The following is a 71,217-nucleotide window of genomic DNA, read 5'->3' on the forward strand; positions in this document are numbered from 1 at the left end:
TTTCCCAACCCGGGGTTGGCAACCCCTACCCATCTCGTTGTTTGCATTCAGACTCTTCTCTGGCCTACCTTGACCTTTGGCCAGACTGTAGTCAAATAATCACGCCACCCAAAAGTTATTTTCTTCTCTTGTGTAGTCGGAGGACGTATTGTATACCTATCGGCTTAAGCTGGGAAGGGGGTAGTAGTATTGTCTGTTGGAGGAACAATAAACGGGGAGATCTTGCGGGGTCTGAAAAGGCCGACATTCGATCCCAGGACTGGAGACGGCTGCTTCAGAGGCGGTGTGGGGGGCTTCTCACTTGGCAGACTTTTTATAAAGGAGTCCTGGAGAACTCCAAAGCGCTCACGCTGTTTTGTGTCGTTCCCGATGAAAGGTATTATCTGTAGATTGCGCTTTGCTTTTGGATTTGGGGCCGATTTGAGCAACTTTTGTCCATTATAAAAAAAAAAAATCCAGAATCAAGATTCGAGTTCAGCAGCACCTTAAAGACCAATAAGATTTCGAGGGTATAAGCTTTGGAGAGTCAAAGATCCCTTCTCTGGATACGATGAAGGGGACCTGAAATGCAGGAAGAAGTAGGTGAATTATGTAAATTATGTAAAATTCCAATCTCATAGAGCAGTGGTTCCCAAACGTTTTGAGTCCTGGAGCACTTTTCAGGAGAGAAATTCGTCGCGGAGCACTAATTTTCACCTAGCACCTATATTGTAAACCGAGTGACAGTAGTATTTTTCTTTCCAGTCTCTTCCTGGAGCACTAGGAGATGTTTCGTGGATCACCAAGTGCTCTTTGGAGCACAGTTTGGGAACCGCTGTCATAAAGAATATTACAGCTAGTGAACATCTTCAGTGGGTAGGGATTCCCAGCTTAGCAAAGTAGTGTAGAGAAAAAATATAGTTTGGGAAATTAGCTTAGCAGAACTAGTCAATTGTCTCTATTTTTCTCGATTAGTTTGCAGTTTCCATAATTACATCCCACCCTGTCCTTTCCGAATTTCCTGCCACCTGGTCGTTTAATTATTTTCGTTCCTCTGATGTAAAAAGCTGGCCTAGTGAGGAATCTCTCCTTGCATCTGAAGAAGAGGGAGACAAAGGCTATAATAGTCCACACAAGTTTATGCTGAAATACAATGGGATTCGTCTTTAAGGTGCTTTGAGGTTTCTGTTTATTGTTACCCACGTAGTTGGTTTCCTCTTCTAGCATCGGACCGCTGGATGACTAACCAAGGCCAGAAGAAAGATCTGCTCTCAAGGGTTTCTGCCCCTTTCCTTTCTCTTTTGGCTGCAAGATGGCGAACCTAACCTTCTGCCACTGTGATGCATTCAAAGCCCCGTGGTTCGGGTTGCCAGGTGCCCCATCTGGTAAGGGCGGAACTTGGTTTCAAAAGCTGTGTTAACAGGGACGGTGATGAAGGGGTGTGTGTGTTGTTTACAGGAGGGGACTTCCTGGGCTAGTCTGAGCCAGCGAAAGCGACTCCCGAGTTTTGCGGCACCTGAAAGACAAACGGATTTACTGTGGAGGGCCAGATTTGGCAGGCAATTTTTGTGCAGGGATCTAACTTATGCTTCATAGGGAAATCATGTTTTTATCTCGCCCTTCCTCCATGAAACTCGGGGCTGAATAAAGTTCCAGAGGGTAGCTGTGTTGGTCTGTTGTAGAACGGCTAGATTTGAATCTAGTAGCACCTTAAGAGACCAACATTTCCAGGCTCTGAAAGACGAACGGATTTACTGTGGTGGGCCAGATTCGGCAGGCAAATTTTTTGTAGGATCCAATTTATACTTCATAGGGAAATCATGTTTTTAATCTCACCCTTCCTCCATGAAACTCAGGGCAGAATATAGTTCCAGACTGTAGCTGTGTTGGTCTGTTGTAGAACGGCTAGATTTGAATCCAGTAGCACCTTAAGAGACCAACATTTCCGGGCTCTGAAAGACGAACGGATTTACGGTGGAGGGCCAGATTTGGCAGGCAAATTTTGTGTAGATTCCAACTTATATTTCATAGGGAAATCATGTTTTTAATCTCACCCTTCCTCCATGAAACTCAGGGCAGAATATAGTTCCAGATGGTAGCTGTGTTGGTCTGCTGTAGAACGGCTAGATTCGAATCCTGTAGCACCTTAAGAGACCAACATTTCCAGGCTATGAGCTTTTGAGAATCAACGCTCCCTTTGATCTGACAAAGGGAACGTTGACTTTCAAAAGCTCATACACCGAAAATCTTATGTGGTTTCTAAGATACTACTGGACTTGAATCCAAAGTTGTATAGTTAATTTACTGAAAATATTTACATCTCCCAGCAAAGGTATTTCTTCCCCAGTTTTATACTCGCAACAGCCCTGTGAGGAAGGTCATAGTGACTGGCTAAGGATTTTGGACTTGAGTGTCCTACAACCCTGCTGTAACCACTATACAAGACTGGCTCTCTATTCTAGCAGCTGTATTTCTCGCCTTACGTGTTTCTGATGGCTTTATATACCTGCCCAAGCATCGGATGACATCGTCCATGGGAGCTGATGCCAAACGAAATTTGTGACTCTAGAAAGCACTGCAGAACTTCTTGCAGTGTTTTATTAAGATATTTATACCCCACTTTTCCCGTGGGGCTCAAGGCAGTTTGTACTTCCAAAAATGGGGGAACCCCCCCAATAAAGTAAAATTCCAATAAACATCCCTCTTTGCCAAGAAAAAGCCGGCAGCTTGTGTGTGTAAAGTGCCGTCAAGTCATAGCCTACTTATGGCGACCCCTTATCTGGTTTTCAAGAGACTAACAGAGGTGGTTTGCCATTGCCTTCCTCTGCATAATGGCCCTGGTATTCCTTGGTGGTCTGGAGGCTAGCCTGCATCTTGATCCCCTTTAAAAGTCCCCATAAATCAAACGGCCTCTCAGCATCTCCTCCCTGTGACCTCATGGCATAGTAGGAGGTGGCACAGAGCTGGAAGGGCTCAGCGGGACACCATAAATGGGGGGAGCAATTCAGAGGTGTTTGGTATTTGCGTTTGGGGGCTGTTAAAGAGGATGCACCTTCTGCATTGCTCATCAAAGGGACTCAGCCCAAATTGGGGCGGATTTGGTTGCCACCAAGTTCTGGCAATAGGCTGGTGGCTGGCCAGATAAAAAGAAACAACCCCCCCCCCCCCAACTTGGACTGTGGCTCAGTGAGGAAGACCCTGGTTGCTTTTTATGCTCAGACTCAGTCCCCGGTGTGTATAAAGTACTGAAGTCGCAGCTGATTTATGGCAACTCCAGAAAGGGGCTTTCATAGAATAGAATCAGTTGGAAGGGTCCATAGAGGCCATCTAGTCCAACCTCGTTTAATGCTGGATCAGCCTAGAGCAGCGGTTCCCAAACTTTTTGAGTCGTGGAGCACTTTTCAGGAGAGAAATTATTCACTGAGCACTAATTTTCACCTAACGCTTATATACTAAACCGAACGGCAGGAGTGTTTTTCTTTACAATCTCTTCACGGAGCACTAGGAGATGTTTTGCGGAGCACCAAGTGCTCCGTGGAGCACAGTGTGGGAACCGCTGGCCTAGAACATCCCTGACAAGTGTTCTTCAAGCCTCTGCTTAAAGACTGCCAGTGAGGGGGGAGCTCACTACCTCCCATGGCAGGCGATTCCACTGTCGAACAACCCTTACTGTATAAACAAATTTCCCCTAATATCCAGGCAGTACCTTTTTGCCTCCAATTTAAACCCATTATTGCGAGTCCTATCCTCTGCGGCCAACAGGAACAGCTCCCTGCCCTCCTCTAAGTGACAGCCCTTCAAATACTTAAAGAGAGCAAGTGAGAAGCAGAGGCGGTTTGCTGTTGTCTTCCTCCGCAGAGTCTTGCTTGGTGGTCTCCCTTCCAAGTACCGACCCTGCTTAGTTTCTGAGATGCTGACGAGATCGGGCTATACCACGCTGCCTTTCCGTCCCCAGTCCCTGGTACTTTTATTTAAAGCCATCAAGGCTGACGGACTCTTTGCCTCAGGCCTGGTAACCATATTTGTTTATTCCTTTTACTTCATTGATACTTCACCTTTCTCCCCAAAGCGGTGTACATATCTGGCTTATCTTCCCAACGGCCCTGTGAGGGAGGTTAGGCTGAGACCCTGTGATTGGCCCGGGGTCACCCAGCAAGCTTCCATGGCTGAGAGTGGGGATTCGAACCTGCATTTCCCAGATCCTACTGTAACCAGTATACAACATTGCCTCCACAAGGCTTGTTGGAGGAGATGGTAGGAGCGTGCGTAACAGAACTCCTGAGCTCAAAATATACATGGAAATGGCTGTTTGGGGTCGGTAATTTGGGTTGCCGGAACAGTATTAGGAATCTGGGATTCTTACAGAAACAAAACTGCCCTGCCTAAAAGTCTTTGTTTTGAGTGCGGTCACTTCCTAGATGGTGCTCGGCTACGTGTGATCTGACTCACGCTGTGTTCAGCCTGGAAACCACAGACTCGCAAGCTGTGAGCCGGTTCTGAAAAGTGTTTGAGTCGACTGAAGCGCGATCGCTCATTCTGCTGTGTTGGTAAATCACTGTTATCAACCGGAGGGAAATGTTTGTGGGCGAACAGGCCTTCCTTTCAGCTCCAGAAATAAGAACCAGTTGTGGTTGCTGGATTAGGAGGGGGTGCACCCTGGGTTCAAATCCCTGCAGTCTTGACGCACGCTGGGTGATCTTGGGCCAGCCCTTAACTGTCATAGAATAGAAGCATAGAGTTGGAGGGGGTCCACAGAGGCCATCTAGTCCCACCCCCTGCTCAATGCAGGACCAGCCTAGAGCAATCTTGACAAGTATTTGTCCAGTCTGTGCTTAAAGACTGTCAGTGAGGGGGAGCTCACCACCTCCCTAGGTAGCCGATTCCACTGTCGAACAACTCTTACTGCAAATGTTTCCCCCATACACACACACAATGTCCAGCTTTCCGCCCTCAGTTTCACACACAAAAAAATCACAAAATCACACAAGGTTGGAAGAGACCACAAGGGCCATCCAGTCCATCCCCCTGCCATGCAGGATCCCACAATCAAAGCTCTCCCAACAGATGGCCATCTAGCCTCTGCTTAAAGACCTCCAAAGACGGGGACTCCACCACCCTCCGAGGCAGCACATTCCACCGTCGAACAGCCCTCACCGTCAGGAAGTTCTTCCTAATGTTTAGGTGGAATCGCTTTTCTCTTAGTTTAAATCCATTACTCCGTGTCCTAGTCTCTGAAACAACAGAGAACAAGCTAGTTCCCTCATTAACATGGCATCCCTTCAAATATTTAAATATGGCTATCATGTCACCCCTTAACCTTCTCTTCTCCAGACTTAACAAACCCAACTCCTTAAGTCTTTCCTCATAGGGCATAGATTCTAGACCAGTGGTTCCCAACTTTTTTTTGACCAGGGACCACTAGGACTTTTTTGTTCGGTGCAGGGACCCCAAGGTTCAAAAGAAAAATTCAGAGAATTAGAAAATAAACTTTAATCCTAACGGTTAGTTAAACATTAAACTTAGAATAATATTTGAATATATTTTTATAATAGAGAACTTTTAATTGAAAATATTAATTTATTATGGGTTTATAACTGTTTCGCAGACCTTAATTTCGTTCTCGCGGACCCCCGGTTTGGAACCAGTGTTCTAGACCTTTGACCATTCTGTTCACTCTCCTCTGGACACGCTCCAACTTGTCCACATCCTTTCCTGAATTTAAACCCATTCGTGCCAGTCCTGTCCTCTGCTACCAACAGGTACAGCTCCCTGCCCTCCTCTAAGCGGCAGCTTTTCAAATATTTACAGAGAGCAATCATCTCCCCCCTCAACCACTGCCAGCCTGGAGTAGACAGTACTGACCTTGATGGATGGACGGTCTGATTCAGTATAAGGCAGCTTGATTTTAAACGTGGAGGGGCTGTGGCTCAGTGGTACAGCGTCTGTTTGGCATGCAGAAGGTCCCAGATTCAATCTAAGGATCCGATGGTAGGTGATATGAATGACCTCTCAAGACCCTGGAGAGCCACTGCCAGTCCAAGTAGACGATACCGATCTCGATGGACCAATGGTCTGATTCAGTATAAGGCAGCTTAATGGTGTTCATGTGATCACACAGCTTTGTGTGTTCGTGGTGTGATGCCTAGAAGATAATATGTTTTTTTTGGGGAGGGGTCCGGATAGATGGCAAGTCACAGCAATGCCTCAGAGGGACAATACCTCTACCGGCTACATTTTTGGCCCCAGTGTCTGCTGTCCAAGTAGAGTTGCCAACTTTTAAGAACTATAGATGATAGCAGAGGATTATGTTTCACTCCATGCCCTGAAAAGATTCATGTGTTGAATTTCTGCAGATCGAGTTGTTATAGATGCAGGAGTCCCCCCCCCCCCCGTCTTTTGACAATCCATTGGTAAAGGCACAGGAGCACTGCCGGCAGAAAAGTTGGCAACTCAAGGCTACAAGAGAGGAAGAAGTATCAATGAAAGCAGCTTAGGAAAATTTGAAGGCATTTGGGGAGAGGAAGACCCAACAGGAGATGGAGTAACTGAATCAATGAAGACTCCATTTAAAAGATCTGAGCAAGGCTGTTAACGATAGGATGTTTTGGAGATCATTCATTCAATGGGTCCCCATAAGTCAGAAGAGACTTGGTGGCACATAACATGCACATACAACGCATTTTCATTCCATCCTTCCCCCACGGTGCTCAGGGCAGCCATGGCCCACACCGTCTGCCCCTCCTTCATTTTACCTTCACAGCAGCCCTGTGAGGTAGCCTTGGCTGTGGTGGGGGGAGACAGAGAGATTGGCCTGAGCTTTATGGCCGAGTAGGGATTTGAACCCAGGTCTTCCCAGCCCATGGCCAACACACGAACCGCTACAAAACACTACTTGTAGTAGCCAAGGGTCTTCTGGTCAACATGGTTTCCTATCCATCCCTACACTGGGTCAGTCAACAGAGAAGTTATTCTTTAGCTCTTGAAGGTCCAGATGTGTCCCTGGACTGCCCAGGTCACCTTACCTGTGCACAAAGCAAATTCCATCACAAACAGAGACTATGAGGCTTTGCAAACAAATGTTTTGTGGTCTTGCCCCACCCCATCGCTGAGTCGAGCAGTCGGTGACTCGGATCCCGGCCTTTGGGTGACTCAGGGATCCAGGCCCTTGGGCTGGGGTGTATTTTTCTTTCGGTTTAGGAGTCTGAAGTAATGTCGAGTGAGGCAGCCGCACAGTTTGTCTTCCTCCTAGAGCTGCCAACTGCGTGTTGGGAAATTCCTGGAGATTTTTTTTTTTTTGTGGGGGATGAAGCCTGGGGTGTGTGGGGTTTGGGGAGGGGAGGAACCTCAGTGGCGTGTAATGCCATACTTACCCTCCAAAGCAGCCAGTTTCTCCAGGGGAATTAGTATGAGAGGAGCAGGCACATGGGCAGGATGGTGCTGCTGCAGTCGTCTTGCTTGTGGGCTTCCTAGAGGCCCCTGGTTGGCCACTGTGTGAACAGACTGCTGGACTTGATGGTCCTTGGTCTGATGCAGCAAGGCCTTTCTTACGTTCTTATATGGTAATGGCTGCCAACTTGAAAGGCTTTAAGAGGGGAGTGGACATGTTCATGGAGGATAAGGCTATCCATGGCCACTAGTAAAAATGAATACTAGTCATGATGCGTACCTGTTCTCTCCAGGATCAGAGGAGCAGGCCTATTATATGAGATTCTTTGGAACAAAGGCAGGACAATGCTGCTGCGGTCGTCCTGCTTGTGGGCTTCCTAGAGGCACCTGGTTGGCCACTGTGTGTTCAGACTGCTGGACTTGATAGGCCTTGGTCTGATTCAGCAGGGCCTTTCTTATGTTCTCATTTAGTTTCAGAGTGCTTAGTTAAGGGATTTTCCCCCTCTGCAGAGGCCATCTGCTGTGTTTCTTCACAAGATCTGAGAAAAATTTTCCCCCCTGACACTCGTCAGTTTATCTTGACACAAGATCATGACACCCTTCAGTCAAGATAGAGGATGACAGAGTATAGGAAGTGATGCAGAATTTCAGGTCAGTCAATTGTAGCCAGAAGGGAAAGGGCAGTGGCTCAGTGGTAGAGCATTTGTGTGGCATGCAGAAGGTACCAGGTTCAATCCCTGGTGTCTCCAGTTGAAACAGGACCAGGCAGTAGGCAATGTGAAAGATCTTTCTCTTTCTGAGACTACGGAGAGCTGCTGCCAGTCTGAGTAAACAATACTTACCTTGATGGACTAAGGGTCTGCTTTGGTTTAAGGCAGTTTTTGTGTGTGTGTGTTCAATCTGAGATACCATTATCAGACCAGAATTTCCTAGTGCAAGAAGGGGAGGGGCTACGGCTCAGTGGTAGAGCATTGGTTTTGCATGCAGAAGGTCCCAGGTTCAATCCCTGGCATCTCCAGTTAAAACACAACCAGGCAATAGGTGGTGGGACAGACCTCTGCCTGAGACCCTGGAGAGCTGCTGCCAGGCTGAGCAGACAACACTGACCTTGACAGAGCAATAGCCTGATTCGGTAGAACACATGAAGCTGCCTTATACTGTATCAGACCCTTGGTCCATCAAAGTCAATATTGTCTACTCAGACCGGCAGTGGCTCTTCAGGGTCTCAGGTAGAGGTCTTTCACATCACCTACTTGCCTAGTCCCTTTAACTGGAGATGCCAGGGATTGAATCTGGGCCCTTCTGCATGTCGAGCAGATGCTCTACCAATGAGCCACAACAGCTTAATGGTATTCATTTGTGTTCAGAACTGCCTATCACAGAGTTAGCAACTCAGAACCGTGGATCTTCTGGCTGCAGAGAGCAGTTCCCTGGAGAAAATGGCTGCTTTGGAGGGTGGACTCTATGGCACTGTGCCCCGCTGAGGGCCCACCCTTCTCCAAACCCTGTTTCCCCCAGGCTTCACCTCCCAAAGCTCCAGGAATTTCCCAATGCAGAATTGGCAACCCCACCCCAATCCTCATAACTAGAGATCCACATCCCATAAATAATTAGGGAATGCAAACGTTTGCTAACATTTTTGGGACAATTTGGCTGTTCTTATGAACAAGCATAGCACTTTTTGTTATGGGGAAATTGTGACTGTGTAGCCTTTATTTAAAAACAAAACCCTGGTAACTGTTTTGGTTGGTGCAGGCAAAATCCAAACATAAAACCCATGTAATACCTTTAGCTAAGCTTTAAGTTTTTTTTTTCCTGTTTAAAGTTCTTTTCGGAGCGTTCGCTCAAAGGTTTTTCAGACCAGGAAGTTTTGAAACGTTTGCAGCATAGGAATCAGCCAAGCGATAAGGTGGGACAGAGTTAAGTAGCCCTTCCGCCTGGGCTAATCCGTCCAAAGCTGCTTTGCATTTTGAAAAAAATTAACCTTGGAAGGAGGGGGCTACTCAACCGAGCGTCACGTGGAGTCTGAGACGGAGCTGCCCAGCAAGGAGCTGAAACCAAAAAGCAGCGGTTCTGATCAAGATCAGGCTGCTGTTCTGGGTCAAAAGAAAATAAAAAGGCTTGTATGGTTAAGAGGTGGATCTCTTTGGGGCTGTAGGAACTCTGGGCGGGGCAAGCCGATGTTTGATTAGGGTGCTTCAAAGGTTAGCTTTGTTTGGTAGCTGGCAGGCAGGATGGATCTTTGCCTGTCCCTTTTGTAAATCTCTGAAGGGATACTCTCAACATTAGTAGTTCGCCTTTTCAGCTTGATGTGTGTAGTTTTTTGGGGGTTTAGCCAACCTATGATGTGATGTCCAGCTTTGAAGTCCTGGGCTTTCCTCCCCTTCAGTGCTACTACTCTCTTCTGGGACGGTGCTGGAAAGTGCCGTCAAGCCGCGGCCGACTTAGGGTGACCTTGGAGGGTTTTCAAGGCGAGAGACAAACAGAGGTGGTTGGCCATTGCCTGCCTCTGCGTAGTGACCCCGGACTTCCTTGGTGGCCTCCCATCCAAGTATTACCCAGGAAGGTCCCTGCTTAGCTTCCCAGATCTGATGAGATTAGGCTAGCCTGGGCCAGCCAGGTCAGGTCAGAGGTGGAATGCCATCGCCTGCCTCTGTGTAGCAACCGTGGACTTCCTTGGTGGTCTCCCATCCAAGTCTTAATGAGGGCCTACCCTGCTTAGCTTCCAAGATCTGGTGATGGTGATTGCCTGCCTCTGCGTAGCAACTATGGACTTCCGTAATGGTCTCCCATCCAAGTACGAGGTCTGACCGTGTTTAGCTTCCGATATCTGATGAGATCAGGCTAGCCTAGGCCATCTGGAACACACCTTTTCTTTAGCTACTGAGTAACCTTAACCTCTGGTCATGAAGTTTCCAGGTGAACACAGAGCTTTGAAGGATTGTTAACGAACAGGCAAATGCTGTAATTCCCCAGCAGGCTGGATGGTTGGGTAGATTTTGGGATTTTTTTTCCTGCCTTGGCAGGACAACTGGGATTCTACAAAGCTGGTGGCATTAAGAGCAGTTGGATTTTTTTTGTTTTTGAACCCTTGCCTTTCATGTAGAACATCCCAGGTTTGTTACCCAGCATCTCAAGCTGGAAGAATCTCACATGCACACACAGAACAGCCTTGCACCAAATTGGACCATTGGTCCATCAAGGTCAGTGTTGTCTACTCAGACTGGCAGCAGCTCTTGAGGATCACAAGGTAAGGTCCTTCACGTCACCTGCAACTTGACCCTAGTAGCTGGAGATGCTGGGGACTGAAACTGGGACCTCCTGCGTGCCAAGTAGAGACCCTTCCACAGAGCTGCCGCCCCGATAGAGTTAGAAAAGATATGTGCCAGTGATGCTGGAGAGCTGTTACTAGATGGAATAGACTAGGGTTCCCAACTTTGTTGAGCCTGTGGGCACCTTTGAAATTCTGACAGTGTGGTGGGGGCAGCCACAAAATGGCTTCTGCAGAAGGGGCTTTGGCTCAGTGGTAGAGCATCTGCTTAGCATACAGAAGGTCCCAGGTTCAATCCCCGGCATCTCCATTTGAAAGATCAGGTAGCAGCTGCTGTGAAAGACCTATACCTAACACGCTGGAGACCATTCACAGTGGGTAGGCGTGTTAGTCTGTCTGCAGTAGTACCTTAGGTGCTACTGGACTCTTGCTCTTTTCTACTACGCTGGAGACCAGCTGCCAGTCTGAGTAGACGATACTGACTTTGATGGACCGATGGTCTGATTCAATATAAAGCAGCTTCATGTGCTTGTGTGTGAGGATGAGCTGGCCACAAAATGGCTGCCACAGTATACCTTCAGTCACAACGTTATTTGAAAATCTCACAGCCCATCACATCTCTAGAGGCCAATCAGAAGCCTTGCTGAGCCCCTGCCCACTTTCTGCAAACACTGGGCAAGTCCCAGGAAAGGTGTTGGTGGACACCACGATGCCCATGGGCACTGTGTTGGGGACTCCTGGAAAACATACTGCAGTTGACAGATCAAGGATCTGACTCAGTGTAGGGCACTTCCAATGTGCATTTGAGAAGGAGAGTTACAGGCTTCTTCTTTCAACTTTGTTCTTTTTTAAAAAACATTTTAGGATTTTGTGACTAAGAATTGAACTGGGAACCCTCATGCCAATCATCCACAGTGGTCTCAAGCGCTGAATCAAAGACCTTTATTGACTGGGTTTATTAGGACTTTCTAGAAGATGCCCCGGAAGAACGGGGTGGTCCCGTCTCCACTGGATGGTCTCCTGGAACAGCTGGAGCTACGTCTGGTTTGCTCAAAATGCAGCCTGCAGGAGAACGAGAGCACCTATCGGCTGAAGGAGGTGGAACACAAATGCATGATGGAAATCCTCCTTGCCAGGCGGAAGGGCTCCAGTGGGAAATCCTGGCGGAAGGTTGGCAGGAGACCTGGCTTCCCTCAGCCAGCCAGGTACGCAGTGTGCCGGTATTACGTGGCAGGCTCCGGCTGCCCCAGGCACCGGAACTACTGCACCTTTGCTTGGTGCCACGAAGAGGTGGTGGTGTGGACGTTTGAGAAGCAGACGGGCATTGAAAGGCATCTTCTGAAAACACTTGTGCGGCAGGCTCAAACCGCCGGTCTTGCGAACGGTCTTTCCGTGCCGGCGCGAGAAAGCATCTCGGAGGAAATCCGGAGCGAGTTTGGAGGTGCTTTCCAGGAGATTTGCATGTCGTGCTTTAATCAGAGTCCCCCTAAGATCTCCCCCAAGGACTCGAATCGGACCTGTGCCAGTCACTGGGTAGCCCTTCTGGTCCACGTGGTCACGAACGGCAAGATGAAGGAGCAGTACACGGAAATCCGCCCCCGCCCCCCAAACGTAGAGAAACCGAGTTACTGCATATACATCTCTGCCAGGAAACCATGCAAGCATGGGGCATATCGGTGCACCTATGCTCATAGCGATGTGGAAATGGCTGTGTGGGAGGCAGAGCAGACCCATGGTTTGCTGCGCTCAGATCTTCTGTCCCCTTTGGTGGACGGCAAGCCGGAAGGGCCACCTGAGCAGCCCAAAGTCCAGTTCTACTGCAGAGTATGCCTGGTCACCTTCGGCTCCCAGGAGAGCTTTGAGAACCACTGCTCCTCAGTGGAGCATGCACAGATGATTGCCATGGATACTGTGGTCCAGTGGAACCACCGGGCCCCTCCCTACGGCCTGAAGACCTTTGCTCTGTGTAGACGGTAAGCCCGACTGTTTCTGCAATTCTTTCTTATGCTGCCATCTGCATCTTTTAACTGTAACCCACCTGGAGCAGGGATCTGAAGCGGTGGTGTGGAGATAGCCAGCGAGGTGTAGTGGTTAACAGCGGTGGCTTGGAGCAGTGGACTCTAATCTGGAGAACCGGGTTTGATTCCCCACTCCACATTCCTCGGGAGGTGGTAAGTGCTCCTTCCCTGGAGGTTTTTAAGCAGAGACGAGATGGCCATCTGTCAGCAGTGATGATTCTATGAGGGAGTTCATGGGAGGGAGGGCATCTTGGCCATCTTCTGGGCATGGAGTAGGGGTCACTGTGTTTGTGTGTAGGGAGGTAGTTGTGAAATTCCCACATTGTGCAGGGGGTTGGACTAGATGACCCTGGTGGTCCCTTCCATCTCTATCATTCTATGATTCTAAGACCAGCTGGGTGACTTTGGGCTAGTCACAGCTCTCTTAGAGCTCTCTTAGCCCTACTAACCTCACAGAGTGTCTGTTGTGGGGAAGGGAAGGCGATTGTAAGCTGGCTTGATTCTTCCTTAAGTGGTAGAGAAAATCGGCATATAAAAACCAACTGTTCTTCTAAATAACAGGAGGGGTCCAATTAAGCAGAGAAAAGAGGAAGCCCATAGGGTTCCCATTTTGTCAGCTGATTGGTGGGTGGAAACTGGGGCCAAGGGGGCGGGCATGATCATCCTGAAGAGAAGACTTAAAAAGAAAAATAAGGCCTCAGCTACTTAGCGGAAGTTCTGGCTATAGAGTTTCCAACAATTCTTAGAGCTACCTGGAAACGATAAGGGTAGCTCTAACATTTGCCAGAAATATTGTCGAAGGCTTTCACTGTCAGAGTTCATTGGGTCTCGTAGGTTATCCGGGCTGTGTGACCGTGGTCTTGGTATTTTCTTTCCTGACGTTTCGCCAGCAGCTGTGGCAGGCATCTTCAGAGGAGTCACACTGAAGGACAGTGTCTCTTCAGTGTCAAGTGTGTAGGAAGAGTAATATATAGTCAGAAGGGGGTTGGGTTCTGACTATATATTACTCTTCCTACACACTTGACACTGAGAGACATGGTCCTTCAGGGTTACTCCTCTGAAGATGCCTGCCACAGCTGCGGGCGAAACGTCAGGAAAGAAAATACCAAGACCACGGTCACACAGCCCGGATAACCTACAAGAACCAATTTGCCCGAAACTCCATGGTAATCTTATTGTAGAGTCTGGCGATTGCTAGAGCTACCCTGCATTAAAAATCTTACCGCATAAAAACAGCCATTGAAGGAGATATGGGCCAGAAAAGAAGGGACAGCCAACCCAAAGGACAGAATAAAACTTCTCTTAGTAGCTTGGGTAAAGGGAAATCTTCTCGCCTGGCCTTCCAACGCTGGGCAAAGTGGAAGGAAGGTGAATGTTTATCCTTTTGTGTAATTTTTCTTTGGGCTGGTTTCTCCCCACAGAGCTGAAATCTGCGAATATGGGCAAGACTGCACAAAGGCCCACTCCCCGGAGGAGCTCGAAGAGTGGATCCAGAGGGCTAAAGTGGCAGAGGAAAATAAGAAGTCCGCCAAGGAGGGGGGCCTCCTGTCTTACCAGGATCGACTTCTTGCGGAATACCAACAAAGCCACAACGAGGTCTTAATTGTAAGTGCTTGGCTGGGAACGGAAATTTGAGTGTCTCCTCCCTAGTAGAAGGTTTGCATTTTGGGAAAATAGCAAGAAAAGCCACTGCGGGATCAGACTCAAGAGTTGCCTAGTGCAGCATCCTCTTTTCAGCCAGATGATTCTTGAAAACCGTCACGCAGGGCTTGCAGGCAATAGTTCTGCCTTGGTGTTTTTCCTCTACAAGTGGCACTCATAGATTCACTGCCACAGTTCATGGAGGTTCCATTTCACCATGCTGGGAAGCAGCTGACAGGCAAACCACCCATCCTTGAAGTTGTCTTACTTTAAAAAGCCATGTAAACCAGCATCCTGTGGCAGTGGCTCTCCAAGGTCGCAGGCAGAGGTCTTTCACATCACCTACTCGCTTAGCCCCTTTAACTGGAGATGCCGGGGATTGAACCTGTGACCTTTTGCATGCCTAGCAGATGCTCTGACACTGAGCCACAGCCCCTTGAGGTCTGTGCATCCTTTGCGGTTTACATTTCCTTTCTAAAGAAGAACACATGAAGCTGCCTTATACTGAATCAGACCCTTGGTCCATCAAAGTCAGTATTGTCTACTCAGACCGGCAGCGACTCTCCAGGGTCTCAGGCAGAGGTCTTTCCCATCACCTACTTGCCTGGTTCCTTTAACTGGAGATGCCGGGGATTGAACCTGGGACCTTCTGCATGCCAAGCAGATGCTCTATAAACTGAGCTACAGCCTCTTCCCTGAGCTGAGGAGGGGAAGGGAAGGTGATTGTAAGCTGGTTTGATTCTTCCTTAAGTGGGAGAGAAAGTCGGCATATAAAAACCAACTCTTCTTCTTCTTCCGTCTTGATCAGTGCCTGGATAGGAGACCTAAGCTACAATTTTATGGGGGCTTTCCTGAGAATGTCCCATGAAATAACTTACTTTTGAGTAAATCTTCTTCAGATTGCTCCTCTAGAGACAGACGGGGCCTTATAGTGCATTTCCCTGTGCAATACTCAAAATCCAAAGCTAGGGTATTCCTAACAAACAGCTGTCACCTCTTCCATCAGATATCGGAACAGGTTGACGGTGTGTCCGTTACCTGTCAGCAGCCGCTGCAAATGCAGTCAGAGGAGAAGAAGATGCAATACCAGTGGGTTTTCCTGGTTCATTCCCAGGTAAGTGTGAAACACAGGCTAGAGGCTGTTTAGTAATTTCTTAGGACCTCACTTTGAGCCCTGCTACAGTTGGATGGCATCTCTGTCTGGTTTTTTTTTGCACATATACAGTAGTTGCACAGCATCCAGGTGTGCAAATTTGTGTTACGTGGTATGTTCCTGCTCTGTGCTTGTGAACTCTGGATGGCTAGGCCATAGCCGGGAGTAGTTACCACAAGAACAAAAGACAAGCTTTGCTGGATCTGGCCAAAGGCCTGTTCTTGCTCCCAAATGCCTCTGGGAAATCCACAAGCAGAATAACTTTACCCCCACTTCTTCTTCCAGGAACTAATATTCAGAAGTACACTACTTTTGAACATGGAGGTTCTGCTTAGCCCTCATAGCTGATGGCCCAATCCTTCATGAATCTGTCTGTCAGAAGCCACAGGCCTCAGGATTATGAACTAAACATGCTCTCACTGCACCCCTCTGTCTGCCTAGTATATTTTTATCCTGCGTAGTGGTTAAGAGTGGTGGTTTGGCGCGGTGGACTCTGATCTGGGGAACCAGGTTTGATTCCCCACTCCTCCACATGAGTGGCGGAGGCTAATCTGGTGAACTGGATTTGTTTCCCCACTCCTCCACATGAAGCCAGCTGGGTGACCTTGGGCTAGTCACAGCTCTCTTAGAGCTCTCAGCCCCACCTACCTCACAGGTTGTCTTTTGTGGGGAGGGGAAGGTGATTGTAAGCCGGTTTAAGTCTTCCTTAAGTGGTAGAGAAAGTTGGCATAGAAAAACCAACTCTTATTCTTTCCCTCCCCATTTTATCTTCACAACAACACTGCAAAGGAGGCTAGGCTGAGAGGTAGTGTCTCAAGATCTCCTGGTGAGTTTCATGACAGCCGGGATTGGAACCCAGGGCCTCTTGCGACTAACCATTACACCACAAGACCACACTGTCTCCTTGCTGGTGTGTTTATGTGTGTGTGGGGTTGTGTTTCTCTTTAGTGCTGATGATGCTGTTTCCTCCCAATTTCAGAAGCCCCTCAAGCATGTGGCTCTGTTGAAGAGAACCCCTGGTGCCAATTTCTTCCTAGCAGGGGACGGGCTCTCCCGAGGTCTCACTTATGCCTCGGGAGAAAGATTCAAGCTTCTGCCCACGTCTCCGCCAGTTTCTGAGATACGGGTATCTGTTGAATGCTGCACTTTCGGCGTCTACGAGCAATGGCTAGTGTTCGACTTTGGCAGCCGTCCAGTGTTGGTGCAGAAGCTCCAGGCTAAGATTGGCAAGAAAGAAGCTTACTGGCGCGTGGATCCGGCGGGAGAGCAAGATAGCCAGTTTGTCGACTTCGAACGGTGGCACAGCGGCAACCGAGTGGTTGTGCCCAGCGTGCCGCGCACCAGTAAGGAGCTGGAACTGCTGGCCAAGTACAAGATCCGGTCGCTCTCCCTGGATTTCCAGCATGGTGCTGAGAGACAGCCAATCACCCTCTTCAACTACCGTGAGCAAATGCACAACTTTCTGTTCAGGGAGGAAGAGGCGGAGCGAGCTCTGATCGCAAAGTGAGTAGTAGCTGTAGCAAGATCACACTCGCAGGTGTCTTCTGTGGGCATCCCTTAAGCAGCTAGATCAGTAGTTCCCAAAGTGGGCAGTACCACCCCCTGGGGGGCGGTGGGATTACCTAGGGGGACACTAAGAGGCAAGGGGGCAGCAGGGGGGCGCTAGAGGTGGTCCCCTTCAACTGTGTTGTTCACTAATTAACAGTAGATCAAGCTATGGCACCATGCTGGCAAACTTGGAGGAAACGATCAGAATTTTTTTCCAGACTTTGAAGAGCTGGTACCGCTGGATGTCAAGTTAATCGGTTTTGCTGAATAAGTTTCAACTAAAAAGTTTTAATTTGTTTTTTAATAGATGTGCAATTAATTGTTAGTGTGTTGAAATTTTAACGTTATTATCTTCAGTGCGTCATGCAAACCCCTATTTTGAATAATGCTTTTTATAGGATGGGGTAGGGGGCGCTGGGGTTGAGTTTGTGAAACCAAGGGGGGGGGGTGGCCCAAAACGTTTGGGAACCACTGAGCTAGATCAATAAGAATTGGTGTGAGAAGGGGGCTCTATTGGTTTTTACTACGTAGTATTGATTTTTATGGACCTGTTGCTGATTTTTAGTGTGTTGTAGCTGCCTTGGGGACTTTTTAATTAAAAAGTGGTCCAAAACCCAACTAAACTAAAGATCACGGGTCTCCAACATTCTGGGATTTTTTCAGCATCCCAGCCTTATATCTCAAACTTGCATTTATCGGACTAGGGTTGTCAAGTCTTGGCCTGACATTTCAGGGTTTTTAACTTCTATCTCAGAATCTGCAGTGGGATGGGTTTAAAGTTTAGCGTGAGCATCGGAAGCATGGAGATCAGCTCTTATCTACATGGCCTTCTGGCTCACCAGTCTTAACAGGCATTATGTGTGTAAAATAGTTATACCTGGCCAGTTTTTAGCATATGCCCAGGGTTGCCAACCTCCAGGTGAGGCCTGGAGATCTCCTAGCGTTACAACTGATCTTCAGGCAACAGGGATCTGTTCCCTTGGAGAAAATGGCTGCTTTGGAGAAGGGTGTACCCTATGGCACTAGACCCCACTGAGGTCCCTCCCCATCCCAACTCCCCCTCCCCAGGCTCCATCCCCAAATCTCCAGGAATTTATCAACTCGGAGCTGGCAACCATATGCTCAAGGTGGTTTGCAAAAATATTTTTAAACACCATAGCTATATAAAATAAACCTTAAATACTAAAGGTGTCTGGGAAGGTACAAATAAAGCAACATTAGAATAATTGAACCATAGAGTTGGAAGGGACCACCAGGATCATCTAGTCCAACCCCCTGCACAATGCAGGAATTTCACAACTTCCTCCCCCCCACCACACCCCCAGTGACCCCTACTCCATGCCCAGATATTCAACATTCCCATATGAAATCTTTGTTTCCCTCCATTCAGACTCTGCCCCAAACTTATTGAAAACAGGTTTCTTTTCAAAACATAGAGTTGGAAGGGACTTCCAGGGTCATCTAGTGTGACCCCCTGCTCCATGTGCAGAAGATGGCAACAAAACTTTCCAGGATCCCTGGCCAATCTGGCCTGGAGGAAAATTGCTTCTTGACCCCAAAGTAGTGATCGGCATTACCCTGGTCATGTAAGAAAGGGCCATGAGAGCCGAGCACTGACACAACCCTTCCTGCCCTCCCTCTCATGATCTGCCTAAGTTCACAAAATCAGCATATAAATAAATAAACTAAAGCCACAAGAGGATTCCCTCCCATGTCATAATTCAGTCTTTGTAGGGCTGCTAAAAGCTAGCTACAGGCCAGAAGAGTTGGTTTTTACACCCCACTTTTTCTCTACAAAAAGAAGTATCAAAGTGGCTCACAATTGCCTCTTCTTATGAACTCCACGATAGCTTCAGCTACAATTAGCACATTGGTGTTTAAGGAAGATTGTTTGAGATACTCAATCTCTGAAGGCTAAAGCTAACACATGTCCCCTTTCTCTGCCTCGCTTTCTCACTCTTTCCCCCGTTCCTGTCTCTGCTGCTTCTTCCCCCTCTCTGACTCAGGTTTAGCTTGCAAGTTGTTGTCTCCCTTCAGCAGATGTTAGAAACCCCTTTCGTGGGGATGAAGTTTGCCCCTCCAGGTGAGCTGTACGCTCACATCCCCACCCCTTGCTCAGTGACCTGCGACTCCAAGGAGGGATACCTGCTTCACCGCTGCGTCCATACAGCCTTCTTAGCGTTGGACCCCCCCACCAACAACCGCGTCTACGAGGTTGGTGTAGAGACCAAAGAAATCACCGAGAGGAGCATTTCGCTCCTGCTCCCCAAGCGTTGCTGCTCTGACCTGGGCCTCAAAAGCGGGACGACCGTCAAGGTCGAAGTTCAGTTCCAAATTGACCAGCTCCAGTTTCGGCAGTGGCATAATGCTGCCGATCAGCTCTTGGATGTGCGGCTGGTCCTTCCTGATGTAGCTGCTTGCTCTGTCCCACGACCTCTTGAGCAGGTGAGTAACAGATTTATTTATTCCTATCTAATTAGGAGGATTGTCCTGATGGGGATGGGCCAGGCTAGCCCAATCTTATCAGACCGCAGAAGCTAAGCAGGGTTAGTTAGTATTTGCATGGGAATCCAGGGTTGTTATACAGAAGCAGGCAATTACACCTCTGTTTGTCTTGTGCCTTAAAAATTGTGACTTGATGGCACTTAAGGCTAGCCCAATCTTGTCAGATCTTGGAAGCTAGGCAGGGTCAGCCCTGGTTATTACAGGTTGAGTATCCTTTATGCGGGCTGCTTGGGACCAGAAGTCGTCTGTGTTTTGGATCTTTCCATATATTGGAATATTTTGGAATTTTTGCATATATGTAATGAGCCCTGTGGCGCAGAGTGGTAGGCTGCAGTACTGCAGTCCAAGCTCTGCTCACGACCTGAGTTTGATCCCAACGGATGTCAGTTTCAGGTAGCCAGCTCAAGGTCGACTCAGCCTTCCATCCTTCTGAGGTCAGTCAAATGAGTACCCAGCTCACTGGGGGTAAAGGGAAGATGACTGGGGAAGGCACTGGCAAACCACCCCATAAACAAAGTCTGCCTAGTAAATGTCGGGATGTAACATCACCCCATGGGTCAGGAATGACCCGGTGCTTGCACAGGGTACCTTTACCTTAATGAGATATCTTGGGGATGGGACCCAAACTCATTTATGTTTTATATACATTTTATACACATAGCCTGAATGGAGTTTTAAACAATATTTTTAATAATTTTGTGTACATTGAACCATCAGAAAGCAAAGGTGTAACTATCTCACCAGAATACCTGTATCAGCTGTTAAACAAGAGCAACCACAAACATACTAACAATGGCATGCTTTCAGTCTCCACCTACGATGCAGTCTACACTGTATTTAATTTTTTTTAGGTGAGAGGAAACACTGAAAGCAGGCGGCATGGATCTGCCTGCATGTTGGCTCGAAGGGTCTGGTTTTCAGATCCGTCCAGATATGGGATGTCTAGATAAGGGATACTCTAGCTGTAATTGGATGGGAGACCAACAAGGAAGTTCAGGGTTGCTATGCAGGGGCAGGTAATGGCAAACCACCTGTGTTGGTCTCTTACCTTGAAAACCCTATGGGGTCACCATAAATGGGCTGTGACTTAATTCCACCACCAATTTGGGGAATTACTCTGTACATAGTTGCATGGTATTATAACAGTGTATCTTTAACTGAAGCACAGGACAATAGATCTCTTTACTAACTAACAGGTCTGCTTTAAGACAGACTCCCTTTGAGAGGAATCCGTTCTGAACATCACGGTATATTTTCTTTTCTGGGCTTCAGATTCTTAAGCTCTAAGCAAAAATCCACGCATAAGGGTTAATTAGCTTTATTGAAAGTGTTTAACTCTTTTTATTAAGGCAGAAATGTCTTAATAATGAATGTGAGGATTACACAGACATATCCAGAAAACAAAATGATATAAGGCATAAATCAACTAACATCTTATAAGCTATTCACCTCCATACTTGTAAAGATATTCACTAAATAAAATGAAGGAAAATTCTGAGTTGAAATAAATGAGACTCAATATATAAATCAAGCCAATGTATAAAAGAGACCTCGCCTAGCTAGATTCCAGTATCCTTCTCTGAACTGCGTTCCACAGACGTCTAATTAATTTCCATCAGTAAACATTACAGGAGTTTGTAGCAAAGGATGAAGTCATTATTGAAGCTTACAGGTTTTATCTCATCACTTTCCTGCTGCTATATTCTTTCTATCTCCAAAGCAAAACTAATTGCAACTCGAGCAAATTAGCCAGGACATATAACAGATGAAGGATGTCGAAAGTCTCTAGCAATTACGCTGACTCCCACTATACTCTGACCGAGTTGTTGAGGGCCACTGAAATTTTTAGATAAGCAGTCCCTAGCTCCTGGAGAGGTCATAAAAACTGTTTACCATATCTTATTTTAACAAGGAACTAGGGATGAAATTTATTCAGGGAAGCATGTGGACCCTGATCTGGAGAACGGGGTTTGATTCCCCACTCCTCCACATGAGCAGCGGAGGCTAATCTGGTGAACCGGGTTGGTTTCCCCACTCCTATGCATGAAGCCAGCTGGGTGACCTTGGGCTAGTCACAGCTCTATTAAGAGCTCTCTCAGCCCCACCTACCTCACAGGGTTTCTGTTGTGGGAGGGGAAGGGAAGGTGATTGTAAGCTGGTTTGATTCTCCCTTAAGTGGTAGAAAAAGTCAGCATGTAAAAACCAACTCTTTTTCTTCTTCTTTCAAGCTTGCATGTATGCCACTAAAACAACATTAGAAATATGTGGATTAATATGCATAATATTGTCTGTGTGTCAAAATACCACGACAGGTGCAGCTGCAGAGGGGCAATTGGAAGCAGAAACAGGCCCTCTCCTTCATCACTGGGGAGGCATCTGGGGCCCGGCAGGTGCCCCCACTCCTGATTTATGGGCCTTTTGGGACTGGGAAGACCTTTACCTTGGCCATGGCCACCCTGGAGATCATCAAGCAGCCCCAGGCGCGTGTCTTGATCTGCACCCACACCAACAGGTAATTTGGATCGAAGGATTGTGGGTCTGCTTTCAATGCAGATTTGGGGTGTGTGTGTTATAGAATCATAGAGTTGGAAGGGACTTCCGGGGTCATCTAGTCCAACCCCCTGCACAATGCAGGAAATTCACAACTACCTTCCCCCCACACCCCCAGTGACCACTACTCCATGCCCAGCAGATGGGTTCCTACAGGGAATATGTTCTTACATATCATTCCAGCACCAACTTAAGATCTTTATTGTTAAGTTTCACCTGATGTTTTTCACCCGATTAAATGCCTTTTGCTGTTGGAATAGCTTTGGCCTGGTTTCATCTAGGGTTCTCAACCTCCAGGCAGGGTCTGTAGATCTGGAATTACACTGGACTTCCAGATGACAGAGATCAGTTCCCCTGGGGGAAATGGCTGCTTTGTAGGGTGGACTCTGTGGCATCCTCTCCTGCTGGAGTCCCTCCCCAAACCCAGTCCACTTTAGGCTCCACCCGTGCCCTGTGGCCTTTTCCCCTGGGCCCTAAACTCTAAACTTCTTAAAGAAAAATAAAATAACACATTAAAGTTGAAAATGATATGGGTTGCACATAGAGTTGTCGCCGATCAGCTGCCCATCAGGAAGACGTATCAAGAGGGGGAGGTGTAGGCCAGTACTGCAGTGACATCACCAGTGATGCAGAAATGTCACTTCCAGTGCACATATAAGTGACTTTGTTGCGTTGCTGGCAATGCTCTGGTATTTGGGCAAAAACTCTATGGTAAAAATGGCTTCTACTGTAGAGTTTGGCCCGAATTCCAGAGCACCCCACATCTCCCTCTCTCATAATACTAGAACACAGGGTCATTTGCTGAAGCTGGAGGGCGAGAGGTTCAAAACTGATAAAAGGGAGTATTTCTTCATACAACACATAAACTGTGGAACTCCCTGCCCCAGGATAAGGTGACGGCTGCCAACCTGGAAGGCTTTTAAGAGGGAAGTGGACATGTTCATGGAGGAGAGGGGTATTCATGGCTACTAGTCAAAATGGCTACCAGTCATGAGGCATACCTATTCTCTCCAGGATCAGAGGAGCAGGCCTATTCTATTAGGTGCTTTGGAGCACAGGCTGCCTCAGTTGTCTTGTTTGGGGGCTTCCTCGAGGCACCTGGTTGGCCACTGTGTGGACAGATTGCTGGACTTGATGGGCCTTGGTCTGATCCAGCATGGTTTTTCTTATGTTCTTATGATGACATCACTTCTGGTGCATGCTGGAAGTGGTGTCACTGGATTGCAGGTGACATCGTTGTGACGCTGGCCTAGGCCTCACCCCATTGCTGATAGTCCCTCCACCTGCTGGTTGCAGGAGTGACCTGGCAACCCTAGTTAACACCTATACATCTTTAAAACATTGGTATAGCATTTTCAGAAAGTACATCTTCTTTTCCAGTGCAGCGGATATCTATATTAATGAATACCTCCATGACTACATTGCATCCGGGCACCCTGAGGCTATCCCACTCAGGATAAAGTATGTTTCCCATAAGGTCAATACAACCGACCCAGTCACACTGCGCTATTGCTGCCTCTCCACCAACCGGGATTCCTTTCGTCTCCCCACCAAGGAAGAGTTGGATCGGCACCAGATCATTATCACCACCGCCATGCTTTCCCAGGAGCTTGGAGTGTCTGCTGGTTATTTCAGCCACATCTTGATCGATGAGGCTGCTCAGATGCTGGAGTGCGAAGCTCTGGTCCCCCTCTGCCTTGCAACTTTGAAGACCCGCATCATCCTGGCAGGGGACCACATGCAGATGACCCCGCAGCTCTTCTGCCTGCACGGAGGCGAGCAGATGGCTGACCATACACTACTGAACCGCCTCTTCCAGTACTACCAGAAGGAGAAGCATGAAGTGGCCAAGAAGAGTAGGATCATCTTCAACGAAAACTACCGCTCCACTGCCAGCATCATTGACTTCGTCTCCAGGCACTTCTATGTTGGCAAGGGAGATGCCATTCATGCCAAGGGCAAGATCCCCCCTCACCCAGAGTTCCACCCGCTCATGTTCTGTCACGTGGCGGGCTCTGCTGAGCGGGACGCCTCAAAGGTTTCTTGGATCAACACTTCTGAAGTCATGCAAGTGATTGAGAAAGTGCAAGAGATGAACGAGAAGTGGCCAGATGAATGGGGGGAACACGACCTCAAGAGGATCTGTGTGGTCTCCTATGGAAACCAGGTAGGTTGCAAGGGGGTCCACGCATGATTGCCAATGTTCAGGTGGAACCTGGAGATCACCAGGTGACAGAAATCAGTTCCCTTGGAGAATATGGCTGTCTTGGAGGATGAACCCTTTTATATTTTATTTTATTTCAATTTCTATTCCGTCCTCCCACCACAAAGCAGGGCTCAGAGCAGCTAACAACAATTTATAAAATACAATAAGAACAATTAAAAAACACAGTAAATAAATACAATAAGAGCCCCGTGGCACAGAGTGGTAAGCTGCAGTACTACAGTCCAAGCTCTGCTCATGACCTGAGTTCGATCCCAACGGAAGTCGGTTTCAGGTAGCTGGCTCAAGGCTGACTCAGCCTTCCATCCTTCCGAGGTCGGTAAAATGAGGACCCAGCTTGCTGGGGAAGATGACTGGGAAAGGGAAGATGGCTGGGGAAGATGACTGGGATAGGGAAGATGACTGGGGAAGGCACTGGCAAACCAACCCGCAAACAAAGTCTGCCTTGTAAACGTCGGGATGTGACATCACCCCATGGGTCAGGAATGACCTGGTGCTTTCACAATAAAATAAAGTTTTATAAATATGATGAAACACAATTTAAAACTGCAGCCAGTTTAAAACTGCCTTCCTCAAACTCCGCATTCCCCAGGCTACACCCTCCAAATCTCCACGAATTTCCCAATTGAGTTGGCAACCCTAGGACCACATGGCTTGGGGGTTGGTGCAGTGCTGTTGGAGGGGCTAAGTCATAGTCCCAGCTTCATCACTGGTCTAGGCATCCCCTCCTAGGAGCCCACTAGCTCACATACCCTCTCCTGCAGAGGACCTTAACTAGCTTTCAGAGGACCTTAACTAGCAGAGGACCTTAACTAGCTTTCACCACTCTGGTCTGGGGGTTCAAACCAGGAAGGGCCTCAAGTACCCCCCTTCCTTTCACACGTCCAAATAGCACCCTTTCATTTTATTAGATTTATATCCCGCCCTTTCCCAACGGAGTTAGGCTCAAGGCAGTGAACAACATATATTTAACACATATACATGATCTTAAAAGCCAATACATATTAATGGATAATTAAAACTGGCAACTTAACTACTTAAAATGGTACCCTAAAAGTAAGAGTTCCCCTAACATTCCCAACTGTCCTAGGGGAACTGTCTCCTACAGGTGAGGAAGGAAGGTCCAGCAGGGTAAGACAATTGGTATAAAACTGTCGCTGGCCTCAACCATGGGCCTAATGGAACATCATCTTACAGGTCCTGCAGAACTGAGCCAAGTCCCGCAAGGACCAGGTCTCATTTGACAGGGAGTTCCACCAGGCTGGAGCCACACCCTGGCTCTGGTTGAGGACAGCTGGATACGTCTTGGGCCACGGACCCCCAGTAAATTGTTTCCAGATGAACGCAGCGCTCTTTGGGGTGGGGGGGGGGGAGTTTTGCCAGATGAACAGTCGAGCTTGAGGGACTAGGCAGATTAAATCAGTTTTACTGAACCGAGTTGCCAACTCCAGGTTGGGAAATTCCTGGAGATGGAACCTTGAGAGGGAAGGGTTTGGGAAGCAGGGGCCTCGGCAGGTTATAATGCCATAGAGGTCTACCCTCCAAAGCAGCTGCTTTCTCCAGGGTAACTGATTTCTGCCATCTGGAGATTGGTTGTGATTGGGATATATTTGCTAGCCTCTGGGAGAGGCTGGAGATCTCCCGGAATTACTGCTTATCTGTAGACTACATACATTGCTTATTTATTCATTTAATTTAAAACATTTATTCCACTTCTCATGGTGAAAATGACTACCTTGGAAGGTGGACTGTATGGCAACACACCCTACTGAGGTCCCTCCTAGGGTTGCCAACCTCCAGGTGGTATAGTATAAGCTGAATATGGAGGCAGCACGAGGCTCAAAGGTAAATAAAGAGAAAATGTACAAAAATGCCTATTGCAGAATCAATGTCAAAATTTACTATAATATCAATAGAGCAAACAACAAAGCAAACAGAACATACACTCACAGGTGACGCGTGTACATCCACGCCTGCAAATGCCTCGCAAGGGCTTAAAACTGAAAAAAACCACAACTGGTAAGAAAATGCATAAGGAAACAAACACTGTGCATTGAACAGCCCTAAAGGGATTGATTTTTACAACTGTGGCAAGCTGCACTAAAATCCAAATTGGCAAGGAGTGCTGCCACCAAAAGTAGTAATTAAGAAACAGAAAGGGCAGCAGGTCATAGGCAAACGGTCTGGGGCAAAGACGCGTTTCGGCTAACCTTCATCAGTTTGCCGGCCCGTTGGCAAATATGGAGACCACCGTTATAAGCACGCTCAAATGCTGATAATTATGAAAATCTAGGTATAATAGACAGAATACAATGTGGCAAGGTGTAATCAATGAGAATAAAGGCAACAATATCATATGAAATTGCATTCAGACAGTATAGTGTGAGAAAAACACACACACTTAAGCATATTGCAGGATAGCTTACCCACCACTTCAAATACATTGGAGACACAGCATGACTTCAAAGAGCTCCCCTGTTTCTAAAGCATAATAAACAACATATTATGTAAACAGGCTGGGCCCATAGTAGAATGAATCAACATCGGACAACATACATGATAAAGTATGAGAAAATGTAACAGAGCTCACCTGTAATTGTAAGAGTAAAAGAAGCTTAACATATGGTTCTTGTAGGTTATCCGGGCTGTGTGACCGTGGTCTTGGTATTTTCTTTCCTGACGTTTCGCCAGCAGCTGTGGCCGGCATCTTCAGAGGAGTAACACTGAAGGACAGTGTCTCTCAGTGTCAAGTGTGTAGGAAGAGTAATATACATAGTCAGAAAGGGGTTGGGTTTCAATCACACGGTTCAGAGGGTGCCTGGGAAATGAAGAAGTAGAGGGGAAATCACGGCAAGGCTCCAGGCCTTGCAGCAGGAAAGAGGCTGCCCAGGGTCAGGACAGGCCCGCTGGGTGTATTTTTTGGATAATGGGACCGCTTTCATTTGCTGTGGTATAACCAAAGTGTCAATGCACCTGAACTCCCCCCCCAAAGTTACTAGCCTGCCTGCCTGCATATGCAAGCATATGCCTGCATATGCAAGCCTGCATATGCAAGTGCAATCTTAAGGAGAGTTACTCCAGTCCAAGCTCATTCATTTCAGTAGGCTTAGACTGGAGTAACTCTTTGGGGGGGGGGGACTTCCATTTTACAAACACTGGCCTGCTTGGCCACTAGGGAGATGTTTTTACTTGCCACATGTTGCTTAATGGACCAGGCAAATGGCCAGCTCAAAGACCAAACCATGGGACCAGACCGTACAGATTCACGACAACCAGAACAAATTAAAAATGTATTTTCCTTTGCTCAGTTGGATCCATAAGAATAGCCCAAACAGCACCACACTTGTGGTTTTCCTAGTTCCTAAAAGTCATTTTCCTGTTGGTTAACTTGCTTTTTTGGTGGGGAGGGATTTGATGGTTAACGTACTGGGTTCTTTTTTTAAGGGGTGTCTTATTTCCCCCAGGTGGCAGCAATCCGGCAGGAGCTGAGGAAGAAGAGCCTGAGAGACGTGATGGTAGAAAATTATGAGAATTTACCGGGTTAGTGTCTGTTCAGCTGTCAAATGTGCCTGTAGCCAAAAAGGTAGTTACAGAGGGTAGCCATATTGGTCTTCAGTAGAAGAGCTAGGTTCGAGTCCAGTAGCTTCTTAGACACCGAACAAGATTTTCCCTGACGACAAAGAAGAGTTGGTTATTTAAACCCCACTTTTCTCTACCATAAGGAGTCTCAAGGCAGTTTGCAATTGCCTTCCCTCCTCCCACAACAGGCACCTTGCGAGGTAGGTGGGGCTAAGAGAGTTTAAAGAGATCTGTGACTAGTCCAAGGTCACCCAGCGGTAGAGTTGCCGGTTCTAGATTGGGAAATACCTGGAGATTTTTGGGGTGGTGCTTGAGGAGGTCTGGGTTTGGGGAGAGGAGGGACTTCAATGGGGCATAATGCCATAGAGTCCTTTTCTCCAGGTGCCCTTTTCTCCTGGTGCACTGATCTCGGTTACCTGGAGATCAATTGTAATAGCGGGAGATCTCCAGCCACCACCTGGAGGTTGGAAACCCTACCGACTTCATGTGGAGGCGTGGGAAATCAAACCTGGTTCTCTAGATTATAGAGTCTGCCGTTCATGTGGAGGAGCGGGGTATCAAACCCGGTTCTCCAGAGCTTTGACTCTCAAAAGCTTATACTCCAAAAAATCTTTTTGATCTCTAAGGTCGAATGTGCAGCCAAAAGAGGGAACACAAACACATTGTGTTCAGTGCTTCCAGTACTGGTTGTAGCCCTTTTAGTGTCTGATGAAAAGGATTGAATGGCTCCTTATCCCACTTTTGAAATAGGCACACTATGAAAAAGCACTTGTCTAATAAATGTTTTCCAGGGAGGGGCATTTGTGAAAAAAGAAAACAGCCCTCTTTTTAATTTGCCCTTCAGAAGCCTTACTAGGCAGAAGCCCCACCTGGCCCCTCCCGCTTTCTAAAAACACTTGGCAGGCACTAGGAAAGGTGTCAGTGGGTACCATGCCGCCCAAAGGCGCCACGTTGAAGGAAGAAGAGTTGGTTTTTATATGCCGACTTTCTCTACCACTTAAGGAAGAATCAAACCGGCTTACAATTGCCTTCCCCTCCCCACAACAAACACCCTGTGAGGTGGGGACCCCTGACCTATACCTTGCCACCTTCCCTCCCCTTTTCACCTTTTACTCTCATTCTGTTTCTAACAAATTTATGCAAGACATATTCTACCTATTGAATACATGAAGCTGCCATATACTGAATCAGACCCTTGGTCCGTCAAAGTCAGTCTTGTCTGCTCAGACCAGCAGTGGCTCTTCAGGGTCTCAGGCAGGGGTCTTTCATATCACCTACTTGACTAGTCCCTTTTATTGGAGATGCCGGGGATTAAACCTGGGACCTTCTGCATGCCAAGCAGATGCTCTACCAATGAGCCACAGCCCCTCTCTTTTTCCTCCTTGCTTCATGTGTTGTGCATCAGAACATTTGGTTTCTGCTTAGAAGCACTAACTCTCTCACCTCCCTTTTTTTGCAGGCAAGGAATTCCGCCTAATTATCCTCAGCACCGTCCACACCAAGGAGAGCCTCAGTAGCATCAAGTCCCCCAACCTGGACTTCTTCAACAATGTGCGGGTGCTGAACACTATCATGACAAGGGCTCAGTCACAGGTCATTGCTGTGGGAGATGCGGTGGCCTTGTGCTCTTACGGCCAATGCAGCAAGGTCTGGAAAAGCTTCATCAAGGAGTGCGCGGAGAAGGGGACCTTGACTCCCACGACCCTGACGCTGGAGGAGATACGGCAAGCGGCATGTGACCGGGTCAGCTGGAACAGGGCTAGCCCCGACTCCGAAGGAACAGAAGAAGAAGGAAGTGACTCCAGTTCCTGGTTTTCGAGCTCAGAGAGCTTGAACATGGATGACCCCATCTTGCAGGAACTCCTGGATGAGAACGCACATGCGTCTGTGATGGTCTCTGACGAAGGGCTGTTGAATGTGAAGTCTGAGGCCTCGACGACCCGAAGCGGCTGCCCAGAATATGTCAGCTTCCCTCCTGCAATCATGCAGAACTATCTCCGCATGCAGCCCGGTTTGTACAAGCGCTGTGAGTTCATCAAGGAGGGGTTTGATCGAGCAACGGCCTTCACTGTGGATGATGCCTCTCCCGTGAATATCCAGATCAAAGGCAGGGTTCACTGCGGGATGGCTTTCACAGGCGACCAGGTCTTGGTGGAGATCCTGCCGCACAATACCCCCGAGGGCAATTTGCACGGGAAAGTGGTAGGCGTGCTTAAGAAATCCGAGAGGGAACGCACCTTTGTATGCATGATAGACGAGTTTGATCCGCGTGTCATGATCCCCATTGACCACACGGTCACAAAAATCTTTGTCCCAGGGTTGAAAGACTCACCCAATGACCTCCCCATTCGCAAAGTAGACGCAGGGGGGAGGATCCGGCTGCAGAAAGTCAAGAAGATATCACAGGAGCTCAAGAAGAATAGTCTTTTTGTTGTCCAAGTCATCAACTGGCGGGAAGGCTTTTACTACCCTCTGGGGGTTGTTACGGAATTGCTGCCGATGGCGTCAACACTAGAGAAAGGGCTGCGGATCCTTGGCATAGAATACTGTCTCAAAAACCAGTACTCGGCCTCTGTGAATAAGGAGGTGGCCAAATTCACCTCTGGGAAGGTTGCATCTGTGAAAAGTAGTCGTAAAGACTGCCGGGATTACCTTACCTTCACTGTTGATCCCCCAGGTTCCAGAGACCTGGATGATGCCATCAGTGTCAGAGACTTGGGTGATAAATACGAGATTGGGGTCCATATTGCCGACGTGGCATCTGTCATTCCCAAAGGCTGTGCTCTAGATATGGAAGCCAAGAACCGGGGGGCCACTTACTATGCACCTGGGAAGGAACCAGTGTGCATGTTCCCACCTCAGCTAAGTCAAGACCTCTGCAGCCTCCTTCCCCAGAAAGATCGGGATGTGATCTCTCTATTTGTCTTGGTGAACAAGACGACGGACGAGGTGGTGGAAGTTCGCTTTAACGTGTCCACCATCTGCTCTGATCGGCAGCTGACCTACGAGGAGGCAGAGAGTATCGTCCACCACTGTTACAAAGCAGAAGAGCCAACACTTTGCTTTAACACCCTGGAGCACTGTGTCGCGGTCGCGTACCACTTCTCCCGAGCTCACCGGTTATTTAGGCTCCATGACGACTATTATTATCATCAGCTTGATGAGGATAGCTCTCTGGGCCAAAGATGTTCTCATCAGATGGTGGAGGAATTCATGATCATGTTCAACAGCTTTGTGGGAGAGTTCCTCACCGTTAGGGATCCCACCAGAAACGTAACACCTCTGCGGTGCCAGAGTGAGCCCATGCCAATGCAGATGACTCAGATGAGCCACAAGTACAGAGATATAATCCCTCTCTCCATTCACCTCTCACACCATCTGGGAGCTCAGACCTCTGGAGACCACATGGGGGCTGGTAGTGAGTTTGTTCTCCTGACTCCGTTGTGGGATCATCTCAGGTCAGTTGCGAGTGCCTGTGATTTCCACGAGATGCTAGACCTTATTACAACAGATGACGTCCACCCTAAACTGGTACCCGTGAACTTGGAATTCCGAAAGCTTCTCAGCCGTTCCTATTTCATATGTTCCAACTCGTCCGCCCAGTCAAAAGTGGGCCACTATTCCCTGCACGTGGACACTTACACGTGGGCTTCCTCTCCCATCCGGCGCTACTTGGACGTTGTGGTCCAGAGACACCTTCTTTCTGTGCTCTTGAAGAATCCAGTCCTGTACTCCTCAACAGATATTGAGCTCCTTTGCCATGATTTCAACCGGAAGAACGGAATGGTTGCGGCCTATGAGAAGAAGGCCCACTCTTTGGAAATGGCGGCTCAGTTGAAACGACAAGTCCTGCAGAAGTTTGCTTTCGTGATGAGTGTCGAGGGGATGGCCAAGAACTTCAAGGCCTTGTTTCCCCTGAACAAGGACACCCTTCCAGATCCTCATGTCATCAACTACAGAGCACTACAACTGGTAGAGCAACCATTTTTTATCGAGGAGCAAAACTGTATGAGGCTGACGTGGAAGAGAAGAATCTACTCTGTCACCACCAAGCAGAACTGCACCCCAAAAGCGTCGAGGCTTCAGGACAGTATCGTCACCCTCTTCAGCATTCAGGTTTGGCGCGATGTCCTAGAGGCTATCAGAAAAAAAGACTATGGGATGGTCCCCTCGCTTCTTGAGCAAGGCTACAGCAAGCAATCAAGAATTGTGGGGAAGATGCAGAGAAGCCGGTGCTCCCATTACGTGGAACTGTCACGGGACCTCAGCGCTGGGGACGTCTTGCAATTTCAACTCACTACAGGTGTCCATCGGGGTTTCTTGGTGCCCTGTGTGCAGCTGTGGACTGTGGCCCCAGGCTTCGACGTGTGTCTGGAGCACACTGAGAAACCCATTGACTGCTTTTCCAAGTATGCCACGCGGGCTTCCATGAAGAGCTATAAGGACGCCACTGAGTATCGCAAAGTGTGGTTGCCGCTCTGTGACATGGAATCGGCTTCGTGCGCCGTGTCCGAAAACGACTCCATCGTCCTTTACGATGTCCCCATAGTCTGGGAGAAGCAGAGGACAAGGGAAGGTCAGCTCCTGGGGACATTTTCCTTGAACAAAGAGTTCCTCAAGGAGTGTGCCATTAAAGTGGATTTTAGCAACTGCTACCTCTGCATCCGCCTAGGAGGCCTGAAGCTCAGCAGCGACCAGGACGAAGTGGAGTCACTTAGTCACAGTCTCCAGAAAATCAGTTTGACCAAGAAGAATGCTGAAGCTGGCAAATTAGTGGTCAATCCAGAAACGTACACTTGGGTGGCCCACGGGCGTACTCAGAGGTTAGGTGACCCTAAGAAATCTGACGAGAGCGAGGAACAGATGGTGCCTTTCTACATCAATTTCATGTCTATGGAAAACATCCCCATTGAGATCAGCCAGACATCTTCCCGGTTTACTGTGGAGCTGATTCCAAAGATGCTGCCTGATATGTAAGTCTACATTGCTCATAACACTCTTGGCTGGGTCACTGCTCGAGATGGCATACGACTAGCAATTTTGAAAACAAAGGGGATAAAAAAAATATTTCCCCTGGGGTGGGGGACAATTTGGGGGAAATCAAAATATATGCAATACTTTCTTATCAACATGAAACTCATTTTATTGTTTTAATGTAAAGGTTTAGCCCAGTCTAGCCTGATATCATGAGATCTTGGAAGCTAACCAGGGTTGGCCCTGGTTAGGACTTGGATGGGAGACCACCGAGGAAGTCCATGGTTCCTATGCAGAGGGAGGCAATGGCAAACCACCTCTGTTCATTTGTCCTGACCTGCATGGCCCAGGCTGGCCCAATCTCGCCAGATCTCAGAAACTAAGCAGGGCCGGCCCTGGTTAGGACTTGGATGGGAGACCACCAAGGAAGTCTAAGGTTGCTCTGCAGAGGCAGGCAATGGCAAACCACCTCTGTTTATCTCTTACCTTGAAAACCCTATGGGGTCTCCAGAAGTTGGCTGCCACTGGATGGCATTTTACACACACACACACACACACACACACACACACACACACACACAACATAAAAGTTATAATTTAGCATATTCAATTGGATTGGGTGGCATATCTGAAATTTAGAAGTATAAATTAAAAAAAAGTTTATTTATAACATCTGTATCTTACCTTTGTCCCCAATTAGGATAGGTTGAGGTCTTTCATATCACCTACAACCTGATCCTTTTAACTGGAGATGCTGGGGATTGAACTTGGGACCTCCTGCATGCTAAAGAGATGCTCTTCCTCTGAGCTATGGCCCCTCCCAAAAGGTGCATGCGTAAAGGGTTAGATTTTTTTTTTTTTTTGCAACTTAAAAATTATATATGTACTGGTTACATTGTGAACAAGATCTAGCCACCAGGATTTGAACAGCGTTATACCTTGGGGGGCTTGAAAACAGCGTGGGGGCCTCAAAATGCACTCTAAAGGATGTTGACAGCTGGCTGAGAAGAGTTTCTCCAGATTCAGACATGGGGGCTTTCTTTTATGCTGTCTTGTTTCTGAGAAACTTTTCCCTCACACCCCTCCTCCTCCTCTTCCTTTTCCCTTGCAGTCGGAAAGAGGATGCCGTTTGGCAACTGGAACATGCGAATGAACTTGCAAAAAATATAGCACTTGGAAAGAGAATTCCTGAACGAGGTGAGTGGAAACACATCGCAAAACATTATGCGAAGAAGAAAAGCTTACTTAAGAGTTTACTTACGTATTGCAGTCTTTTGCATACTGCTTTTCCTTGCAAGAGTCAAAGCTCCCTTTGTCAGGTATACCCTGAAAATCTTGCTGGTCTCTAAGATGCTACTGGACTTGAATCTAGCTGGGTCTAAGAATTCTCCCAAGCTTTCAGTTGAGTCCTTCAATGAAAGGTGGATAAAGAGGAAGAAACAATGTGTTTTTTTTGTCTGAATGATTGCTGTAGCACGTGCAAACTGAATGCAGATTTAAGTGGCTGAGGTTCTTTATGCATGGGTACTTTGACTGATGTTTTGCCCCCGGACTGACTAGGTTGTTCCTTGGAGTTATGCATGAGTTTTCCATCCCTCAGAGATGACCTTGCGCCCAGCCCTCGCAAATTCTGGGTCTTCCTGACGCTATTATAACCCAATTCTTTGATTTCCCCTGAGATCAGCCCGGGTCAAATTGTCCTCATCTCCATGCATAATCCAAAGAACGGGAGAGTGGAGTTGGGGGGGGGGATGACATTTTTCTCACAGTAAGCAAGACAGCCAATTACAAAGCAGCGTTTCAAGGGGCCGGGACTCAGACGCTTTCTAATTTTTTGCTGGTTATTTTTGTTTGTTTGTTCCCACCAGGATTTCTTTCTGAGCAGACATTTTTCTCACATAAAAATGGGTTTTATAATGGTGCTTTGACTTCTCCCCTCCCCCCCCCCCGTTCCTTTTACAGAACTCTGTTTTGTGAAATAGGTTTTAAAACGGCACTTGGGAGAGCGTGGGAGAAAAGAGGGGGTGACGTTTTTCTCACAGCAAGCACTACAGCCAATTACAAAGCAGCGTTTTAAAGGGGCGGGGGCTCAGACACTTCCTGATTTTTGCTGCATTACACTGGAAACCCCAGTACTTTCTCTAGGACAAACAACAACATGCATAGCATTTTTAGGATTCAGGACAGGAAAGTGTGGATAAAGAGAACATCGAACCCCAGGTAGAACTCCCACGCATAAAAGATGTGAAACTGTGATGTCTTTAAAGGTAAAAAGTAGTCCCTTGTGCAAGCACTGGCTCATTACTGACCCATGGGGTGACTTCACATCATGACGTTTACTAGGCAGACTGTGTTTACTGTCTTTAATCAGACCTAATTGATGTAGTGCTTAGTCAGCATGGATGTCCTTCTTACTTTTGGAGTTATTGCCTTGTTTAATTTCTCAGTAAGCTGGTCTGGATTTACCATTCAGTGTCTGTCTCCCTGTCCATTTGATGTTGCTTTGTGTTTTTCTTGAATATGCAGAGCCTCAGACATCCAAGCTCCTGATGCTCAGTAGCTTTGATCTACCAGAAAGACCCCGGAGACTCAACCCTAGCCAAAACCGTGCCATTTGGGAGGCTCTGAAGAAGCAATTTACGCTCATCCAAGGCCCACCGGGTGAGATGATATCAGAGGAGGAGAATTAATGGGCAGTAGTCATGGGGTGATTAACCCTGCTCTAGTTATGGTCTGACTTTATTATAAAAACACAGGTGCAAATTTACAAAGGGGTATATCCAAATTAGGGGTGTACTGTAAACTGAAAATCTGAAAACATCCCCTGAGCCCAGAATATTGGTGGGGGGGGGGGGACACGACAAGCGTACAATTATAAACCATGTTCGATATACCATTAACAAATGTATAAATGCATGGGAAGAAAGCAGAGAACAGTGGAGAGTATAAATATATAATACATCAAAAAAAGTGTGCAAAAGCAGTTAAAACACATGATAAACAGGTTGCCAGCCCTAATTTGTTTTGAGTGGGTCTTCATCAGACTATTTCTGAGGGATGCCACAGGGAAATTTAGCTTGGAAAGAAGGCTGTTAAGGGGAGACATGATAGAGGTCTATAAAATTATGCATGGTTTGGAGAGAGCGGATGGAGATGCTTTTCTCCCTCTCTCATAATACTAGAACCCAGGGTCAACTGCTGAAGCTGGAGGGTGAGAGATTCGAAACAGACAAAAGGAAGTATTTCTTCACACAACGCATAGTTAAATTGTGGAACTCCCTGCCCCAGGATGTGGTGATGGCTGCCAACTTGGAAGGCTTTAAGAGGAGAGGGGACATGTTAATGGAGGAGAAGGGTATTCATGGCTACTTGTCAAAATGGCTACTAGTTATGATGCATCCCTATTCTCTCCAGGATCAGAGGAGCAGGCTGAATATATGAGGTGCTGTGGAACACAGACAGGATGGTGCTGCTACAGTTGTCTTTTTTTGTGGGCTTCCTAGAGGCACCTGGTTGGCCACTGCTGCTGGACTTGATGGGCCTGGGTCTGATCCAGCATGGCTTTTCTTATGTTCTTATGAAAAAAGCAGTTCAGAGCTCAATTGTAGTTGCTCTGCTAGACCTCTGCCACTCTTCCAGTGCCCCCAGCACACCCTGCTTTTAATACACCTTCTTGCATCGTTGTACCTTTTTATCCACTTTGAAGCACCAGGGAAAGAGGAGGTATAAAATGTTTCAAATAAATTAATACCTTGTTTTTTACATTCCTTGAGGAGCGTGACTTTCTTTTGCCTGACTTTATTGTAGCCATTTTTTACCCTCTCTAATTTTTAAAAATGAAAACATTTCCTCCCTCCCCCTACCCCATCTAGGAACCGGGAAAACCGTCGTCGGTTTTCACATTGTTTACTGGTTCTGCCAACTGAACCAGGAGAAGCTGAACAAGGAGGACAGAAAGAAGGACTCCAGCCCGGGTGATGAAGTCCAGAGCCACATTCTGTACTGTGGGCCCTCTAACAAGTCGGTTGACGTTGTTGCTGGTGAGTATCTTTCCTCCCGTAATGGGGTCTAGCTGTACCTTTTTTTATCCTGTCCTCATTCCAAGTCGCTCAGGGTGGCACACACTGCGAGCCAGCGTGGTGTAGTGGTTAAGAGCGGTCAACTCTAATCTGGAGAACCGAGTTCGATTCCCCACTCCTGCACATGGGCATCGAACTCTAATCTGGAGAACCGGGTTTGAATCCACTCTCCTCCACATGAGTAACAGACTCTAATCTGGTGAACCGGGTTTGATTCCCCACACCTATACATGAAGCCAGCTGGGTGACCTTGGGCTAGTCACGGCTCTCTCTGAACTCTGTCAGTCCCCCCTACCTCATAAGACGTCTGTTGTGGGGAGAGGAAGGGAAGAGCCATGTTTACAGGATGTGGTGATGGCTGCCAACATAGAAGGCTTTAATAGGGGAGTGGACATGTTCAGGGAGGAGAGGGCTATCCATGGCTACTTGTCAAAATGGCTACTAGTCATGATGCATCTCTGTTCTCTCCAGGATCAGAGGAGCATGCTGAATATATTAGGTGCTGTGGAACCCAGGCAGGACAATGCTGCTGCAGTCGTCTTGTTTGTGGGCTTCCTAGAGGCACCTGGTTGGCCACTGTGTGAACAGACTGCTGGACTTAATGAGCCTTGGTCTGATCCAGCAGCACTTTTCTTATGTTCTTCTGTACTTCCATCTCTGGCATGGAGCCTGCATCTCAGGGAGGCTTCCAGCTTGCCCGTTCCTCTGGCAGTGGCAACCCCAAGCCTCACTGGGCCAAGGGCTTTGCCCACTTTCCTGAAAGACAGGGCAGGAGCCAAATTGGGAAACAGAGCTTGGAAGAGCCACAGGTGGCTCCAGAGCCACTGAATGAGTGTCACTGCTCTAAGCACTTCACAACACTGTCTCTTTGAATCAGGCTCTCTTTTGCAATGGAGCTTCTGAAATAAATTTTAGTTAATACCACGGAGGGTAGGGTCGGAGTTCAGAATGACCTCGATAGACTGGAGAGCTGGGCCATAAGCAATAAAATGGATTTCAATAGAGAGAAGTATAAGGTACTTCACCTAGGCAGAAACAACATAAGGCACAGATACAGGATGGGAGATAGTTGGCTTGACAACAGTACATGTGAAAGAGATCTGGGAGTCTTAGTGGACCACAAACTGAACATGAGTCAACAGTGTGATATGGTGGCTAAGAAGGCCAATGCAATTCTGGGCTGCATCAATAGGAGTATTGTGTCTAGATCAAGGGAAGTAATACTACCACTGTATTCTGCATTGGTCAGACCTCCCTTGGAATACTGTGTCCAGTTTTGGGCTCCACAGTTTCAGAAGGATGTTGACAAGTTGGAGTGTGTCCAGAGGAGGGCGACCAGAGTGGTCAGAGGTCTGGAATCCATGCCCTATGAGGAGAGACTTAGGGAGTTGGGTTTGTTTTGTTTGGAGAAGAGAAGGTTGAGGGGAGACATGATAGCCATGTTTAAATATTTGAAGGGATGTCATGTTGATGAGGGAACTAGCTTGTTCTCTGTTGCTCCAGAGACTAGGACATGGAGTAATGGATTTAAACTAATAGAAAAGCGATTCCACCTAAACATTAGGAAGAACTTTCTGACGGTGAGGGCTGTTCGACGGTGGAATACACTGCCTCGGAAGGTGGTGGAGTCCCCATCTTTGGAAATCTTTAAGCAGAGGCTAGATGGCCATCTGTCGGGAGTGCTTTGATTGTGGGATCCTGCATGGCGGGGGGAGGGTTGGGGTTACTGGGGATGTGGGGGGGAGGTAGTTGTTAATTTCCTGCATTGTGCAGGGGGTTGAACTAGATGGCCCTGGTGGTCCCTTCCAACTCTATGATTCTATGAAATTGTGTTGACCAGGCCTTCAGGAGAGAGGGGGCAGAGGGCAGGAAGGGTTGCATTGGTACTTGGGTCTCTTGGCCCTTTCTTATATGCCCTGGGTAATGCTGGTTGTCACTTTGGGGTCAGGAAGTAATTTTCCTCCAGGCCAGATTGGCCAAGGACCCTGGAGAGGGGGTAGGGTTGGCCATCTTCTGAGGATGGAGTAGGGGGTCACTGGGGTGTGTGCTGGGAGGTAGTTGTGAATGTCCTGCATTGTGCAGGGGGTTAGACTAGATGACTCTGGTGGTCTCTTCCAACTCTATGATTCTACGATTCTAAATCCAAACATGTGCTGTGAAAAAGCATGGAATGAGCAATGGATATCAAATAGTTTACTGATGGCTCTCCTGTTGTTCCAGCCCGTCAGTTTGGACACATGTAGTATAGTCCTCTTCCCTTTCCATTCAAGCCCTTAATTGCCAACTTTTGGTAGTTCATCCCCCACCCCAATCCTGTCCTTAGGCCTTGCTTCGAACTAACTTTCTCCCAGTCAAACCATCCTACCTCTTTTCCTATAGTAACAAGTTGGTTGTCAGTCTTCTATGACTGATCTTTCTCTCCACCCCTGTGGCAGTTATAATGTTTGTGGACATTCTATGACATCACAGCACCTCAGCAATGGGAGAGGCAGGGGCTCCCAGCCGCCAGCTGGTACTTAGCGTATTATGTACAATAAGGCTAATATTGTTCGTGGAGCATCGACGTTTTTGTGCTTTGAGGCGAGGAGGTCTTGGAAGAGAAATCCTGATAAGTGGAGATGTTTTGCTTTCTCTGCAGAGATGCTGATGAAGATTAAAGAAGTGAGGCCCCTGAGAGTATATGGAGAGACTGTAGAAACGAAGGATTATCCTTACCCTGGGAGTAGTTTACATTTCTCTGGGAAAGCAACGCGGGACACAAGATCCAAGCCAGAGATCAGGTATGAAGATAAATGTTTTCCTTGCTTGATCAGACTAAGGCCTGGATAGCTCCCCCACCCCCCGGAAAAAAACAAAAGCTCAAAAGAACATGGCACGTTTGCAATCCTACGTATAGCTTCCTAAGAACAAGCTCTGATGAACAGAATGAGTAGATACGCCTAAGACTGCTCTGATAAGGTATTCTGTGATCGCAGTAAACTACCCTATGATTCTGCGTTTGGAGGCACAATACAGAAAAACAGATCATTTCAGGGTTTCTAGTCCTCAGGGTTGCAAATATGAGCAGCCAGTGTGATGCAGCGACAAAAATAGCTAATGTGATCTTGGGGTGCATCAACAGAGGCATAACATCCACATCGCAAGATGTCATAGTTCTGCTGTACACTGCACTGGTCAGGCTGCACCTGGAGTCCTGTGTGCAGTTCTGGAGGCCTCACTTCAAAAAGGATGTGGACAGAATGGAGCGGGTGCAGAGGAGAGTGACGAGGATGATCAGGGGCCTGGAGACCCAAGCCCTACGAGGAAAGGCTGGGGGAGCTGGGAATGTTTAGTCTGGAGAAGAGGAGGTTGAGGGGGGACAGGATTGCTCTCTTTAAGTATTTGAAGGGCTGTCACTTAGGGGAGGGCAGGGAACTGTTCCTGTTGGCAGCAGAGGATAGGACTCGCAATAATGGGTTTAAATTGGAGGCAGAAAGGCATCGGCTGGATATTAGGGAAACGTGTTTTACAGCAGGAGTTGTTGGACAGTGGAATCAGATGCCTGTGGAGGTGGTGAGCTCCCCCACTCTGGCAGTCTTCAAGCAGCAACTGGACAAACACTTGTCAGGGATGCTCTAGGGGTTGGACTAGATGGCCTGCATGGCCCCTCCAACTCTATGATTCTGTGATTCTAATTATAGTCCTGAGAGTTTGTAGGCAGTGCCCGCCTGAATCACAAAAACTAGCGTATGTGTGTTGTATGTGTGTATAGGTAAATCGGATCTGCCTTTGTCAGGGGAGGGGCTTCAAAGTCATTGCCCCCTTCCCTGATGAGCAGAAAACAGAATGAGCATTCGCAGAAGTTAAAATCGCAGAACAATAATCCTTTTTGCGCAGGGATATCACTTTACACCACCGGATCAGGCGTCCCCCAAATCCTTTTGCACAAGAAATCTGTAAGTTTGATGCGCGCGTGAGAAGAGGAGAGGAGATCACAGACGAGGAAGTTGAGAGGTGAGTACAGGACAGTCACTCATCGCTGTTTGGCATGGGTAGCAGCCCAGTTAAAATGAGATACCATATGCATTCTGAGTCCTACGGGAGAATGTTTTGGTCTCCTCCAGCATCTTGGCTACATCAGGGCTTGTTATTTATTATTATAAAGAAACCTTTTTGTTCACATTTGGGTGTAGAACTCATTTGTTATGAGGGCCAGATATAAATGTCACTTGGCTGGGCTGGGCCATTTCTCGCCATCCCATATCAGGACTGGGGGGGGGGGCTGCCTCGCGGGCCAGATAAGAGTTCTCAAGGGGCCAGATCCTGCCCACGGCCCATATGTTTGACACCCCTGGTCTAGAGGGGTGGCTAAATAAGCTTCCTAGTGCTGAAGATGATCCTTCAGTGCCCTGTGTAACTACTTCTGGCAGATTGCAGAACCTGAATAGCAGAATAAACAATACATAGTAGTGGGGAGAAATTGTGAAAGTTGAGCCAGTGCTTGTAATTATATAGTTTGAAGAATGGTTTTTGAGCTGCAGAATTTGAAATGCCTGGCTGTAGTTTTCCTGGTTCTGCTATAGAACTTAACTAACTTCCATTGTGGCCTTGCTGGCCGGATAAAAGCTCTCAAGGGGCCTGATCCGGCCCACGGGCCGTATGTTTGACTTCCCTGGTCTATAAGGGTGACTAAATAAGCTTTCCAGTTCTGAGGATGGGACTTCTGTGCCCTGCATAACTTCTCACAAGTTGCAGTACCTGAATAACGGAATAAACAGCACATAGTAGTGGGGAGAAATTGTGAAACTCCAGCCAGTGCTTGTAATGTATATAGTTTGGAGAATTGATGTTTTCGAGCTGCAGAATTTTGGAATGCCTGGCTGTAGTTTTCCTGGCTCCGCTATACAACTTACTGGCTTCTACTGTGGCCTTCTAGCTACAGGCTTCTTCTCAACAAAGCTTGCAAATATGAGCTAAAGCGCCACGACGTTATCCTGTGCACATGCTCGGCCTCCTGTGGCAAAATCTTGACCCAAAACCTGAACGTCAAGCAGGTGCTCATTGACGAATGCGCCATGTCCACCGAGCCAGAGACCCTCATCCCGCTGGTGAGCCATAAGAAAACGAAAAAGGTGAGTCAGCCAACCTAAAATTGCTTTCTGAACTGGTTCACAGGACTAGTTATCAAACTTAAACTGTGCCCTGTAGCATCGCCTTTCGTGGGCTAGAGACCTCCTTATCAGGCAATGATTCTCAGATGCTCAGAGAATAAACATTAAATCGTTACTAGCAAAATGCATGTCCAGTGGTATGGATTTTACTGTATGCCGACATTCATTCTGAATGTAGAATTCATTCTGAGTGTAGAGAGAAATCTGATAGGAAGAAAGTAGATACCTTTGAAATGTGGTGTTGGAGGAGAGTGTTTTGGATACCCCATGGACTGCCAAAAAAACAAATCAGTGGGCTATGGATCAAGCCTGAACTGACCCTAGAAGCTAAAATGACTAACTTGAGGCTGTTGTATTTTGGTTGTGTTATGCAAAGACAAGAGTCACTGGAAAAGGCAATCATGCTAGGAAAAATTTAGGGCAGCAGGAAAAGAGGAAGACCCAACAAGACATGGGTGGACGCTATAAAGGAAGCCACGGCCCTCAATTTGCTTGACCTGAACAAGGCTGTCAAAGATAGGATGTTTTGGAGGACTTTCATTCATAGGGTCACCATGAGTCAGAAGCGACTTGACGGCACTTAACACACACGCACATTCATCCTGTGTCTAGGCCTGGTCAGCATGGCCACTGTTGTCAGTTTGTTTGGCATGGGTCTGGATTGCTAGCCATGCAAATAGGTCTGAGATGAGAGATTGGATTGGTGTAATGGCTACAGATGTCACAAAGTGACTGGTAGCTCCCAAAAGCATAGGAAAGCAGTTCCTCTGGAGGTCCAACAACCTGGCATAGAGGACGAGGTCTTCCCCTGACATTGTCTCCTGGCACTGGGATTCAGAGGTTTACTGCTTTTGAATGTGGACATTCCCTTGACTCACCATGGCTAGTAGCCACTGATATACCTCTCCTCCATGAATCTGTCTACTCCCCTTTTAAAGCCACCTATGCCTGTGGCCATCACTACCTCTTCTGGCAGCGAATTCCACATTTTAATCACTCGCTGAGCAAAGAAGTATTTCCTTTGGTCCATCCTCAATCTACTGCCCATCAGCTTCATTGGATGTCCTCGAGTTCTGGTGTTTTGGAAGAGGGAGAAAAAGTTCTCTTTGTCAAGTCTCTCTACTCTGTGCATAATATTATAAACCTCTGTCATATCCCCTCTTAGCCATCTCTTTTCTAAACTGGAAAGTCCCAGATTCTTCAGCCGTTCCAGCTAGACCCAAAGGGTGCATGCGGAAATCCTGTGCAAGTAAAATTCTTGGCATGGTGTAGTGGTTAAGAGCAGTGGTTTGGAGTGGTGGACTCTGATCTGGAGAGCCGGGTTTGATTCCCCACTCCTATACATGAGCAGGGGAGGCTAATCTGGTGAACCGGGTTGGTTTCCCCACTCCTACACATGAAGCCAGCAGGGTGACCTTGGGCTAGTCACAGCTCTCTTAGAGCTCTCTCAGCCCCACATACCTCACAGGGTGTGTGTTGTGGGGAGGGGAAGGTGACTGTAAGCTGCTTTGATTCTTCCTTAAGTGGTGGAGAAAGCTGGCATTTAAAAATCAACTCTTCTTCCTCCTCCTCCTCCTGCTCTTTGGAGGGCAGAAAGAAATGGGCTTATATTAAAAGACTGACAAAGGAAATGGCCTTGCTGGCATTTGGTTTCAGGAAGGCTGGGCAGGTGGGATGCAGAGGCTTCAGCTCCATGCGTCTTGTCTTACAGGTAGTCTTGCTAGGGGATCATAAGCAGCTGAGGCCTGTGGTCTGCAATGATTTCTGCAGGACCCTGGGCATGGAGACCTCCCTCTTTGAGCGCTACAAAGATCAGGCCTTGATGTTAGACATCCAGTATCGCATGGTAAGTGTCAGACTCTCTGCCCAGAAGGGCATTCATTTGAATAGCTCAGTCCTTAGGGTCTCTCTGCTCTGACCTGGATGGTCCAGGCTAGCCTGATCTTGTCAGATCTCAAAAGCTAAGCTGAGTCGGCCCTGGTTAGGACTTGGATGGGAGACCTCCAAGGAACACGAGGGTCATGATGCAGAGGCAGGCAATGGCAAACCACCTCTGTTTGTCTGCCCTGACCTGGATGGCCCAGGCTAGCCTGATCTCATCAGATCTCAGAAGCTAAGCCAGGTAAGCTCTAGTTAGTACTTGGATAGGAGACCACCAAGGGGCCATGGCTCAGTGGTATGCAGAAGGTCTCAGGTTCAATCCCCGGCATCTCCACTTAAAGGGGCAAGTAGGTGATGTGAAAGACCCCTGCCTGAGACCCTGGAGAGCCGCTGCCGGTCTGAGTAGACAATACTGACTTTGATGGACCAAGGGTCTGATGCAGTATAAGGCAGCTTCATGTGCTCATGTGTTCAATCCAGGATTGCTATGCAGAGGCAGGCAATGGCAAACCACTTCTGTTCGTCTGCCCTGACCTGGATGGCCCAGGCTAACCCGATCTCATCAGATCCTGGAAGCTGAGCAGGGGCAGCCCTGGTTAGTACTTGGATGGGAGACCACTGAGAAAATCCCGGTTGTGATGCAGACTCAGGCAATGGCAAACCACTTCTGAACCCTCTTGCCTTGAAAGTCTTGCACAGTCATTTGTGGGATGTACACAAGGACGAATTGTGCATCTCCCATAGTTTTCAGGCACCTTCCCAGCATATCTATTTGCAAAAACACCTCTGTCTGTGTCACTTCAGCATAGAGACATTTGCCGGTTCCCGTCCATCACGTTTTACGAAAGCAGATTGAAGACTTGGTCTGGCCTCATGCGTCCACCCAATGTCCTCTTCCACAAGAGCAACAGCTGCTGCCCCATCATCTTCGGCCACATTGAGGGCAAAGAGAAGAGCCTCATGGTCTCGACAGAAGACGGGAATGAGAACTCCCGGGCCAACCTTGAAGAAGCAGAACAAGTGGTGAGTAAACCTGCCAAAGGGCAAGATCCGTTGCTCCTTTCCACTGAAAAGGAACCTGGCCTAGGTTGCCAACTCTGGGTTGGAAAATTCCTGGAGATTTGGAGGTGAGAGGTGATATGATAGCCATCTTGAAGGGCTGTCATATAGAGGATGGTGCGGAGTTGTTTTCTGTTGCCCCAGAAAGTCAGACCAGAACCAAGGGGTTGAAATTAAATTTAAAAGTTTCCATCTAGACATTAGGAAGAATCTTCTAACAGAGCGGTTCCTGGAACTGGCTTCCTCAGGAGGTGGTAAGCTCTCCTTCCCTGAAGGTTTTTAAGCAGAGGCTAGATGGCCACCTGTCAGCAATGCTGATTCTATGACCTTAAGCGGATGATGAGAGGGAGGCCATCTTGGCCATCTTCTGGGCATGGAGTAGGGGTCACTGGGGTGTGTGTTGGGGGGGGGGTAGTTGTGAATTTCTTGCATTGTGCAGGGGGTTTGACTAGGTGACCCAGGTGGTCCCTTCCAACTCTATGATTCGGGGAGGGAGGGGTTTGGGGAGGGGAAGGAAATCGACAGAATCTAATGCCATAGAGCCCCGCCCTCCAAAGCAGTCATTTTCTCTAGGGGAATTGATCTCTGTTGTCTGGAGATCAGTTATAATTCTGGAAGGTCTCCAGGGCCCACCGGGAGGTTGGCTACTCTATCCAGAGGCAGGTTTACCAACTCCTTATCAGCTTCCTGGTCTGTAACAGCTGGTCGCTCGGCAGATATTTGCAGGTTCATAATGGCTGTTGTTTTCGTGCTGTGAAGAGCTTTAAATGTTGCTCCCCATTCTACCCATTGAGAAGCCATAAGAATAATTATAGCACTCAATGCACGCATTATTCTTACATCAGCCCTGTAAGGTAGGCCATTGTTATTATCACATAGTGAGACTTAGAGTGTGGCTTGCTTCTGGCCAGCTAGTAACATCTGAGAAGATGTGAACTGCTGGCAGCAGCTCTCCAGGGTCTCAGGCAGAGATATTTCACATCACCTACTTGCCTAGTCCCTTTTTCTGGAGATGCTGGGGATGGAACCTGGGACCTTCTGCATGCCAAGCAGAGGCTCTACCACTGGGCCATGGCCTATCCCCATGAAGCTGCCTTATACTGAATCAGACGCTTGGTCCAGCAGAGTCAGTATTGTCTACTCAGACCGGCAGCGGCTCTCCAGGGTCTCTGGCCTTTCACAACACCTACTTGCCTGGTCCCTTTAACTGGAGATGCCAGGGATTGAACTTGGGACCTTCTGCATGCTAAGCAGATGCTCTACCACTGAGCCAAGGGCCCTCCCCAGGGCCCCAGTGTACAAAGTAGGGCGAGGTGGGGCTTCTGCCTGGCAAGTCTTCTTATTGACCATTGGAGGTTTGATATGTTGTGCAGTTTTCAAAAATGTTTTGGCAGCAGCTGCCACCACAACACAAGGATCTTCACTGTGTGACTGAAGGTAAGTTGCAGCAGCTATTTTGTGGCTGGCTCTGCCTCTTGTGGCAGCACAAATTTAACTAAGTAACCTAATATCAGAATATTTAGAGCAAATAAGCAATAACTATTGATTGATCGTTCAAGTATAAAATAGTGTAGATCTTAAAGGTGTTTTATTTTAAGCAGGAAACAGCAGCTGAGAAAATAATCGGCTTGATGTTTATGCTAAGTTGTTATTCACTAAAAGTGTAACTTTACCTGTTGTAAAAAGGTAAAGGTCCCCTGTGCAAGCACCGGGTCATTCCTGACCCATGGGGTGACGTCACATCCTGATGTTTACTAGGCAGACTTCGTTTACGGGGTGGTTTGCCAGTACCTTCCCCCAGTCATCTTCCTTTTACCCCCAGCAAGCTGGGTCCTCATTTTACCGACCTCAGAAGGATGGAAGGCTGAGTCAACCTTGAGCCGGCTACCTGAAACCGACTTCCGTTGGGATCGAACTCAGGTGGTGAGCAGAGCTTGGACTGCAGTACCGCAGCTTACCACTCTGCGCCACAGGGCTCCTTTACCTGTTGTAGACAACTTAAATATATTGCTTAGAAAGTTGGTACTTAAGGAAAATCATGAGCAGGCATTACACAGCAGCTTAACAAGTAGGCATTTGATAGCATATTTTAACTAAGGGATATTGGAGTTATTTTATAATATGGCCTTTTAATTTAGATATCTTTATTTACTTAGTTCTTATTATAGAAAGTAGCTGTTGTAAAAGAGTCACTGGAAAAGACAGTTATGCTAGGAAAAGTTGAGGGCAGCAGGAAAAGAGGAAGACCCAACAAGAGATGGATTGACTCAATAAAGGAAGCCACAGCCTTCAATTTGCAAGACCTGAGCAAGGCTGTCAAAGACAGGACATTTTGGAGGACTTTCATTCATAGGGTCGCCATGAGTCAGAAGCGACTTGACGGCGCTTAACACACACACACAGCTGTTGTATGGCACTCTTCGGAAGGTTTGATGTACTGTGTGTGTGGTTTTGTGATGTATTTTTTTTGTTATAGATAATACAATACTTAATTTAAAAAAACATAGGCACCTTTTTAATGCTCTTCTTCAGGTAAGGATAGTGAAGCAGCTGACCCTGGATGGGATCATCAAGCCTGAGCAGATCGCTGTCCTGACCCCTTACAATGCCCAGGTGGTCGAGATCAAGAAAATGCTGTCCCAAGAAAGGCTGCAAAACGTGACCGCCTGCACCATCATGAAAAGTCAAGGCAAGTGGCTGAATGAGTGAAGCAGCCCCCCCCCCCCCGTCGTGCATTTTAGAAAGCCATCTCCAAACCGGAGCTCCCCCAGCTGAGCAAGGCTAACTCTCGTGTGCCCTTTCCCATCTCCAGGAAGCGAGTGGAAGTATGTGATCGTGTCCACGGTGCGGTCCTGTTCCCGGTCGATCATTGACAAAAGGCCCACCATCGGCTGGCTGAAGAAGCATTTGGGGTTTGTGACCGACCCAAACCAGATCAACGTCTGCATCACCCGGGCGCAGGAGGGGCTCTGCATCATTGGTAAGCCGGCGTGGTGTAGTGGTTAAGAGTGGTGGCTTGGAGCGGTGGACTCTGATCTGGAGAAAGGGTTTGATTCCTCATTCTTCCTCTGATCTGGTGAACTGGATTTGTTTCCCCACTCCTACACACGAAGCCAGCTGGGTGACCTTGGGCTAGTCACAGTTCTGTTAGAGCTCTCTCAACCCCATCTACCTCACAGGGTATCTGTTGTGGGGAGGGGAAGGGAAGGTGATTGTAAGCTGGTTTGAGTCTCCCTTAAGTGGTAAAGAAAGTCTGCATATGAAAAGCAACTCTTCTTCTCCTCCTGCTTCTCCTCCTCCTCCTTCTTATCCTTCTCCTCCTCTGTCATCATGGAGGGCCAGGGCAGCTCTGTGCTTCATGCGGTGCATGACTGAAGGAGGAATTGCTGGGCAGAGTGCTGGGCTCAAGGGCCAGATGATGCCTGGGGAACCCTTGGTATCCCTGAGTGGCTTAGGAGGCCCTGCCGGGGAGGTTGGGGGGAAGCGTAATTGGCTGAGGGCCGCTGGGCCAGTTCCACAGTTCGTGTTCTCTCCCTGCCTGCTCCTTGTTAGCTGAGGAGTGACTTGCACATAATAAGCTCCTTGCGGCCCCCACATGAATACATGAAGCTGCCTTACACTGAATCAGACCCTCAGTCTATCAAAATCAGTATTGTCTACTCAGACCGGCAGTGGCTCTTCTGGGTCTTAGGCAGAGGTCTTTTGCATCACCTGCTTGGCTAGTCCCTTTAACTGGAGATGCCAGGGATTGAACCTGGGACCTTCTGCATGCCAAGCAGATGCTCTGTCACTGAGCCACAGCCCCTGCCGAATTGACTAATGTGTTGCGGGAGCTCCATGCTCCAAACTGAATTCCCAGGCACGCAGCAGTCTTGAGTTGGGTTAGGGCCCCATAGAATGCAGCAGGAGGGAACTTAGGCCTTCCCTCCCATGTCATTTTCTTGATCTTGATAGACCCCTGCCGGAGACCCTGGAGAGCCGCTGCCGGTCTTAGTAGACAATACTGACTTCGATGGACCAAGGGTCTGATTCAGTAGAAAGCCGCTTCATAATGTTCATGTGAACTTTTACTTGTATAATAACTCCTTCAGTGAGACTCACTGGACCGCAAGTCACGACTCCGTTGGGTCCTCATTAGCACCACCCTGATGCTAATTTTTCTTTTCTCTAACCCCTCCTTTTCCCTGCTTACTTGTAGGCAACCGTTACCTCCTCGAAAGCAACCGCTTGTGGCGACAGCTTGTGCAACATTACCGAGCCCAGGGCTGCCTCACCATCGCCTCTGCGATCCAGGTTAGGGGATCGCTGGCTGCTCACTAACGGGGATGCAGCGCCACCCGGACGGACCCTGGCAGAGTTCGGACGTTTCCTGCCCTGTTTTCGTGGCCCCTTTCTACCTTGGCCCAGCAGCACCAGACCAACGGCCCACCTAGATCTGTCATGGCAGAGGCTAGCCAGGCGCTTCCAGGAATTTCCCAAGGCAATGCGCTGTGCGCAGTGCACCACAAGGAACCTTGATCGGAGTACCGCGTGACATGGATGGCCTGCCACCGGGCGCCCAGGTAGCATTATGTGTGGCCACATCTGGAGGGCCAGGGTGCATCGATTCAGGCTTTCTCTCCTTCCTAACTAGTGTTGCGGTGCTTCCTGGTAGATTTCACCAATGACAAAACCATCCCAAGTCTCTGGGGGTCTGCATCCAAACTGCACAGGGCTTGCTGGCGGCCACCACTGCATCCTGCAGACTGTGAGATTTGATCAATTCCTCCTTGTACATTCCTCTTTTTACTTCTGGACGCGTTCTCTCTAGAAGAGAGATATTTTGATGGGGAGGCCAAAGGTTTGGGGTGCTTTGTGGAATTACCTGCCTGCCGTTCTGGAAAACGCGTCTTGCTTTTGCTGGGGTTTGAAGACCAAATGGATATCTTGATAAATTAGACAATGGCCTGTGAGGGGGAGGAATACCAACAATAGTAGAACCAAAGGCTGAAGCTGCGTGCTCTGCTACTCATTTTAATTGTACGGATCCCATCTCATTCCAAAGCAGAAGACTAGCTCATCGCATTTGAAGCATCAACATTCCCTAGTACAGTGCTGAAGAGCCTGTAAATAAGACCTAGCCATGGCTGGGTTTATTTAAAAATAAATAAATAACTAGTTTGTATCTTTTAAACAAAGGTTATCCTGGCCACAGAATGTAAATGACCCAGGAGAGCCTCAGCCCGAGGGATCGTCTTTCTATTTTGTACACACTTTTTAAAAGCTGCCATTCCGAATTTTACTTGAAAACGTTTCCTTTCGTCAAGGATGTGTTTTCGTTTTTAAAGTTGGTTCCGGCTGGAGAACCTCAGGTCTTTGAGGAGTTTTGCTTCTCCTAAAGAAGACACGGCTGTCTTGGGTCGCTCTTGCATTCTTTCTCGTGGCGAGAGAGTTTTGACGACAGTTGCCCTTTCTACAGAGGATCGTGGGAGCAAAAGAAGGTTATGTGTGGGCCTGTTTACCAAACTGATCCTGATGTACAAGCTGGGACAGCAGGTTTCAACCCATGGGTCAGCAACCTCAAGAGGGTTTTTTGCCCTGCTTTTTGGAGTGACCTGCAGCTGGCCTGCAGGGAATGGTCTGCATTTCAGAGTTTTTTTACAGGCACGCGGAGAGGATCAGCAGGACAGTGAGGTGAGGTCACACAGTCCTGGAGAGGACTTCTCTTTAACTCCACTTCACACTACCCCATGAGGTGCTTGACTCGTGTCCCTTGCCTCTGGATTTCTTGGTGCACTGTCCATGGTCCTGGTCTTGTCACCAGTAGAGTCATAGATCTGGCTCTTCCTGTGCTGGGACTCTGATGTCACGTGACTTTGAGCCCTGTCTTGCTGCCTGGAGGGTGGGGGTTAAAGATAGGTCCCGGGTCTGGGAAAACCGACGGCCGCTGACCCAAGATACCCATCACTGGCTACGTGTGTACTTACAACCGTGTTGTTGGTGGTTTATAGTCTCCCACACTGCAGGCTTTTGTGTATCCTCTGCGGCAGATCTGTGTGGATTGCACTGTTTCCGTTGCATGGGGGTGCACCTGAAGAGACCAAAGTGTGTGCCCGTGTCCTCTCCTGCTCTGAGTCTCCCAAGTGCCTATCTAAAAATGCTTCATGGACTTCAACGTCTGGAATTTTCCGGAGACCCAGGGTTAATTTTCACACTGATCAAGTTGGCCTGGATTTACCGGCTTCTACCGAACCTCTATACTAAATTCAAAACAAAGACACCCTTGGCTTATCCATTTAGAACTGTATGAGAACCACTGGGGCAAATTAAATCCAATTTTTGCACTAAGACAGTGTGGCTGGGCTTCTTCCCAAGAACATGGGGATGAACAACGTCTGACATATGTCGTCTTACAGTAACTCTGTGTTGGCTGCTTTGTGCAGAATTATATTTTAGTACAACATTTGTAGCCGCTCTTTCTAGCAGTTTTTTTTTTAAGTGTCTTAGAATTCCAGCCTAAGTTCTAGGCACATTTAATTCTTGTGCAATAGGAGGATATTGTGAAAAGTAGAAACTGTTTCTTTTGGCTGGGGTTTTTCTCTCCAGAAATCGAATCCTATTATCAGGGGTCTTGAACAAGACAAGGCAGTTCTCTTTTCCATTGTCTACCTCAAGTGTTTCTAAATGTGAAAGGGCTGCAAACTTTTTTTTTTAAGATTTGCCGCCTCTTAGAATTGTTATTATAAATGCAAAAAAAAAAAAAAGTCTTACATATGTCACTTTGCTCTGGGGCGTGTTTTGGGCAGCAGAGATGAAGTTGGGTTTTTAAGTCTCTGCGCTCTTTGTTTAAGCATCGGGTAAACCCTTGGACCTACCCATCAGTAGCCTGCAATTTTTTTACTCACCGTCTTGCAAAAACATAACCGACTTTGTAAATCACATCTGTCTTTTTAAAAAAATTGTTAGAAGCAATTTTTATAAAGTTTCCAAGCCTGGTCGCCTGGAGTTGATCCTTACTCATCATAGGTGAACAAGCAATAGAATTTTCAGAATTGTACTATGTAAAGAAGGCTCCAGCCAAACTGTAGTTTCACCCCCCAGGGCTTGCAGTTAACCTTTCCTTTTTAGAGAGTCTGTTGATATTGAAATAGCCATGTATTCAGATGCTGCCTTCTCCAATGTACTCCCTCTTCTAAACAAAAGACTCATGTAGTGTAGAAATGTGAACATGTTATTTTATAAAGGACATGTAAAAAAGCAGGGGCAATTTTAAAGCTATGTTTAGTGCAATAATGTTGTTCAAATGCAAATCAAGGGCACGGACGAGAGACCTGGCCCTTGCGTAGGCCCATGAAAGATCATACTGCTGCATCGTTCCCCAAATATTAATTGTATATGAAATGGACTAAAGATTTTGTATTGTAATTGGTTGCGTGTCTTTTTTTTAAAAGCCGTCATTAATAAGGGTTTGAATCTCTGTTTTGTGGCTTCAGTGTTTAGTATAGATTTTTAATGTGTGTGTGTGTGTGTGTTTTTTGTTTTTAAATTGATTTATCTATAAGCTGCCTCATCTGGACCAGAGGGGCTGATTCATTCGGAGGATTATAGCAGCCACCCCTCAGCAGTGTGGAAGGCAGAAAGAGATTGGCTGGCTTTGCTGTAGGGTATCCAGAGGTAGAATCATGGAGTTGGAAGGGACCACCAGGGTCATCTAGTCCAACCACCAGCACAATGACCTCCCCCACACACACCCCAGTGACTCCGACTCCATGCCCAGAAGATGGCCACGGTGCCCTCTCTCTCATGAACCGCCTAAGGTCAGGATCAGCATTGCTGACAGATGGCCATCTAGCCTCTGCTTAAAAACCTCCAGGGAAGGAGAGCTCACTACCTCCCCAGGAAACCTGCTCCACTGAGGGACCGCTCTAACATTGAGGTGGTGTCAGAAACCATGGGGCGCAGGCACACAGGGGCCGAGTGGATAGCAGAACCTGCATCCAGCAAGTGATGCCATCACCGGAACCCACTCAGTGATGGCATCACCTGTGGCACTCAGCAGCCATGGACATGCATGGTACTCTGGGGGTGGCCCCCTGACTCCCTCTGGATAAAGAGACCAAATCCTCTGCTCCCTTCAGGGAAGGGGCTGCATCTCAGTGGTAGAGTCTCTGCTTGGCCTGCCGAAGGTCCCAGGTTCAATCCCCGACATCTCCAGTTAAAAGAACTAGTCAGGTAGGGGATGTGGAACTCCTTTCTCTTCCTGAGACCCTGGAGAGCTGCTGCCAGTATGTGTAGACAATACTGATCTTGATGGACCAAGGGTCGGACTTAGTAGAAGGCTGTTTCATAATGTTTAGGGGGGTGGTAGCTGTAGTTTTCCCAGTGAAACATCAGATGAGCTGCCTCTGGCAGATGCCCATTTTATGAGCCAAAATATAAGAGGGGTTTTGTTTTAAATTAAATCTTGTATAGCTTTGCATCATGACTTCTGGTATTCTATTTTTTCAATGTTTATATGGATTTTGACATTCAGAATTGTAAAAATGATCATATTGCACAGAATAAAACCTCTTTATGGTTACGGAACTCACTCGTGTGTGTGTGTGTGTGTGTGTGTGTGTGTGTGTGTGTGTAAATCCCGGTCTATACTTGCGGGAGAATGGGGTGAATTAGTTGATTACACCCTTTTAACCAGCAGTTGAGAGATGCTGCTTTAGTCTATGAGCTCAGAATTTTATTTCTTGTCCCTTTGCTGGGACTCAGTTCTTCAGACACTGTCCCTGAAAATAGGGCTTTTGAGGTGGGTAGCTGCCTGTATTTCTTCGGTAACGGAAACCAACACAGAGAATTCACTCAGCTTCTCTGCAGTCTCCCTGTCTTTCTTTAGCAATCTTTTCACCCCCTGTGTCATCCAAGGATCTCACTGTCTGCCTGGCCAGTTTCCTTCTTCTGATGTACATTCTTTTTTATCTTAATGTTCTTAGCAAATTCACATTATGTTGGTTTTGCCAGAGCTTGTTCTCATTCTTGTTATCATGAGCACAAGACTTCCACTTCTTAAAGGAATCCTTCTGGCCTGTGGTGGCTTCCTTGACTGTGTTTTTAGCCATGCCGGTCACTTCTTAGGTGGTTGTAAGTCTCTGGCCCCTTTGCTTGTGGGGATAAGCCTTTCCCCTTATATCTCCACAAAGAAAGGGGCTAGAGACATGCATTTTTAAAAAAAGGAAAACTGGGGCTTCAGAGGACCTGATACACATGCTATATTGATATAACTATTCAATTGCTAATAAAAAACAAATCAACAAGCAAAGAGAGGAAACTGCCGCTGTGGGTTCAGGATCAGATAAAATGCCGTGTGGGAGGGGAAATCTGAACTTTCCCACCGCATGAAAACCCTTCAGGCTTTCTGCGATCTTTCCCAAAACTTTGCAATGAAGCAAGTTTGAGAAAGATCTGAGAAAAGCTGGGGAAACCTCAAGAGGTGCACAAATTTGCCATGATGCTTTGGAAAAGCAGGGGGAGAAAAACACTTCCCAACAGCACTGAACCCGGTGCAAATCGCCCATGTGGAAATGGCCGTAGGCATGATGGTACCTTTCCTAACTCATGGCAAGCATTTTAGCTGAGCCTTCATTAGTAGGGATTAATTTCCTAAGCTCACAAAGGGGTTTAGATCCTCTAACCTCTTTCTCAGCAGTCTTTTGACTGCTCCCAGATTCAGAGAGACTTGGCTGAAACAGAAATTTGGGATCATCCCTAACAAAAAGATGATGATGGATGGAGGGTGGAATCTAGGAAAATGCAAAAGATCAGGCCATAATGCTACCCAAGAGGAAATGTCCATGAGTTCTTGATCCCAAAAGACAGGACTGAATTGTGCTAAAATGTCAACAACTCGGCAAATCTTGATATTTACTAGTAAGGTTTTAGGAGGCTCAGGGGGAAATCAGAAGTGTTTGTGCCACTTGATATTTGCTCCTGTGGCAGAGGAAATGTTCCTTGAAAACAGTGGAGATGAAGATGATCTTAGGGCATTTGGCCCTGAAATTTACTAGGAAATGTCAAAGGTTTCTGACATTTCCTTTTGGCCCACACCCCCAACTGTTCGCTCTTTAACGTTTTGTCCTTCTCCCTGGGGCTTGCTAGTAAATCAGGGGCAAAACTATACAATATCCAACATCTCGCCACAAATATTTGTCTAACACCACCTTTCAGCCATCTGAGAAGACTCAAATCCTCAGGCTGTACACGGTACCCAAGAAGAAACAATCATGGTTACTACACTTTGGGGGGGGATTTTTTGGAGGGGAGGGGTTGTGAGTCAGTGGCAGAGCAGCTGCTTGGCATGCAGAAGGTCCCAGGTTCAATCCCTGGCATCTTCAATTAAAGGGACTAGGCAAGTAGGTGATGTGAAAGATCTCTGCTTGAGACCCGGGGGAGCCACTGCTGGTCAGAATAGACAATACTTACTTTGATGGACCAAGGATCTGATTCGGTAGAAGGCAGCTTCATGTGATCCTAAAAGATGGGACTGAATTAAGCTAAAATGCTCATGGTCATAAAAGAAGGTGCCAAGTTGAGCTACCCTCCACTGTAGTAGGCTCTGAACTGGTAGGATGAACCAGTCTTTTCTTGTAGAAGAAGAAGAATGGGGAAGGGCCATAGCTCAATGGTAGAGCATCTGCTTGGCATGCAGAAGGTCCCAGGTTCAATCCCCAGCATCTCCAGTTAAAAGGACTAGGCAAGTAGGTGAAGAAGAAGAGTTGTTTTTTATTTGGCAACTTTCTCTACCACTTAAGGAAGAATCAAACTGGCTTACAATCACCTTCCCTTCCCCTCCCCACAACAGACACCCTATGAAGGAGGTGGGGCTGAGAGAGTGTGACTAGCCCAAGGTCACTGGGTTTGATTCCCCACTCCTCCACATGAACGGTGGAGGCTCATCTGGTGAACTGGATTTGTTTCCCCACTGCAAATCCAGTTCACCAGATGAGCCTCCACCGTTCATGTGGAGGAGTGGGGAATCAAACCCAGTTCTCCAGATCAGAGTCCACCACTCCATACCACCGCTCTTAACCACTACACCACGCTGTATTATCTACTCAAACCGGCAGCGGCTCTCCAGGGTCTCAGGCAGGGGTCTTTCACATCACCTACTTGCCTGGTCCCTTTAACTGGAGATGCCGTGGATTGAACCTGGGACCTTCTTCATGCCAAGCAGAGGCTCTACTTGTTTCCCATTGTTTCCCATCCACCTGAAATTGTTTCCCGTAGAGAAACCAGAGTACCAAGTAACTGTGTGAATTGGCAGTTTGGTTGCTTCCCAGAAATGAAACAGTGCCACATTGTAGGTGTTATCGAAATAGCTTACCCAGTGCTTCTCCTTTTCCTGCTATGTGTTGACAGTACTTTTTTTTTTTTTATTCAAATCGGGACATAACCTGCATCTGATTTTTCCTACAAGATACCCAAAACTTTCCACCACCTTAAGTCCCTCCTCCCTTCCTTCCCTTGTAAAACTGGAATTCTGGGTAAAATTGTAGCTGGATGGGAGTAGGTTGAACTCATGGGAAACCAGACTCATGGAACTCCACGCCACAAGAATGCAGTGAGGGCCACTAGTTTAGAGAGCTTTGAAAAGGATTAGACAAATTCATGGGGGAGAGGGCCATCAGTGGCTATTAGTCCCATAACTAAATGGAACCTCCATGTACAGGTACAGCATATCTTTGGATCCCAAGACACAAGGGACATATCGAAGGGGCGGCCATTCTTTTTCTGCCTTCCATGTCAGATTCTCTGTTGCACCTCCCTGCCCAGTTTCCATAACGAAATGGAACCTCCATGTATAAATACAGCATTTCTTTGGATGCAAGGGACATATCAAAGGGTGGCCATTCTTATTCTGCCTTCCTTGTCAGATTCCCTGTTGCATCTGCCTGCCCAGTTTCCATAACGAAATGGAACCACCATGTATAGATAAAGCCTATCTTTGAATTCCAAGACACAAGGGACATATCGAAGGGTGGACAATGCCATTCTTATTCTGCCTTCCTTGTCAGATTCTCTGTTGCACCTCCCTGCCCAGTTTCCATAACGAAATGGAACCTCCATGTATAAATACAGCATTTCTTTGGATGCAAGGGACATATCAAAGGGTGGCCATTCTTATTCTGCCTTCCTTGTCAGATTCCCTGTTGCATCTGCCTGCCCAGTTTCCATAACGAAATGGAACCACCATGTATAGATAAAGCCTATCTTTGAATTCCAAGACACAAGGGACATATCGAAGGGTGGCCAATGCCATTCTTATTCTGCCTTCCTTGTCAGATTCTCTGTTGCACCTGCCTGCCCAGTTTCCATAACAAAATGGAACCTGCATGTATAGATGCAGTATATCTTTGCATCCAGTACACAAGGGACAAATCAAAGGGGGGGCATTGCTATTCTGCCTTCCATGCCAGTTTCCCTGTTGCATCTTCCTGCTTGCTGTCGCTGAAACGGCCAAGGATAAAGCCGGGATGCAACGTGGATCCATCCCTACTGCAGTGTTTGGAAAGAACATGTTTGGAAGTGTAGAAGCCCTGCATACCGGGAAGCGTAAAGATACTGTAAACTTCACAGGAACATGTTCAAGGTTGGATGAGATGGAAACCCAGTTAATTTGGTTAGAAGAGAAATTCCTGCTTGGGGTTGCGCGAGCCATGAGTTGAAAATTATTCTTATTTTGCACCTAGAGAAACGCTCCAAGAGAGCCCTGGGTTCAGGTCCCTTGAAGTCTGGGCTGGGAGATCAGTTCAGGGACCGTCAACCACCCCTTCCAGCTTCGGCTGCAGTGGTCCTGCATAGGGTGAGGTTAGCCCTCAAAGCGGGATGATTGGGGGAGGCCACGTGACAGGACAGGCCCAGAAACGTCTCCTGAGTCACAGCAGTCGATCCAAACTGTGTTCTGAATCCACGCGTGGCAGCTCCATGGGGAAAGGTTCAGATACGACCGGGGAGGTTGTTGGTCAGAAGAAGCTGGGTGTGAAGAATGGAGGGAAGGTGTCAGGTTTCAAAGTAGGAGCGATGTGTTGCTTCAAACATCTGAACGCTGCCTTTCCACAAAATCAGGGTCCACAAGGCGAGGCACGTAAAAATCACTCAGGCTTCTGGACAATTAAAAACCACCTTGAATATGATTAAACAATTCAGTTCAAAACACATCCACCAACACCAGAGGGAGGGCCAGTCACTTTTCTGGGGGGTATGCCAGATGCAACCGTCAAGTCTTTGCCTGCTGGCCAAAGACACGCTAGAGGGAGACGTGTGACTCTCCCGTGGAAGGGAGTGCCCCAGTTTTGGTGCTGCGATGGAAAGAAACCCGTTCTTCGCGTTGCCACCCATTTGGCTTCAGTGCGTGGGGGCACCCAAAGCAGGGCCTCTGAAGGTGACCAGAGAGGTTCATATGAGCCCAGGAGCGTCCATGAAAGACAGGACGGAAGCACAAGCGGTTGAAGCCTCCAGGCCATGGGTAGGGCTGCCAACGTCCAGGTGGTGGCTGGAGATCTCCCGCTGTTATGGCTGATCTCCAGGTGACAGGAATGAGTTCCCCTGGAGAAAATGGAAGGCGGGCTCTATGGCATTCTGCTTCACTTGAGCCCCTCCTCTCCCCAAGCCCCGCCCTCAGACTCCCCCCCCAACCTCTCCAGGGAACCCCCCCTGGAGCTGGCCCCCCTCCCAGAGCAGCATGCGTATTGTTGGCATGGTTGCTAAGGGACGGGCCACCTATATAACCTCAGCCCCCGCTGGAGTCCGGCGCATTGCTGGCCGATGCTGCGCTGGACGTTTCTGTTGCGAAGGTGGTGTGTTGGTGTTGGAGAGTCGGAGTTGGAGAGTCGGAGTTGGAGTTGGAGAGTCGGAGGAGTTATCGGAGGAGTTGGAGAGTCGGAGTCGGAGAGTCGGAGAGTTGGAGTTGGAGATCGGAGTTGGAGAGTCGGAGTTGGAGTTGGAGATCGGAGTTGGAGAGTCGGAGGAGTCGGAGAGTCGGAGGAGTCGGAGAGTCGGAGTTGGAGAGTCGGAGTTGGGGAGTCGGAGTTGGAGAGTCGGAGTTGGAGTCGGAGATCGGAGTCGGAGATCGGAGTTGGAGGTCGGAGTTGGAGAGTCGGAGTTGGAGAGTCGGAGTTGGAGTTGGAGATCGGAGTTGGAGAGTCGGAGGAGTTGGAGAGTCGGAGTTGGAGATCGGAGTTGGAGAGTCGGAGGAGTTGGAGAGTCGGGGTTGGAGAGTCGGAGAGTCGGAGTTGGAGATCGGAGTTGGAGAGTCGGAGGAGTCGGAGAGTCGGAGTCGGAGAGTCGGAGGTGGTGTTTCGTGTGTTGGGTGGGTGCGATTCTCTCTTTGAGTTTTCAGTCTCACTTTCCTTTCCAGTCTGTGCTTCACGGTTCGAGGAGGGGGCCGAGTGTCGCCCCCGAAGGTCGCACCAGACACAAGGGCTTGGAATGAAACCCCACTCCCACCCCCCACCCCCACCCCCGGGTCCAGCCGCCTCCTCCCCCCACCCCCCGCCCCTGGCTTTCCGCCGCTGTTTGCGGAGCCGCTGCTGCTGCCGCTGCCCGCCGCGGCTCGTTGGCCCTCTGCGGCTCGCTGCGGCTCTCTGCTCGGCTCTCCTGCAGCTGGGACGGGGCCATCCTGCCCAGGAGCTCCCCCTCCCGGGTCCTCCCGGGCCCCTCCCGGGCCCCTCCCGGGCTGTTGAGCGGTTGCCTTGTGGGGGGCTCTGGCCGGGCCCTGGCTCTCTCTGGGGCTCCGCGCCCTTGGCCGGGCAGGGCCCTTGCCAGCAGCTGCTCGCCGCCTCTTGGCCAACGTCCCCGGCTTTCCGCCGCTGGGGTCCTTCCTTGCGCGGCTGGGGCATGCAGGGCGCGCAGCTTTGCGCCCCCGACCCCCGACCCGCGCTGCCTCCCTGCCACGGAGCGAGGCCTCTGCACGGGCACTCGGTCCGCATTCACAGGCGCTCCCAGCCACCTCTGGCGGACCCCCGCTAGACTGCCCTTACTCCCGGGAGCAGGCACTCACGACAGTGTTCTCCGGGAAGGACACGCGTTTGCATTGCGCGGCATGGCTGAGAGCAGTGGTTCCCAACCTTTTTTTGACCAGGGACCACTAGGACTTTTTTGTTCGGTGCAGGGACCCCAAGGTTCAAAATAAAAATTCGGAGATTTTGAAAATAAACTTTAATCATAACTGTTAGTGAAACATTAAACTTAGAATAATATTTGAATATATATTTTTATAATAGAGAACTTTTAATTGAAAATATTAATTTATTATGGGTTTATAACTTTGTTTCACGGACCTTAATTTAGTTCTCGTGGGGGTTCACGGACCCCTGGTTGGGAACCAGTGGCTTAGAGGAATAGATATGGCACAGAGAAATTATAAGATTGTCGTGCACATTGTGATTTCCTGTGACAACGGAGTGATTGGTATCACCATCAATAAGCACTGGGTGTTTGGTCACAATAGAGGAGTCCTGTGCTGTTTCTTCTTTTGTTTAGTATGCTTTGCAGCGTAGGTGTTTTTCTAAACCTCCGGGAGATAGCTGGAGATCCCATAAGAACATAAGAAAGGCCCTGCTGGATCAGACCAAGGCCCATCAAGTCCAGCAGTCTGTTCACACAGTGGCCAACCAGGGGCCTCTAGGAAGCCACAAACAAGACGAGTGCAGCAGCACCGTCCTGCCTGTGGTCCACCGCACCCAAAATGATAGGCATGCTCCTCTGATACTAGAGGGAATAGGTATGCGGCATGACTAGTATCCATTCTAACTAATAGCCATGAACACCCCTCTCCTCCATGAATATGTCCACTCCCCTCTTAAAACCCTCCAAGCAGGCAGCCATCACCACATCCTGGGGCAGGGAGTTCCACAATTTAACTATGCGTTGTGTGACAAAATACTTCCTTTTATCTGTTTTGAATCTCTCGCCCTCCAGCTTTAGCAGATGACCCCGTGTTCTAGTATTATGGGAGAGGGAGAAAAACGTCTCCCTGTCCACTCTCTCCAAACCATGCATAATTTTATAGACCTCTATCCTGTCTCCCCTCAGCCGCCTTCTTTCCAAGCTAAACAGCCCTAAGCGTCTTAACCGCTCCCCATAGGACAGTTGCTCTAGTCCCCTAAACATTTTGGTCGCTCTTTTCTGCACCTTTTCAAGCTCTGTAATATCCCTTTTTAGGTGTGGTGACCAGAACTGAACACAGTATTCCAAGTGTGGTCTCACCCTAGATTTGTACAAGGGCAGTAGGATATCTCCCGCTATTACAACTGATCTCCAGGTGACAGAGATGAGTTCCCCTGGAGACAATGGCCGCTTTGGAAGGCGGACTCTATGGCATGATGCTCCATTGAAGTCCCTCCCCTCCCCAAGTCTCGCCCTCCTCAGGCTCCACCCCCAACCTCTCCAGGTATTCCCCCCCCTGGAGCTGGCCCCCCCTCACAGAGGGCCATGCGCATTGGTTGCTAAGGGACGGGGATATGGCCACCTTTATGACATCAGCCCCTGCTCAACTCTGTGCACTTGCTCAGTTGGTGGCCTTCGACTAAGTTTATGTTTGTTTGTTTTTTAAATAAGTTTTATTTCTTTTATAAACAAACATAATATAACAAAAATGTACAAATACACAACCATCATACTATAGTTTACATGGCTCTTCCTTCCTCCCCCCCCTTTTGAAATTACATCTTAATTATCGGACTCTTTAAATTACAATGCTCTATATTCTCTAAATTCTACATTTTTCCTTTAATATTTTTATTGTTATTCATACAGAACCTTAAACGTTTTTATTCAATGTTTTATTTTAATTCTATTCTTAATTGTAAGCTATATAATTAGAGAAAATATTCCATTTTTATTGAAATTCTAACATTGGTCTATTATGTATCAAAGCAGTTAATTTGGCCCTGGTGACAGATTCATTTAACTTATTCTTCCATTCAGTTAAATCTGGGTCATTTTCTGCCTTCTATTTTGCCACATGTATTACTCTCGCCACTGTCACCATATATTTAAATAATTCACAATATATTTTTGAAATATGGCTTTGCAAAATATTTTAAAACATACTTTTCGGACTAATGTAAACCTAAGTTGTAATATCTTTTGCACTTCATCATGTAGCGCTATCCAAGATTTTCTTGTTTTTTACATGTTTACCGCAGCAATTCCCATAATAATCTTTACTGGCTCTTGCTATGTTTTTAGGTACATAAATGCTAAACACAACAAAAAAGGGTTCTTTTCCTACGTACAGAGTAAGAATAAGAACAAGGACAAGATAAGCCCATTGTGGGGACTGGAAAATGAAATTGTAACAGAAGATGAAGAGTGGGCAGAACTACTCAATTCCTACTTTAACTCAGTCTTTTCTTGCAAGGGAAGCGGTGCTCAACATGCCATAGAACACATGATGAGGGAAGGGATTTACAGCCTAGGATTGGCATTGGGGTAGTACACAAATACCTAGTTTCTTTAAATGAAACAAAGTCCTCAGGGCCAGATGAATTGCATCCAAGGGTACATAAGGAACTTGCAGATGTAATTTCTGAGCCTCTTACCTCTTATTTTTGAGAAGTCTTGGAGAACAGGTGAGGTGCCAGAAGACTGGAGGTGGCCAAATGTTGTCCTCATCTTCAAGAAGGGGAAAACAGAGGATCGGGATAACTACCGACCCTTCAGCTTGACTTCGATACCGGGAAATGTTTTTGAACAAATAATCAAACTGTCAGTCCTTGAGCATTTAGAAAAGATGATCTGATTACTAAGAACCAGCATGGGTTTATTCTTGTTGACAAATTGGGGGAATGTAGTTTAGATCCTGTTACTGTTAGGTGGATCTGTAATTGGTTGACAGATCGTACCAAAAGAGTGCTAGTTGTTTCCTGTTGCCACAGAAGGTGGGACCAGAAACAATGGGTTGAAATTAAATCAAAAGAGTTTCCGTCTGGACATGAGGAAGAAATTTCTAACAGTAAGAGCTTTTCCACAATGGAAGAGGCTTTCTTGGGAGGTGGCAAGTGCTCCTTCCCTGGAGGTTTTTAAGCAGAGCCTAGAGACTCCTACTTTTCCTCAGTCTTTTCTTGCAAGGGAAGCGGTGCTCAACATGCCCTAAACAGAACATGTGATGAGGGAAGGGATTTGCAGCCTAGAATTGGCATTGGGGGAGTTACAAAAGTTCTTGGGGTTGTTACATAAGTAATTATGTATTCCTTCTTTAATGTCAATTATTTCCAATGTTACAGTTGATTTGATCGGAGGAGGAGGGCGTGTAACAACAGGTGGGCAATTGTGTGGACGTTATTTTGTTTTATTTTTTATTCGATGTTTAATTTTAATTCTATTCTTAATTGTTAGCTAAATAATTAGAGAAAATGTTCCATTTTTTCCTTTAAATTCTAACATTGGTCTATTATGTATCAAAGAAGTTAATCTTTATTCCAAAACATCAGTAGTAACTGAAAAGACCAGCAGGTGGCGGCAAAGATCTTCTTAACTCACTCAATTGTCTCTCCCCCTCCCTCCCCCAACTTCTTAAAATTTGGGATGATTACACCAAAGAGAGTCTGGAAGGAAGACAGTTCCAGAAGTAAAAATCCCGAATTAAAATGTATGGTTCCAATACAAAGTCAGCAAGAGAAACGTCCTTTTATAAGAGAGTAGTAAAACTGCCGTTTATTTTCTGTCTCTCAAATTTCTTTTTACCTGGGGAACAAAAGCCAAACAGATGCCTAATATTTACAAACCAATCTAGATGCTGCAACAGTCTTCAACTTTTTGATCCATAAACTTAATTAGTTGCAAACTTAAACACAGGAGCATAGAATCTGAGAATCCTAGAATCCTAGAGTTAGAAGGGGCCATACAGGCCATCTAGTCCAACCCCCTGCTTAATGCAAGATCAGCCTAGACCATCCCTGACAAGTGTTTGTCCAGCCGCTGCTTAAAGATGGCCAGTGAGGAGGAGCTCACCATCTCCGAGGTAGCTGATTCCACTGCCGAACAACTCTAAAATCCCGCCCCCTCCCCCCACCCCGCAAGATCCAGCCTTTATCTTTCTGCCTCCAATTTAAACCCATTATTGGGAATCTTCTCCTCTGCTGCCAACAGGAACAGCTCCCTGTCCTCCTCTAAATGACAGCCCTTCAAATACTTAAAGAGAGCAGCCAAGGAGTAGAATTTTGCCATTGCCTGGTATACTGAAAAATTAGTAAAAATAATAATAATTAGTAATAATGAAAAAAGACTATTTAAACTAAACCGCCTACATCTGCCATTACACACACGATCTAAGAGGCAGAGATTACACAACGAGCCCTTTGGGGCTTATAGGAGCATAAGATGCTATGAAAACGTATGTAATTCATTCTGCTTATGTAATTGTTTGTATATTTTGTTGCTGCTTTTGCTTCTGGTGTTTGTTGCAATTATGTCATATTTTGCCAGGCTGACGAAGTCCCTAGTGGCGAAAACGCGCATAGCAATCCGGAAGGCGTTCCTTCTATCCCTTACCGGTTCCTTGTCTTGTATTTTGTATGAACAGATATATGTTGCATTGATTTGAGCCTCTTGCTAATTTTTCAGTCATTGCCTGGTATACAGCAGCCCCCTTATCCTCAAGCAATCCCTCCAGGATCCCTGGCCAAACAGGCCTGGAAGAAATTTGCTTCCTGACCCTGCAGTGGCGTTACCCTGATGTTTAGCCAAAAACGCTTCTGACTTAATTTCAGCCCTTCTGGGGCAGCAGAAAACCACTCGGCACCCTCCTCCATATGACAGCCCTTCAAGTACTTGAGGATGGTGAGAGGGGATGATGAAAGAGGGGATATGATAACCATCTTCAAGTACTTGAAGGGCTGTCATAGAGAGGAGGGCGCCGAGTTGTTTTCTGTTGCCCCAGAAGGTCAGACTAGAACCAACGGGTTGAAATTAAATCAAAAGAGTTTCCGTCTAGACATTAGGAAGAATTTTCTAACAGTTAGAGCGGTTCCTCAGTGGAACAGGCTTCCTCGGGAGGTGGTGAGCTCTCCTTCCCTGGAGGTTTTTAAGTAGAGGCTAGATGGCCATCTGTCAGCAGTGCTGATTCTGTGACCTTGGGCAGTTCATGGGAGGGAGGGCATCTTGGCCATCTTCTGGGCATGGTCCCTGGGTGTGTGTGGGGGAGGTAGTTGTGAGTTTCCTGCATTGGTTGGACTAGATGACCCTGGTGGTCCCTTCCAACTATGATTCTGTGATTCCATGGTTATCATATCCCCTCTCAGTCATCTCCTCTCCAGGCTAAACATACTGAACTCCTTCAACCTTTCCTCCTAGGATTTGATCTTCTAGCATGGCCTGGAATAAACGGCGGTTGCTGCTGTAAGTAGGCATTCCTCCCGTTTTCTCCTCCCTTCAGTGGCAGACTGGCCAGGGTGTCAGCCTGCCTGATGGCAAGTGGGCCCCCTTAAACATTAGACAACGTGTTAAAAATGTTAATGACCTTTTAGTAGCTTGAAAATGTAATAGAAGTTCCAATATTATTACTGTATGCAACTAATATTTACATTGTATTATTATTTTAATATTTTTTTAAAAAATGAAATCATTTTCAAGGATACTTTATATTTAATAATGTAATAAATAACTCTGAAAATTATTCTTATTTGGTTTATGTGAGGCCGATGCACACGTTATATAGGCTCAGATCTTTACTATTGTGACTAATTAATGTAATTACAAGATTTCACAGTTGAATATGGATGAAAATCAAACCAACTGGACATTGCCATTGCCAGTTAAGAGGCAGAGGAAGAAGAAAGGAACGGCAGATGAGCTTATAGAAGAGGAAGGAAATTCCTCAGATTCTCAAGCTGATTTTCGAGTAAATGTGTTTAACCTAATAATGGACCGCATTGTCCAGTCACTAGATTCACACTTTGCACAACACAAAAAGTTGTACCAAGATTTATCCTGCTTGCACCCAGCAAAGTTTAATACTATTGCAGAGAAGGCCTTGAAAATGAGGCATTGGAAGGTATCATTAAGCTGTCTCCACAAATCAGCAAAGATCAAGTAATATTGGAATTGTTTTCTTTTGCTTCAAACTTTGATGTATTACCATAAAGCTTTTGCTTAATGATGGTGAGAAAATGGATTCCAGTTGCAACAAGTGTAAAATTTGAATCACTCGCCCATCATGTGCACCAAGACTTCTGGCACCCAACAGACTTCATGACAAGGCATATGATAGCCTTCATGAACTTTATAAAGTCAACTGCACACAATCAGTTACTCAAGCCCAATGTGAGAGGACATTTCCAAAGCTAAAGATCATAAAGACGAGGCTAAGAAATTCACTGTCTGAGGAGACCTTGGAACCATACATGTTGCTGTCCATTGAAAAGGACTGGTGAGATGAATCGGATGCAGAAGCAATTATTGACTGACTCACACAATCATCTAGCGAATTCAAACAATTCCTCTTAATAGAGTGGACTGCATGAAATATGCTTTCGAACTACCTGTTAATGTGTAAAACGTTCAGTGCAAGCAAAATATTTTAAAATATCCACCATTTATTTAAAATTTAAAAAAATTATAACAATCTGTATTTACATTTAGTATCTACTGCATACTGCCAGTAATATGTACAAGATATGTACACTGCAATTACAAAAAAATGTATTTATTTTGCAAAAATGTTAGTTGTACCTTTTCCCGCTTATGTGTTTTTTGAAAATTTTATTTATTTCTTATAAGTTGTGGGTGGGCGCCCTTTGTCTCCTGGCAACCAATGTTTGTAGACCCAGTCCGCCACTCCCTCCCTTCTCCCTCGGGTGGCGGCGGGGTGTGTGTGTCTGTGTGTGGACCTCTTCCCCCCTCTCCCTAGCCCGGGGAGGGATCTCAGCAAAGGGCAGCTCAGACCCCGAGCAGGACGGCTGGACCTTCTCAGCACCTCGTCTACCCTGGAAGGGGCTTCTCCCACCATGTGCCCAGAAAGACCGGGGGATCCCCCGGCCCCAAGCAACTCACAGCTCATCTAAGCGGGGGGGTGGGGGGAGAGAGAGGGGATTCTGGTGCTCGAGGAACGTGGCTCACGTGGACTTCCTTCCAAGTCTCCCCTTCATGCCGGACATTCGGCCTTCTGAAACGTGAACTTGTTTGGGACAGTTTTCAGTGGCCGAGAAGAAGGAGGTGTTCAGAGCAGGCTGACCCGACGCGGGAGGCTGAGGGTTGGGAAATACCTGGTGATCTGATGGGTGGAGCCTGAGGAGGGTGGGGTTCGGGGAAGGGAGGGACATCAATGGGGTATAATGCCGTAGAGTCCACCTTCCAAAGTGGCAATTTTCTCCATGATCTCTGTCGTCTGGAGATGAGTTGCGATAGCGGGACGTCATAGAATCATAGAATGATAGAGTTGGAAGGGACCACCAGGGTCCTCTCGTCCCACCCCCTGTACAATGCAGGAAACTCACAACTACCTCCCCCCACGCACCCCAGTGACCCCCACTCCACGCCCAGAAGATGGCCAAGATGCCCTCCCTCCCATTATATGCCTAAGGTCATGGAATCAGCATTGCTGTCAGATGGCCATCTAGCCTCTGCTTAAAAACCTCCAGAGAAGGAGCACTCACCACCTCTGGAGGAAGCCTGTTCCCCCTGAGGAACTGCTCTGTTAGGTTTCCAGCCACCACCTGGAGGTTGGCAACACTAGGTTGAAAGCCCTTTTCAGACACAAAGTTCCCTTTGGCATGCCATTCTCACCCACAGGGGAATGGTTCATATTGGCCTACCTTGCAGAACGGTTGTTAGGGGGATTGTGAAGACCTTTGTAGTGTGGGAATAGGATCTGGGAGAGCCAGGTTCCAATTCTCAACTGCCCTGAGAACCTGTTGGGTGAATTTGGGCTAGTGACACCCTCTCAGCCTAACCTACCTCACAGGGTTGTTGTAAGGATAAAATGGAGGAGAAGAGAATGATGTCCGTCAATTTAGGTCCCAATGGTGGGGAAAGGTGGGGTGTCGAATGAACAAATGATTAGGGTTGCCAACCTCCAGGTGGTGGCTGGAGATCTCCCGCTATTACAACTGATCTCCAGGAGACCGAGATCAGTTCCCCTGGAGGAAATAGCTGCTTTGGCAATTGGACTCTATGGCATTGAAGTCCCTCCCCTCTCCAAACCCCGCCCTCCTCAGGCTCCGCCCCCCAAATCTCCCGGTACTTCCCAACCCGGAGCTGGCAACCCCTAGCTGTGGAGAGGTGAGCCCAGCAGAGCCAGAAAGCGGGCGGCCCGTTTCCCCGCCCAGGAGAGAGGGGCAGTCAGTGCCCCCTCTGTGCAGGGAGCGGGATCCCAGCACCGCCTGAGAAAGCCCAAAGACCACCCTCGAGGGGTCCCCCAGGTGCTCATCCCGAGGACAGCCAGTTCCTGCCAAGCCCAGCACTTCCGGCCGGGGGCCCACGCTCAGGGCGAGGGGTCCCGAGAGCTGGAGGCTGCTCACCTTCTCCCCCTTCTCTCCTAGGGCTCGAAGCCTGAGAGCCATGCTCGGAAGGCGCCGGGCAAAAATTGTCCCGGCCATGGAGCAGGAGGCGGCAGGTAAGGAGATGCTGCAGGCCCCTGGGGTGGGTTCTGGGGACCAGGCTGACGAGAGAGCCCCGGGGGCGAGAGAAGGTTGCGGGCACCTCAGGGCCTCCGGCTGGCAGGAAAGCTCAGTTCTCTGCCCAGAACTGGCCGTCTTGTGCCCCGCGTGGCTCTCCCGGGTGAACGTGGCAGACAGCTGGCAGGGCCGAGAGCCAGATCCGGCCCTCCCTGAGGTGCGCTGAGCAGCTTCGCCCTGCTGGCGGATGCCGCGGTCCGTCAGGGCGATGCTCCCGAGGACACCTGGAGCGGCTCAGGGGCCGGGTGGGAAGAACCCCGGGGGACAGATGCCTCCCAGCCCACAGCATCATGCCTTCGAAGCCCTGTGTGAAGCACCCATCCACACCGGAAGAAAGGCAGGACAAAGAGCCACCCGCAGAAAACTCCCCCAAGAAGGGGAAGTCAGACTTCTGAGAAAGGGCAGGTCGGTGGGCCAAAGGGAGGCGAAATCCCCCCTAAGGGTCGCCTGGTGTACCATGCCCTAAACTGCCCAGGGAGCCAAAAAAGTCAGCCTGGGGGATTCCCCCTGCCGACTAAGATGGTCCGGAGTCCATGCTTGATCGGGCCAGTCCAGCATTTTCAAAGGTCCTTTACGCATGGGTACTTTCACTCACCTTCGCCCCTGGACTGACTCGGTTGTTCCTTGAAGTTACGCCTGAGTTTTCCATCCATTGGAGATGACTTCGTGCCCAGGCCCCACAAATCCCGGGTCTTCCCATTCCTGTTATAACCCAGTTCTTCGATCTCCCCTGAGATCAGCCTAGGTGAAATCACCATGCATAAGCCAAAGAGCGGGACAAGGGAGCTGGTGTGTGTGTGTGTGTGTGTGTGTGTGAGAGAGAGAGAGAGAGAGAGAGAGGTTTTTCTCTCAGTAAGCACAACATCCTGTTACAAAGGCGGCATTTCACGGGGCGGGGAATCAAATGCTTCCTGCTTTTTGTCTCCCACACAGAGTTCTATTTTCTGAGTAGACGTTGTCACATAAAAATGGGTTTTAAAGCAACGCTTGGGTTTCTGCCCTCCCTCCGCTCCTTTTAAAGAGCTCTGATGGATTTTAAAAGGGCACTTGGGTTCTGGCCGGGAGGAGAGGGGAACTGGGCATTTCTCTCAGAGTAAGCACTACAGCCAATTACAAAGGCGGCGTTTCAAGGGGCGGGGACTCACATCCTTCCTAATTTGAGCATGGTGACTAAAAAATGTAGCCATTTTTGAATTCACAACAGAAAAGCACGGGTCGAACGAGCATCAAACCCCAGGTAAAACTCCCATGCGTAAACGACCAAAGACTATCTGGGTGGAAAAACTGGTGTGTGTGTGTGTGTGTGGAAATGCCAGGATTTTAAATATCCAACACTTCCCCAGTTTTTGCCACACAGTTAGTGAAAATGCTCCACTGGCAACCTTACCATGCCTAGCAGGACAAAATACGCAGTTTGGGCTTGGACGGGGCAGTGCCAAAGCACATGTGAATCGGAAGCCGTGGCTGCTGCTTGAGGCTTAAGCCTGGTGCTCCTATCGGCGCAAGCAGCGTGCTTTGCACAGTTTGCGCCAGGAGGGCGCTTAGGGCTGTTTAACTTGGAAAGAAGGCGGCTGAGGGGAGACATGTTAGAGGTCTATAAAATTATGCATGGTTTGGAGAGAGTGGACAGGGAGACGTTTTTCTCCCTCTCCCATAATACTAGAACACGGGGTCATCTGCTGAAGCTGGAGGGCGAGAGATTTAAAGCAGATAAAAGGAAGTATTTTTTTCACACAACGCATAGTGAAATTGTGGAACTCCCTGCCCCAGGATGTGGTGATGGCTGCCAGCTTGGAGGGCTTTAAGAGGGGAGTGGACATATTCATGGAGAAGAGGGGTATTCATGGCTATTAGTTAGAATGGATACTAGTCATGGTGCATGCCTGTTCTCTCTAGTATCAGAGGAGCATGCCTATTATTTTGGGTGCGGTGGAACACAGGCAGGATGGTGCTGCTGCAGTCAAAGTCTTGTTTGGGGGCTTCCTAGAGGCCCCTGGTTGGGCACTGTGTGAACAGACTGGTGGACTTGATGGGCCTGGGTCTGATCCAGCAGGGCCTTTCTTTTGTTCTTATGCCAAGCCTTGGTGTATCCAGCATTTAAAAAAAAACACACACACCTGGCAGCCCTATTGGCGCCCTGCAAGAGGAGAAGATCCATCTGGGCCCTCAAGGGGTCTGGTGAATCCTCTGAGCTGTTTGGAAGCAACTTGGAAAGGGGTAACTTTGCAAGGCGGAAGAAAACACCTCTCTCTCTCTCCCTGTCTCTCCCTCTTCTCCATCTCCTTCCTCTCAAGTTCCAGCAGCGTGCCCCCCACATCCCAAGCAGGATCCCTACGGGGTGGTGAATGAACACCTGAGTGGCACCCGGCAGGTAAATTCCCTCTGACCGGAGCCTCCTCCAGAGGCCCAAGGCAATGTCCATTCCCTCGGCAGACTCCCCCCCCCCCCCCGCCCAGGGACCCTGGAGCTTCCTCCCTTCTTCCGCTCGCTTTGGGAGATCTGCAACCGCTCCTTCAAGGAGCAGGAGGCTGCCCACCCCAAGGAAGGGCTGCTTGGCAGCTGGGCGAGGCCGGACAGC

The 71,217-nt window shown here is 47.9% G+C and overlaps 1 protein-coding gene across 1 annotated transcript; it reads left to right on the forward strand.

The window, feature by feature from the left end:
- Positions 1 to 12,325: 12,325 nt before the first annotated feature.
- HELZ2 (helicase with zinc finger 2) lies at positions 12,326 to 49,317 on the forward strand. Its single transcript, XM_056844912.1, has 20 exons — positions 12,326 to 12,609; positions 14,076 to 14,259; positions 15,302 to 15,409; positions 16,428 to 16,951; positions 19,003 to 19,441; positions 21,814 to 22,013; positions 23,432 to 24,218; positions 27,740 to 27,815; positions 29,314 to 32,827; positions 33,940 to 34,054; positions 35,357 to 35,489; positions 36,701 to 36,868; positions 39,546 to 39,687; positions 40,784 to 40,900; positions 41,823 to 42,018; positions 43,769 to 43,903; positions 44,743 to 44,961; positions 47,530 to 47,690; positions 47,814 to 47,977; positions 49,196 to 49,317. Exons 1-20 carry the CDS (start codon positions 12,341 to 12,343, stop codon positions 49,315 to 49,317), a joined length of 7,773 nt encoding a protein of 2,590 aa, XP_056700890.1. The 5' UTR covers positions 12,326 to 12,340.
- The last annotated feature ends 21,900 nt before the right edge of the window (positions 49,318 to 71,217 follow it).

This window comes from Euleptes europaea, chromosome 2 (genome assembly GCF_029931775.1).
Source record: "Euleptes europaea isolate rEulEur1 chromosome 2, rEulEur1.hap1, whole genome shotgun sequence".
In the NCBI taxonomy this organism is placed as follows: Eukaryota; Metazoa; Chordata; class Lepidosauria; order Squamata; family Sphaerodactylidae; genus Euleptes; species Euleptes europaea.

Bases quoted from the DNA above. Each gene is read 5' to 3' on its own strand.
- HELZ2 (XM_056844912.1), top strand. From the start codon at position 12,341: ATGGCTGTGTGGGAGGCAGAGCAGACCCATGGTTTGCTGCGCTCAGAT. The intron at 39,688-40,783 runs GTATGAAGATAA...CTTTTTGCGCAG, and splicing joins AGATCCAAGCCAGAGATCAG to GGATATCACTTTACACCACC. The intron at 44,962-47,529 runs GTGAGTAAACCT...GCTCTTCTTCAG, and splicing joins TTGAAGAAGCAGAACAAGTG to GTAAGGATAGTGAAGCAGCT.